Source organism: Carassius auratus, unplaced genomic scaffold (genome assembly GCF_003368295.1).
Source record: "Carassius auratus strain Wakin unplaced genomic scaffold, ASM336829v1 scaf_tig00215406, whole genome shotgun sequence".
NCBI classification, from domain to species: domain Eukaryota; kingdom Metazoa; phylum Chordata; class Actinopteri; order Cypriniformes; family Cyprinidae; genus Carassius; species Carassius auratus.
This window is the reverse complement of record NW_020528072.1, coordinates 311,997-364,477: the sequence shown is the minus strand read 5'-3', so window position 1 is coordinate 364,477 and position 52,481 is coordinate 311,997. Positions and strand designations below refer to the sequence as shown.

At 35.9% G+C, this 52,481-nt stretch overlaps 2 protein-coding genes across 2 annotated transcripts; both read right to left on the bottom strand.

The window, feature by feature from the left end:
• Positions 1-1,567: 1,567 nt before the first annotated feature.
• Positions 1,568-19,572, bottom strand: LOC113094527 (isthmin-2-like). The gene is made up of 6 exons (XM_026260106.1): positions 18,790-19,572; positions 11,932-12,174; positions 9,967-10,252; positions 6,335-6,472; positions 4,428-4,496; positions 1,568-3,202 (listed from the first exon to the last, which is right to left on the bottom strand). Exons 1-6 carry the CDS (start codon positions 18,916-18,918, stop codon positions 2,685-2,687), a joined length of 1,383 nt encoding a protein of 460 aa, XP_026115891.1. The 5' UTR covers positions 18,919-19,572; the 3' UTR covers positions 1,568-2,684.
• An 804-nt stretch (positions 19,573-20,376) lies between these two features.
• LOC113094528 (serine palmitoyltransferase 2-like) lies at positions 20,377-44,101 on the bottom strand. The gene is made up of 12 exons (XM_026260107.1): positions 43,850-44,101; positions 42,044-42,238; positions 39,352-39,506; positions 38,923-39,071; positions 37,173-37,297; positions 35,826-35,919; positions 34,923-35,028; positions 34,526-34,745; positions 33,910-34,036; positions 25,604-25,739; positions 24,348-24,477; positions 20,377-22,701 (listed from the first exon to the last, which is right to left on the bottom strand). The coding sequence occupies exons 1-12, from the start codon at positions 43,967-43,969 to the stop codon at positions 22,603-22,605; spliced, it is 1,656 nt and encodes a 551-aa protein (XP_026115892.1). The 5' UTR covers positions 43,970-44,101; the 3' UTR covers positions 20,377-22,602.
• Between the last annotated feature and the right edge of the window lie 8,380 nt (positions 44,102-52,481).

Genomic DNA, 52,481 nt, shown 5'->3' with positions numbered 1-52,481 from the left:
AAGTGCCTTTCTTATTGAAGTTCTGAAAGGTGAAATCTTACCATCAAATTAGAAAAGAGTGTATTTTATCTAAACTTCAACCACCAGTATTAGAAAAAAGTACTACATTTTCCATTTTAGTTAAACCTAGTTATACAAATACCCACATTCATCAGTTTATTCACAAAAGTATTGACACACAAAGCCAAAGTCAAAACTCGGGTAGGTAGATACTGCGATTTACTTGTGACAGAACCAACCCAGACTCACTGGACATACCTGCCTGTGGTGACATTTCTGCAAAATATTGTGTTGCTTCTTACATGTTTCACAACACCTTCAAAGTGAAATGTCCTACACTAAACCTTACCCTTAAACCTAGCCAATAGTGTAAAAAAGATCAACTGTAAGATAAAAACATGTATTCTGAAGCAACCATGCAATTTTAGTTTGCTTGGAACTTGTACCAAGGCACTCCACATTGCAAGTTCAATGAAGTACCAGGTGAGCAAACAAGCAAGTTTACTATATTAGAAAAGCCAAACATAAGGAGCGGATTAAGTTATGCAAACATAACAAATTGTTTATTTACTATTTATTCGCTATGGTAAAAATGTTTTTAGGTCATGCAAGGAATCAAGCTGAAATAAGTCATGACTAATTGATAATCTACCCCATAATCATAATTTGTGTAAAAAAAGTAATACAAATTGTTGCGGTTTTACTGCCACCAGTAGCTGGGTTTCCATCACTCTGCTTTAATGTACTTTTTGAAGAATCGCTTCAGAATCGAGTGATGGAAACACTGAATTTCAAATAAAAATTCCTTAATTTCGCGAAAAAGTTTTTACGCTCACTTTAAGTGACTGCGGAAAAGGGTAAATGCGAACAATGGGAGACGGAAATGCATTTTGCGGATGAATTCCTCCAATGTTGGTATGGTGTGTTTTCAGAGTTCTGAAACATATTTAGAAAGAGGCACATATTTCTAATGAGCCTAGTTTGGATAGAACCCATGTACACACTACAAAGATCATAAAATCTATGCCTGTAATATTAAAATATACTATCACTAAGAGCAGGATATTTGAATGATTCCAGTGTTCTCACAGCTGGACTGAATGACAATGTCAGGGCTGGCATTTATTGTTATCTCAGTGAAAACTTCTTCATGGTTTTGCTCAGGTCTTACAGGGATCATAAGCGATGCTAACATGTACTTGGCTCATTCCTACATTTGGAGATCTCCTGCAGAGTTTAGTGTTACTTGCAACCTGTCTGTATTTTTCAAGCGAATGTAAATACCTTGATTATCTTTCTTTAAGTTCAGAAGTTTATTTACAGTTAGAACTTAACTGTAGAGGAATGTAGATCTTAAGACCCTACCAAGCAGATGAACCATGAAGCATAATTCTGAGTACCTTGTTCAGAATCACAGCTGCATTGAAGACCCTCAGAAGTCTTTACCTTGCAGTAACTAACCTGGGATTTAAATCAAGAACCTTTTAGTCACAGGTTCAACATCACTCAATGCGCATCTGCAGCAGCTTTCATAGGACTATACTGTGCTTAAAATCACAATGTAAGATAGTATCAAAGGTGGATGTTTATTGCTACATGGAACAGTCATCTGTCAGCAGGAATTTACAAATCAAATCACCAGCATTCCAAGTCAACATCTCACAAAGAGATCATGACAACACCTGTGCTGAAAAGGGTGGTTTAGGTCCTTCAAACTACATCCAATGGAAGCCTCTAGGCTTTGTTTGGGACTCAAGGATGAACTGAGACATTGAAAGAGCCATTGTATTTAAAGAGATGTTCGTTTACAACAAGTGTCACCTTCACCTCACCTTTACAGGAAGACTTCAATCCATCAACCAAGCTCTGACAGCCCCCTGCACTGGTGTCAGGTGGCTGTCTCATATTGCATTCAGCACAAAGCTGAGTCGTGTTGAAAACAGAATGGGATCCAATTATACTTTAGATTAAAAAAACAAAACAAGCATTGCAATGATGAGGGGCGTCTTCTCAAAGATAAGTTCAAAAAAGGTTCCCTATCACTTCTCAGATTCCCTAATTTTGTTCTGCTACAGTTCTATGCAAAAAGTAAGTCAAAGGTCAAATGATCCTGCATAAATATATATCCAATGACACAAAGTCTGTGTATATTTGGAGTAACAATATACAAACTCTAAAGAGAAGAACTATTCTCAGAGATTTGTTGAATTGTTTGATTTGTTTGGACTGACCTCGCACAGATTGGAGCAAGGCCAGGATTGAGCTTCAGGTCTAAAGACAACAAAATAGGCATTCTGTTGCATTTTTGAATATCTCACAATTTCTAGCAGCTTTATTGGAATTCCTTTAATGGTGGAGCAGAGTCTTTGAGGACACTTGAGGACAACAAATGTGTATCCAATGAAAATACAGCGAACTTGTTCTAGTGAATGCCATTGAAGAACTCTCGCTGAACTTTGTTTGGAGCACGTATGTAACATCACAGAAGAAAGAAGACAGAACATTGCATCATGATCTTCCAATCTGGGCTTTGGACCAACATGTTAAACCAGTGTTGTTGCAATTGAGCTGTACAAAACAGTTTGTTACAGTATCTAAGCTTTAGGTTCCAGAAGAATTTCTCTAGAGGACTCTCCAGAATTAAGCAAACACTGGTTGATTTAATGTGAAATCCATGATCTGGATCAGTACTCCCTGGCCTCCTCTAGCTCATTCATGTAGATATCTTCCTGCGGGTTCTCGACACAAAGTAGACCATTATTGGGAGGCCGAACCAAATGAAAGCGGCTCCAGTCTCCTTTACACAGGATCCATGGAAGAATATCCACTTTGTAATGAAGTTCTGGCGAGAACTCCATACTGATGAGGTTGGGGGCTCCAGCCCCTTTGCCTCGAGTGATGAGCTTCATGTGATCATCGTAGCAGCAGTGCTGTGCAGCCAACGTGGGGCTGTCAAAGGAGAGCATCGAGCGAACACAGAACTTTGCAGAGGGCTTATAAATGTCCAGCCTCTCCTTTGGGCCGCTGGCGTCTTGCCAGCGAAAGGTCTTTTGTAACTTCCTATCAAAAATGTTGACAGTACTGTAGACCACCTCGGATGGGTAGATGCAAGGGCAGTTGGGTAATTCGGTCAGGACCTGGTGTAGGTATTTCTCGAGGAAGTCGTTCTTGCAATTCAGCCACTTCTCACAGCTGTCAACATCTACAGGGTAATCAGATCAATTTATTAACGTTGGCAAAAATGGTTAATATATAAAATATAATATACTTCATATTATGCCAGAATAAATTATTGAGAATAATGGCCTAACACGCAATAGGGGTTGTCTCAGTCTGCTGCCAAAACATAAAGATACAAAAGAATATGTGCTGCGGTCATGCTGAAACATGGCTGTTATGTACATTTATGTTCCATTGTAAAGAGATTAAAAAATAAAAAAACTTTATCCTGTTATGTTTTTAAACTACATTCATTTTTATTGTGGTTAAAAGAAAAGAGCTATTACATTCAATGTTCAATGCCAAAAGTAAGACCAACAAAAACAACAAAAAAACTCCAAAGCAAATACTGGGGTTTCTGGAAGAGGACTCTTTATTTTGTGGTCTCAGTAACACTCTCTGTGGAGCATTTGTGAAAAATTTGAATGTCATATCTTTTACAGTCTAACAGGGCTCCCACAGAGTTCCTCCTGCTGCAGTCTCAGAGGAGAAGTTTCTACAAAGATGCGGATTAAACAGGTTTTGAACTAGACATTAAGTTAAATGTACGCTAAGACAACAAATCTATAAACATTTCAAACAATAAAAGAACACACTAGAAGCATGAAAGGCAATTAACTGAAGCCTCCATTAAGAGATTCAGTAATGCAGTGTTGCAGATAGCAATGGCAATATAAATATGTAAATGGCAATATAAATATGTAAATGGCAATATAAATATGTAAATGGAAATAGTTTCACTAACAAGTCAGTGAAGTCATGGCCTAGTGGATAGAGCGTTTAAATCCTAACCCTAGGGTTGTGGGTTTGAGACTTGGGCTGGCAATCCCACTACTTAGGTGCCCTTGAGCAAGACACTGAACCCCCAACTGGGTGCCACAGCATAAATGGCTGCCCACTGCTCCGGGTGTGTGTGCACTTTGGATGGGATAAATGCAGAGCATGAATTTTGAGTATGGGTCACCATACTTGGCTGTATGTCACTTTCAAAAAAGTATAAAAAATTACATTGCTACTAACAGTTTTTGAACAGTGTAACCTGGCACTGTAAGGGGTTTTTGGACATGTGTTATGAAATACCTTCTTCTTTTTTTCTGAAATACCAAAAATGTTCACCCTAAACACATTTAAAAACTACTATGGCACCATCAGAATACTGAATTGCTGAATGACAACACCACATAAATACACAATCAAAACCAACCAACCTGTGCCAAAAAGCTCTGTGCTGTTTCCAACTTCATGAGGAGTAGGTTCTGTCACAGGAATTATGTCATCTGTAGATATAATAGAGAAAATTTTAAAATCAACATGAAATATTAAATAAAAACACAACATGATCTTAAAAACCCTCCTGAAAATAAAAATCTCAGTAAAAAACAAACCAAAAATCAAGACTAGTTCAGCTAGCACAATTAAGCACAATTCACTTAAATGTACAGACTTTCCTCCATGCATAGTGTGTATGGCTAGGCCAGGCTTAGTCTTCCCCTGGCCACAGGTCTGAAATTAAAGGGCTGTCGTGAAGGAAATGAAAATAAAATGGAAAATGTTGATTTAGATCTGAATGAATTTAGATCTTTTCATTCTGGATATTTATTTTTACATGTTTACAGCATTGTGCATAATACCCAATCAAACACGATTCTGTTGAGCTTATGAACACAATGGCCAATCAGAGGCATCCGGGTGAAACGTTTTATTTAGTGCACGTGCGCTCACTGACAGAATCCTGCCCTTTTGTAAATTCTCATCATAAACAACAAAGTACAGATATGCATACAGCATAAAAGATTCATTATACAGTGTCAATAACCTCACTGATCATAATGTGATTGTTTAAGTGTTTTTAGTGCTTAAACTCGAGCTAGACTTAACAGACATAATGTGATGTTATTTGATAATGTGCATGTTTTTTGCTCACTTTCTGTATATAATTGATTCACTGTTTGAATAACTGTGGAAATTAAAGCGTTCTAAATAGCAACTTAAAATGTTTTTGTTTTGTTTTTTAATTAAACTGTGATCACGTTAAATACAAATGCAGTCATATTAAAATATTTTATGGCGTGACACTTATATCTGGTACTTGCCTAAAAAGAAGGGTTTATGATGTGCATACAGTTTACATAGATTACACAAACATTAGGCTAATTTTAGTCTTAGCCTGGAGTTGGTTAACGTTACACCTATGCCACCATGGCTAAAATAGTTAAACTGGTCTGCCAGCAACAATGAGTTTAACCTGTTCCACATCCAGGGGTCTAAAGTCAGATTTTTCATCCCCTTCTCAAAACTACACCATCTATCTGAAAAAAGCATCATTTCTCTTTTGGCATTCAAAAATAGCAGTGTATCTTAGATTGAACATACTTCATTATAGCAAGGTCGCCGTGATTTTGCCAAGTAAGCATGTTTTAACATCTTCTAATGATCCTGGATCAACATTATTGTCCAAAAATATAGACTTAACCCAATCCCTACCCCTAAACCTAACCCTACCCATAATTTATTCCCAAAATCAGTGGGAAATTATAGCTGATTAACAAAGCTGTAGAAGCACCTAACTCTGGTTGTAAGCCTAAAACAGATATTTTCTGAAAAGTAATATCTCAATTCTGATTGGTTGATTGGAATGTTGTTCCAGGATCAACAAGGATGTTGATCCAGGAACATGTTGTACTTGGTGAAATCACACTCGCCTTATACCAAATAAATGTTTTTGTGTGTGTGTGTGTGTGTATGTGTAATGCACGTTTTTGTGGCAGGTTGTGGACCGCCCTGTATCAGGGGCTTTTAAACTGAAAGCCCTCATTGAGCTGCGATACTGAAGCCAAGTAAACGCCTGCTGCTCTCAAAGAGCGGTTTTATAGTGTATACAGTAAACACACAGAAGGCCAGACTTCTTCTTTTCTAACACGAGCCTGGTGTCCCTGGTGTTTGTTCAACTTCTGCATGCCTGACAGGGATGAATGAGAGGCATTAGTGAAGTTTTCCATCACTATCAGCATAATTAGGAGTCGGATGGAATTAAGATCAAGATCAGTAGTGGGTAGTGAAGTGCATTGTTGGGTTGCAAAGGCCTGAGTATAAGTGACAGCACTGACAGTCTCACCGGGACAACGCTCTAAATCACATGTCCGTGATTCTGTGGCAGTGCAGGCATAGCCACATGAACGAATCCTCTTTTGATTTCCATGTCCACAGGTGACACTGCAAGGTGACCAGTCGCTCCATTCTTCCTCCTCATATTCTGTAGATAAAAACAAAATAATGAGTGTAGGAAATCTTTGAGAAAAAAGGAAGACCTTTTCTACAGTATAAATTGAATCTAACGAATTCCTCACACAGCATGTGGGAATGTTATGCAATGCAGGTCAAACCACAAATGAGTTGGGATTAATGGTAAAGGAATTTCTTTACTCTACACAAGCTTCTTCAAGTGAAATCTTCAACTAAAATACCTTAACTCAGTTCTAGTACTGAGGTTACGCCTTTAACTTCAATCTGCGTGCATCTGAACTCCAACATACTGGGACTGACATAGAAGGAAGTCCTTAAACAACCAAGATGGTAAGTGCATCTCTCTGTTGTTTGCGTAAGAAATCTAATGATGCGCAACTAAATTAATATTGCGTATTTCTCTGTAAAATATAATCTCTCTAATGAACAAAATGTGGGCCTTTCTGGCAGGCCAGGCTTGCTTTTTTTGGTAATAAATATGTCAGAGGCAAAGTCGGCCGATTACAGCTGTGAGAACTGAGCCAATACAAACACTTCAGCAGGAAGGCAAGGCCTAATAGCTTAGACGCTTTCCAACAATGCTCTCTTTCCACCACCATGCTAAAGAGATTAAAGTTTCAGAGCACTCCATGGCGGTAGTGATGGAGAGAAATAAGTGCACGGTTTCCTCTGTGATGTATTTTGGCTGCATTGTTGTTGGTTACCAGGTGTTTTTGCTAATTCAGGGTCCACATTTGGATGATGAAGACGCCCACTCATACTATCACAGCAAAGAAGACACTAACTTCAAACTCAAATAAGAAATACCGACTTTATTTGGTGTAGCGTAATTGAGCTTGGTAGCCCCCAACAGGATAAAATCTGCACAAAATTGTATATTAAACCTCATATAATGTTTTGATACTGTGTTGTGTCTCACAATGTCACTGTTTTGCAGTGACAACATGACCAGACATCCATTATTCATTTCCAATTAGAGATACACAAGCGATCAAGACCACCCAAACTGAATCGCTTTATATTTGCTGTCAAAGAACCTTGTTTATACCAACTAAAATCTCATAGGCGCTGTAATAATTTACTATATGGTAAATAATTTCATAAAGGCAGTTGAGAGCAAAAAATGACTAAAGCTATAACATTCTACCAAGCTGTTGCTGAACATGGCCCGCCTGTAATTCTGTGGCTCACCATAATTGCAGAAAAGCGCTTCATTACTGTACGCCTCTAGAGCAGACCACATCATTAATAATGTGGCTCATTTGCCCTTCTCCGTTCCCCATTCAGGCTTGTTTGTACACAACACATCCTACTCTAAGTACACTCATTAGGACTATTTTAGAGCAGGGGATCCATTGGGGCAGCAGAGAGAAGCGGGTTTGGTTTCGTACCCACATCCTCAGAGGCTCTCCTGCTCACACAGACACAGCGAGCATGCTGCAATTGCTTCTTTTTTGGCTGGTTGTTGGATTTAACCGCACACCACCAATGCACTTTCTCTCTAATGAAGCTGACAGAACATGGTGGAACACAACCTCAATGGAGGATCACCCTGAAAGTCAGTGACAGATGGAGATGAAAAATGCCCTTGTGAAATAAAGCTGGTTAAAGGATAAATGTAAATTCTGGTTTTAAAGCCACTGCAGCATAAGTTTTTTTTGCTTTTATGTGCTGTTCGAAATTTCTGCTAGTCCTGCTTACTTTGCAGACACTAGTGTTAGTATAGTAAGCAGGGCTGATAGATCTAAAAAAAAAAAAAAATGTTAAAAAGTCCAGTTACAAATAATCAAGACAGGTTTATCACAGGTTTTGCACTAAATAAACACAATAATGAAGAAAGACATTATTCATTTACTCGCATATGCACCAATATAAAACAAAATGAACACAACACAGTTTTTGCCAATTAAGTTTAAAGAGCCACTTTTAACACCACAGTTGTGCTTGATACCATCACTAAATTGTAAACATTTTGAAAATAAATAAATAAATATACATATTACAATATATTGTAATACACATTACCAAGCTGTTTGTGGAAACTATGACACATTATTCTGTTCAAAACAAGTTCAAAACAACCTAATTTATTTAAAACTGAAAAAAAGACTGACATTTTTGACCAGTTTAATATTAAAATTAATTTAATATTAATATTAAAATACAATTTAAATGTACTATTATTATTATTATTATTAATCTTTCTTCAAGTGAACAATAGTCTGAACAGTAATCTCATGAGATAGGATTAAACTCTACATGTTTGGAAACAGTCATTGGAAACAGAAATAAACAGTCATTATTTCATTCATTAATTGGCAGAAAAATTACCCAAAACCGCTTTGAGTACACTATTATACTTCCTAGCACTTTGATGTTGTTTGCCAATTTTTTTTAAATGTCTTACACATAAAAGAGTGACTGAATGCTTTAACAACGTCCTCAGGCATGCAGTGTATATAACTTCGGTGTGAAAAAATGGAAACGACAGACAAAACAAAAGCAGAAAAACACTTCCATTCCAAAGCCTGAGAACTGCCATGAATTCCAGAAAGGACTCAAAGGGCTAGGCTGTGTGAATCATACCACAGCCCCAGTCATGGGATGAAAACACAGCAGACGCTTTCTTTGTCAGCCCAAGCATGCCGGCCCTTCTTTCAATCTACTGTCTAATTGAACACAAATATTAGTTGTTTAGCCAGTGAAGAGCCCCATGCTGCTCTTAGCAAGCGCCGGGGCCCAGGTTTCAAACAGCCACGTTGTCCGAGCACTGGTTTCAACTTCAAAGGAAGGACACACAAAGCTGATGCTCAAGCCCGCTGTCACTAACATGAACCAGACGTAGCATTGAGTTTCCTGGTGCAATCCCTTATTCAATATTTTTGACTATGATCTTTTTTTCACCATATACTTTGAGAAGGTTCAGCGCACTTGATGATAGATTGTGGTCAGCTTTTTAAAATGGTATTTCAGCGCTACAGTCTGCACCGTATGTAAACTTTTTGAAGTAATGATCTGCTTAACCGACAAAGAAGCAGTCTAGTGGTGAGATAACATGCGTAACCACAACTAATATTGTGATAATGTGCTAGGACACACATCACTGGGTCACCTTTCACCGTTTACTGTTGATAGGCATCTAGAGAAAGTCTCGGGAATTGGTGACAGAATGCACGTTTATGTAGCAGTTCTTGAGTGCAACCCTTAAAACATAAATCATAATGTCAAGTCCTAAAGAGGAGGCTGGGGCCCGCATTGCTGAGGAAATCAGCTAGGCATACGTGCTCCGGCGTTCCAAGAAGCCCCAACATGAGCACTGATACTTCTGATAACAAGGCTGAAGAAAAACAAAAACTAAAAACTCAGGGTTTCCAATTACACAGTTGAAAAAAAAAAAACATCAAAGCATTTTAATTCAGGACAATTATTATGATTTTTCTTTCACTTTTGCACAGCAATTGGGATGTGTCCAAACTCTAACTGGCAAAAACTACCCATGCTTACCATAATTGTCCATGGAGTCCCAGTCCTTCCATCGTCTGTTCCAGTCTGCACCCACTCCACTCAACAGGGAATCTTCTCCCTCATAACTGGGGTCCTCCCCATTCTCCTCCAGACTCCCTTGCCCAGGACTTTCTTGACTGGAGTCGTGATATTCCCAGAACAGCGGCCAGAAGAGCTTTTTATGGCCCAGCCACTCTTCTGAGCTCAAGGACCAGTCATTCATGCTCTCCTTGGCAAGGTCCATCTCAATCTCCATCTGTGGGTTGTCCACAACCTCAATGGTAACCTAATAGAGAGATACAAGTTGATATCAGAAAGTCCTACAAAACATTATAACCAGTTTGTTGCGGGTTCAAGATGGACAACCAGCCCAAACAAGCCTGACCAAATTAGATTATATACAGTATATATGCTATATATAATAATTATAAATATTTACTACATTTAAAAGGTAACTCTACCACCCCTTGGTACTGTGGTTTGTTATAGCTGTGCATTCAAGTTAAGTATGTTCAAAGTTCAAATTTGTTTATTTCAAAGGATGTTTTGAGGTGACAGATTTGTTCTTTGCATGCTTGGACTCGTAGTGCCCGAGTCAGGCAGACCTGAAAACGATAGCAAGTGTTCCAGCAGGCCGAGACAAAGGACTGGTTGTTTATTTCCCCTACAGCAAAACAATCTGATGGCTGCTGCAGCTGTTTATAAAGGCACGGAGCAGTTTAGAGCGGGTGATTACGCTACTGTAACTGCACTGTTTACAACAGTCGGCCTCCAGCTCCTCCTTGAACTAATCATGACTGTGTTCTACTTTCAAAGAAGACAAGACGTCATTTTTAAAGACAAAAAAGATCCTAGGTTTAGATGACTGGAGGTCCATTAAATGGCAAATTTAAGTTTAATGGCAAAACGGATGTAAAAGAAAACACTGCTGCATTTCAAATTTGCTGCCACTAGGAATGGTGAGTCATAAAAAAAGAAGATAACATTAGATATACCAGCTCAAAAAATTAAAGTGTTAAGTACAAACTGACGACTTAAAATCATAATGTTTACCACATTACCTGCTAAATGCAGCAACTCATATATTTACATTAGCAGCCACCATATAGGAGACACATAAAAAAATAGCTTTTTCAAAAATGCATGGAAGATGGATCCATCCCAGTTGGAAGACTCTTGAATTTTACTTATTATAAAAGTCAGTTTGCTTACCAGTGATCTCCTGTGTATTTTTTCCCTTAAGTTTAACTTTGTTTCCTCTCAGGTCCACTTACACACATAAACTTCATAACAGTACTAAAAATATAAAAATTCCTTCTTTACTGGTGTTGTAAAAACATTTAAAGATTGGGATCTGCTCTTGGAGGGAGCATTAAAAGTGCCTGTAAAAATAATACTGTTGCCTTTCACCTTTTGGATTTTCTCGGGATTTCTTTTTGGTACACTGTGCAGAAGTTTGAGCGGCATGGCTGAAATGAGCTACACCAGAAAAAAGGTCGTGCTTGGGGTAATTTAAGAGGCCTTTCCGGTTTAGAAGCAGTTATGCCATGACCAGCAACAACACAGAAACCTGAAGTCCCTACTGCAATCACAGCACCAATAACAGTGAAACAATGAGTGCATAGGTTAATTACATACACCACAAACTGTTGCCAAGTCAAATCAATCCATTACCCTGCTCATTATACAATGATTGATTTCACCCTAAGGAAATAATGACAAGGTTTTGGGAACAGCGAGATTTTAAACATATCTGGAATAACAAACTACCCTCATAATATTAACAACTGTCTTTAGAAGAACTAATGCCAAGATATACAGACATACAACAAAAGAAACTTAAGACCCACAAAACACGAAATCACACTGTATTACTTCTTCAAAAGCATTTACTGTATATACAGGAAGAAACTTGATACTGAGGCAATCAAAATGACAATAAGGTGAGACTGGGACTGCTCTTACTTGAATGTTTGGGTTCTGGGAGCCCAGGTCTGCATTGGCAAGGTCAGGGAAGTTCTTCAGGTCTAAAATGAAGGGTTCTTCTTCTTCCTGTGGAGCAGGTTTGGGAAGGTCTCCCTCTGAGTGAATCTGCGACCATCTCCTCTTATGACGGCGGGGCAAAGGTGGCTCACTCCTCAACTGGTTCTTCCGATGAATGTCCAGCAGTGCCTGTCTGACATCTTTGGAGTCACCGTGACCTCTGACCTGGGAAGTGCACACAAAGTATCCTATGGTGATCTGACCAGCTTTATTTAGATGAAAGCATCCTTATGTATAAAGCTCCCAGAAAGGACCAAAGATAAATACCTCTGAGAAATTCCGTCATGCAGATAAAGATGGTTAGAGGATCAGTCTTAGTTTAACACCATATCAAATCTATAAAGCTGTGACCTTATGGTCCATACGAAATAAGATGTCTGGGTTTCAAATAAACCCATCTGGAGTGAAATGTCTAGCATGTGACAGCATATCAGGTGGATTTTGGAACAGGATTAGTAGAAATCATGGGAATAATTTAAGACCTCTCTTTTGCTTTAATGATCCAGGAAAAGGCTGTTTCCCAGAACTTTGGAAGACTTTGTCAGTCTCTTTTAAGGTTTCGGATACAAAAAGTGCTCTTCGTGTTTTTTGATTTCCATGCTGCATATCTTTCAATGGATGCTTCATTGAGTTACCATTAGCAACATAACAAAACAGACATCAGAGAAACATCAACAAGGAAGAGGAATTGCACGCTTATTTCTGCTGCTCGCTCTTTCTCACTAAGTCTGAGACAGTCATGGCTCACTCTCTTGACAGCTGTTTGACATTACGAGTATGGCTGCATTCAACGGATGGAGGGACTATGAATTCCTGGAGGAAGACTCAGGAGTCAGGACAGTGCATGCAGGTAAATGATTACACATTAAGGGATATTTATCTCTTTCATCTGGTTTACTTTAATATGGAGACATACAGTCTGTGGTGGTACAAAGAAAGGCTTCCTGCTGTCCACAAACCATGACAATACTCTAAAGCTCTTTGTTCCTTGTTACCAATCATGTCAACAAGGCTTAAGCCTCAAAAATGAGGCAGATGATGGTGTTTTTTTCTTTTCTTTTTTAAATATCAAGGCATTTTTTAAGTGCTTATTTGATTTATTAAATGTAAAATATTACTGTAATCCTTTAATGTCCTCAGACTAATTATTATTCACAAAATTGACCTTAAATAATATATATATATATATATATAATATATATATATATATATATATATATATATATATATATATATATATATATATATATATATATATGGTAACACTTTATAATAACTGCATGCTATTAATCATTAGTTAAGCATTAGGAAACAGTTAATTCATCATTTATAAAGCATTAATAGACATTTATAAGCAGTTTATAAATACAGATATAAATGCTTTATACCTGTTTTAAAAGCATATCTATAATGTATTTAATAATTGTTTTTTCATACTTTATCAATGATCAATTTATCATTTCTAAATTAAGTATAGCATTATTTACACACTAGTTATTAAGGAGTTGTCAGTGGTTCATAAGATCACTTAGAAATTGTAAGTAAATGATTAATAAACTATTTAAATGTGCATTCATACATCTTTTTATTCAGACAGTAATAGTTACTTATAGTGTTAATAAATTGTTTATTAACTTGTATTTCTACTGTAATTCAGGGTTAATTCAGGTAGTTATAAAACATATGTAGTTGTAAGTTAACTATTTTTGTGAGCTCATCTAAAGTGAGGACTATTTATGCCTTATAAAGCTTTTACAAATGAGATTTAAAGGCTGTTAATATTTCTATGTTCTGTATCACTGTGTTGTGTTTGTTTCTGTTTTTTGTTTATGAGATAACTGAGCCTTTAAATATCCTTTATAAATGCTTTACAAGGCATAACTAGTCCTCACTTTAGATGAGCTCACATAAATATTTAACTGACCACTACTAAATGCTTTATAACTACCCGAATTTACTACATTTCTTGTGATCTTATGAATCACTGGCAACTCCTAAATAACTGGTTTGTAAATAATGCTATACTTAATTGAGAAAATGAAATTACACATTATAGATATGCTTTTAAATCAAGAATAAAGCATTTATATCTGTATTTATAAACTGATTATTACTGTCTATTAATGCTTTATAAATTATGAATGATCTGTTTACTAATGCTTAATTAATGATTAATAGTGTGCAGTTATTATAAAGTGTTACCATATATATATATACATTTCTCTGCACACACATTGTGCAAACAAAACAAACATTGTTTTCTTTTTCTTAATATACACTGATGAATTGTGCAGAATCAGACCAGGCACATTTAAATGTTCTAAGTAAATATTATAAATGCTCATGTTGTCTTTAGTTTCATGCACTCTCCAACATGCAATAAGCGCCAGATGAAACTCAATTTAGACTTTACATTTTGGGTCATGCTGCGCTTCAAAGAGTTCTTGAGGAGGCCCTCTCTCGTCTATAAGCCAGAGTCTTCAAAAGAACAGCAACACACACAAGCATAAATCAGAAAGCAAGAGACACATATGTCCTCATCATGACCACATCATTCTGCAGGCATTCTCTCTATCTCCCTTACTTTCAAATGTCCACCTTGGTGCATTTCAGCATGTGGTATTCCTGCTCTTCCTCATCTAGAGACTCAGTTTGATGTTCTGTGTTCCCTTCTGATGCCGTAGAGAGGGGGGAGTTGAGTCTGTCTGATCAAAGCCTCTCTCTACTGATCATTCGTGGCCTGCCTTGTCTCACTTCACTGCTTGAGTGTCTCTCCCACACGCAAAACAGATGTCCTCTGCTCCAGACGATAAACTTCACCCTGGCTCTAATGAAGTTCATTATCACAGGGGGTTGGGAGGAGGAAAGGAAACTACTTGAATGATCCTTAAACAATTATTAATGTCCAAACGACAAACGTTTCGATTTAAATTCAGTATTTTTATGATTTTCATTGGAATTTGTTCAACAGAGGGACCATTACTAGTTTATTGACTCGCTAAACCGTGAGTCATTTTACAGAAACGTCTGATTGAACTGAAATGAGACAGAGAATGAAAACTACACTACTACAGTGTGTCTCGACTTTCTTGAGACTTAAATCTGTTAATTTACTGACTGGTTGTGACAACATCTAATTTAAGGTAACATAATTTTGTTGTATATGAATGAATGTACTGGCCATTTTACTCCCCATGCTGTATTATTTGGCATTTCATGTCTGATGTGAAGGGCCTTTAGAAGATAGTAAACATCAAGGCAGCTTACTAGGGTTTGAAGCAGAACGTGTCAGCTAAATGAATCTCTAGGAAGTACACAGTGGGAGTACAGTTGGGAACTACTGTCCATTTTTTACAGTCCTGTGGAAACCAATGAGACGTTACCATCCACAAAGTTTTCGTTGCCTGCCTGGTCTGAGCTGAAGGATTCTGAGTGTTTCCTCACTTTGTGCGCCTTCCAGAGAGCTTTCATACTGTTCCCTTCAATCATTCTATAATCAAACCTCTGAGAAAAAGTAATGCCAAGATAAGCTCCTCACTCAGCATTGCCATTTGTGTTAAACTCTTTCTTTACATGGGTGAAACTGCTTACCCACCAGCTGAGACGAAAAGGATGGCTATGTTTTCATTTGAGTTCTACAGGTAAATACAAGAAAAAAAAACTTTCCTGTGTTGCAAAGCGGCTCGCAACAACCAAGTCCCTGGAGCCAGAATTCCTGACTCTCCACAAAGAGGGCCAACAGAAACAGAAGAGGCAAGACAGCAAGGCCACTCGTGAGCAGAGTGACATGGTAAGGATGGAATCCTGCCCAGATCCTAGCAGAGACGATCACTGTCCTCATGCCTTTATGTTGTTCTTTCTCTATTTTTTTTTCTTCCAGCATACCACCATGTTACAATCTGATTCTCTTGGCATGCCTCAACAGCATCAGTGTACCATGTGTTATCTTCTCTCCTCACAAACAGTTATTTTGTTTTATAGGACGTGCCATCTGGACGGGCGCGGAGACCTAAGAGAATAAATGAATACGCCTCTGCCAAAATAAATACCTCACACACACACACACACACACACACGTGGTCTGGGGATGCTTTGAGCTGAATATGCTGGAGCCGAGGTGCCAACAAAACAAGGGCATCAGGGCACCGAAGCTGGAGAGGGAACAGAGTCCCAAAGCACATGAAACATTCAGAGTCTGATTTCCCCAACACCCTCACAAAGCATTACCTTTGACCGCTTAGAAAGAAAGCAAATGGGACGCATTAGCGACGGAAAACTGAGCGGCTTGTTCATAATTCAATAAAATGGATGGATTTGATTATTCTCTTCCAAAAAAGAGGGAAAAGCAATTTTTTTCTTCGAGCCAAGGATTAGTCACACTGTCAGAAGTACTTATTCCTAGTTAGTGTGTCATGCATTTACAACTATAGAAGCTCATTTCTGCTTCAGTGTGAAAAAATAAAAAAAAGGTAATTGTGGCCTTAATTTGTTTCTCTTCATTGTGACTTTATTTTTGAATTCGTGACTTTATATTCCACAACTGCAAAATACAGTGGCTCACAACTGCAACTTTCCTTATAATTGCAACTTTGTTTCTCAAAATTGTGACTATTTCTTAGAATTGATTTTTTTTTTTTTTTTTTTACATTATTTCTTAAAATTGTTAGTTATCATCCCAGAATTTTGAATTACATCACAATTGCAACGTTGTTTCTCACAGTTGATGTTGCATGTTTTACATTGTAAACTTCATACTTTGTCTTATGATTGCATTTTTATTTTATATTTATATCTCACAATCTGACTTAATAATTATTATATTTTTATTATTTTTTTACTTTAATCACTTGTGCCAATATTTTTTATTATTTTTTTTAAGGGCAGAAATGTGCTTACATGCAAAACACTTTTCTGTGCAGCAAGTGAACCTCAAGGTTATAGCGCCTCGATTGACATATCCCACACAGATCGATGTCTGGCTTCTCTCAGACGGCTTGTGTCAAAAACTCTTCATTTACGTCACGTAGTTTAAGCCTCATTAATCACATACCACTACAATTCCTGTTGACACTTGATACCAAATGTTCCAGTAGCACTGTACATCTTCATACGAACTCTATTAATGATATAAACTGGAAAAAAGGCAGATTGGAAACGTATCTTTTCTTTTACAAGCTTCAGATGTTTATAATCAGATCTCGGTGCTGCACAACATGTTTTGTAGGGCCAAGATCTGAAAAATGGTTGTACTCAGCAACATGCAGGCACATTATTAAATCTATTTCTACTTTCAAGCTGGTATGTGTGTGTTCTGGTGGTTTTTGTGAAATATTATCTGGTGTTTCTTCATTAAATTCTGAATATAGCTTCTACCAAGGCATTCGCCATATACTTTCAAACAGATTATGGTTTACAGTTTCAGCTTAACCTCAATTAGAGCACTGGACATTTGAGAGCTTTCCGCACCCGAGTCATCCGGCACAATGCTAAGAAAAAGCAACATAAGCTTCCAAGAGGGGCTCAAGAATTTGGCGCCATTTGTGGAATTGGTGTCTGCTTGGGCTTGAGGAGAGGAAGTGCCCTGTGATTATTGGGCTTATCAATTATAGCACCAAGGCCGCTGAACTCCTATGAGATTTCTCTGAGCATGGCGTATCGGATTCCAGCTGGCTGTTTTGATTAGTAAGTGTCAGTTTTTTTTGTGTGAAGAAAATACATCCTGTTGCGTAGGGGAAACAATGGCCCTCCCATGTCTGCATGAACCCCAGTGGCTACTTTAATAAAAACATCTTTCCCAATTGGCTTAAAAGGTGGGGGAGACGTGATGTTTTCACACAGCGCACAATGTGCTTTCTGTCAGGTCTTCGCACCCTTGATGTGTTCTTAACCCCCTTCTCAGGTAATGCATAGTGAGTCGATTATCTACTATATAGATTTATTCATGTGTACATGCAAGAGGGGCCTTAGTTTTACATCTAGGATAGTGGACTTCTTTTCAGAGCGGAAATGACTATTAAAATTCAGTCTGGGATAGGTTTGCATTTCCTCTCTGTGTTAACACTCCATAAAGCTGATTCATGAAAAAAAAGTCCCAGCATAGCCCTGGATTCAATGTGACCTCACTTCTCGGCTGAAGGAGAAATGAATTAATTAAATACCCAAAACAACCCATGAACATTAAACTGTGGTTAATCATTTAACAGATGGGGCAAATTAACCACCCTGCCATTCCAAGCATTAAGCACACTTTAACTGGAAACTGTATTTTCAGTGTGTTTGACCTCTAATAAACATCACCTTGGTTAATATGATATGACATGGAATAAAAAGATTCATACCTGTCTGATACCTGCTGCTCTATGAAAACTCATTTGAATTCAGTGCGTTCTGCAGCATAGTAAAGCAGACTAGTTGTCACAATGAATATCAAATCACTGTTTTAGTCAACAAATATTGTATCCTTTTGAACATATGATAATTGTATGACACATATGTTTGTCTTGAAAAAACGGTTCTCCTTTCAGTTAAAATATATAGAAATATAGATAAAACACACATTTGTTTGTCATTAACATTGCCATGTGCCTGCAGATGAAAGGTCTAAAAGGTCTAAAGGTTTTGTGTTTCATTCCAAAATGACATTAGCATTTATTTGGGATTTTCTGACTAATTAATTTAATCAGTAGGAATTCAAAGTTTTTTTTTACAACTCTGTTGTTGCTTTAAAATAAAATGTCAAAAAAATAGCTAATGAATCATTAATTACTGATGAAATCCTACCTCTAGAGATGCTTCACTCTTGCTCTTGATGTGATTTGCTTTTCGTCTTTTTGCAGGGAACCCCTTCACCAACAGTAGACAAAGTGTCAAGAAAACTGCCCACCCTAAAGCTCGACTTCGAATCAGCATGACTTCGTAAAAAAATATAATAAGGGCAGTTTTTACTATGATTTTGCAATCGTGCACCACTTTTGATGAGTTTCTATGTTCGGCACTCAACCCTCTTCAGTTCCAAGGTTCTGTATGCCCATCCCTCATATAAAACCAATCCATCTAAAACGTCAGAAATGCATTAGGCATTCAACATGTAAAGCAAATTCTCAGTGAGCAACAGAACAACCCTCATGTCCGCGTGTCCCTCAGATCTTCTAAATCTGAGAGGTTCTTGGTCTCCAAACGCATTTCAGCGGTTCCCAAACATTAATATTCCTCTTTCAAGTGTGGTGAGTTTGCCTCTATCCAGTGGAAATAAATGAAGAACAGTCTCGCTTGAGTGTGGATAGCTCCTCAAACACGCACTGAGCAACTGAAGGTCCAAGACGATGAACGCAGCGCTAGTATGCGAATACAAGCTCTATGATGCGCTCCTGACTCGCGCACGCAGAAGTCTACATACACCTCATGCAGGTACTGTGGTGAAATGCCCTCAGTAGTTCACGCTGGAGGTGACATTCATCTCCCCCCGCTTGTGTGACGTCTCTGCATGGAGGAGGGGTTCATAAACCCCACAGTGACTGACTGACAATGAATGAACGACTGAAGCGTGAAATCTGGAGCTGCATGCGTGGGTTATAGCATCCTCATGAGATCCAGTAAAGAGAAAAGTTTTGGCTTATTTAAGGCATTATGTTTGGTCCATATTGTTTTTATATTTATTTTAGATTTATAGGATACACTACTGTAGAAATACTTATAGTCGGTGAGGATGCACTAAATTGATTTGAGTTATTTATTTGTTACAAAATATTTCTGTTTCAAATAAATGTTGAAAATAACGTTTCTCGTTTACAAAAAAAAAAAAAAAAAAAAAAAAAGAAGAAGAAAAAAAGTACCTGTTTTCTACATTGGTATTAACGAGAAATGTTTATTTAGCACCAAATCAGAAAATATAATAAAATATTTAAAAATCTTTTTATTATTATTTGTAATATTTCACAAAATTGTTATTATATTTCTGAGGATATAAATGTAGCCTTGCAGACTTTCAACAACTTCAATTAATCTTACCATGTATATTAAACACATACATTTTATAAAAGTGAAAACTGTATTGTATAAAATAAATATATGTTTATACAGCAGTGAATACCTTTTTATATAAAATACATAATTTTTTCATTATTTTTAGAATTGTATAAATTGAAGCTTTGCCAACGATCAGTTCCAAGAAGCTTAATATGTACAGTATGTCTCCTCTGATGTGGTCTTGTGGTCATTTATATGGAGTCCTCTGAGGTATTAATTCAAAACTATCGCATTTCTAATCTAGCAGTTACTGTATTACCAATATCATTTAATTATGAAGTCGGGACAGTATAAAAATGTGCAAAATGTAAAGTGAGAAAAGGACACAAAAAACCTTAACAATAGATTTAGTCATAGTAATTTAATTTCCTTAGGAGTGAAACAACTCTTCAACTAATGAAGCCAACAGTGTACTTTGAAAAGTAGGTCTTAAAACTGTATGCACTATACAGGCAGCAAAGTCCAAGTCATATTAGAGCACATACAGTGAATGTGCTGGTAAAGCATGTGTTTCATATGAACAAGAAGTCTTTATAGTTGAAATAATCTTTCTTAAATGTCAGTTTTTATATTATCAAGAAAAAAAGATTGTTTCTTGCTATTTTAAAACATCTCTCGATCTGTGTAGTTTCTTGTTACATATAAAGGAACACAGGTTAAAAAAATGGTTAAAAAGAAATGTTGATGTTGTAAAAGACTTGTAAACCCCACAGGACCAAAGCAACAGAAGCCACAAAACAGAACACAGAGTGTATGGTGCAACACCGTTAAAACGCCATAAACCAGCAGACTCAGTGAAAACATCCCACATGCTTTGCTTGGAATATTAAAATGATATAAAAATACTCATCAGTAGTATGTGCACTGAGAGCATGCACATCATGCATGTGCATATAAGAGGATATCTGGAGCTGCCGTTGATGATTAAAGTACACTTATCCAAACAATAAAAGATATGAAACTTGAATAATAAATAAATATGTACATTAATAAAGAACCATATACATAACATAAAGCTCTTTTTATGAATGCTGAAAAGCGTTTAAAAAAAAAATTGAAATCATAAGTCAACAAACTTCAATCAATATTGAGGAAAGCTTATAAAACTAGAGAATGCAAACTTTTGAGAGAGAGCAAACTTATTAGTTATCCATGCCATTGCACTCATACACTAATAAGTCACTATTAACATAGTTATCAGAGGTTGCAAGTCATAGAATAGATCATCCAAAAATTTTAACTTGCTAAAAATTTACTCCGCCTCAGCCACATTTCATGTCTTGTGGATCGAAAAGCTGTAATGTTTGTAATAAATTCAACAATATGATGTTTTTAACTTCAAATGAATGCTTCCAGCTAAAATATGCATCTTCTATCTATAGTACTGCTTTTGATAATTCAAAAATTTTGAAAAATATGCACAGATCAAGCCACCTTTAAGCAAATAAATAACATTATTATAGATGGACTCGTTTTTTTAGTTGGGAGTGATGGTTTAAAGTTAAAATGGCTTGATGGATTTTTTTTTAAATCACACCGCTTTTCACTTCTAAGAAATTAATTGTTGGACTGGAGTCATGAGGATTGCTGTGATGCTTTTATCAGCTGTTTGGACTCTCATTGTGACGGCACCCATTCACTGGAGAGGATCCATTAGTGAGCAGGTGATATGCTACATTTCACCAAATCGATTAAAAAACAAACAAACTCATCTACATCTTGAATTGCCTGTTGGCAAGTAAACTTTATGCAAATTTTCATTTTTGGATGAATGATTCAAGTTTTGGGATCGCACAACTTGCACTGCAGCTTTGGAGATACAGTAATGCATATAATCCAAGTTTCCTCAGGGGTGCAAATTTGATAAGTATGCATGTTTCTACTTAGACTTCCCTCAGACATAACCAACTTCACCCTCCACGATTTGTATCTCAATGAAAAAATAAACATCCTGGTAACAAGAAAAACCATAGCCAGATTGACGCAAGGCACCAGAGCAGGCCGCAAGTCAAAATCTGTGGAAACAACAACAACTAAAGAGCCAAGCTGTGGAGGTTTTCGACACCGTGAATGTAATGACAATGCCATAAGAACCTGTAATTCCTTTCATAGGTCAGGATCCTTCGAATTATGGGTTCGTTACCAGTCTGTTCTCACTTACTAGAGAGAGAGAAACAAAGTCTCAATGTTTTTTGTACACAAAAATGGTTTTGAAGGCTGCAGTGACATATGGCTTTAGCAAGTACACAAGCAGCTCAAAGCTTCCTGTGGCTGGCAGAGAAAAATCAAAATATTTATTTCCCTAAATGAATGCCACAACGAGTTAAAAACAGACCCCAGACCTCACGTCAAAACGAAACTGAGGTGACAAATGCAGTAGAGGAAACTGGGGAGTTTTTTTTTTTTTTTTCTAAAAGCATCAGTGTTTGGTCGTTCAGAGCTTCATGTATTAAAATAAAGATGATATACCTATAAGTTTAAAAAAAGATATATTTATTAAGTGGTTCACTGCTTCCTTTTGGAGAGCAGATGATGAGCAGTGCACATTTGGTTCAGATAGGAAGTATGTCACTCTTCATCAACGGTCCGGTCCAGCGAGGGAAGAACTTTGTGCCGCGAATACTTCAGCTGCAGCAGATCGCCTACTTCACTGATCACATCCAGCGCCTGAAAACAATCAACATGCTCCATTACTTTCATGGTTACACATGTAAGTCATAACATGCTAATGCTGAGAAGCAGCTGCCACTTACCATGCAGTACTGTCAAAGTTTGATATAATACAGTCATGGCAATGCTAGTTGAATTAATTATACTGCAACTGATTCCATGCAGACTTCTGGTTCAAGTTTCCATTAAATGCACAAAATGTCAGTTATTAAGGTAACTTGTTAATTTTTCAAAGAAGTGTTAGACTATATGCACTTGGGCGGATCAATATATTCTATGTACACGATACATTCACAATTAATTGATCAACAGCGTCAAAAACTGCAATTAGATTTGGTAAGTTCAATAAACTGATCTAAAACTTTGATTCAATGAATCATTTGAATCATCACTCAAATGTTGACATCTGTCATATACTACAATGTTTCAGCCAAAAAATTAGAACAATACAGCTATTTTCGTGCTATTATCCATAAAACAATTGTGTTTTGATACTTAAAAGTCATTTAAATATTCATCTGTGTGTTCATTTGTTAAAAAAGTTTTTTTTCTACTTTTACTTATTACTACATTTTACTATTTGCATTAAACATTTTAAATCAACTTGTCAAAAATGTCTGTTTGGTTTAAGTGATTCTAAATAAAAGTAAAATACATAAACTAAAATGCATTAAAATCAAATAATACAAGACAAGTACATAAATCCATATGTATAAAAAAGAAAAATTCACCGAAAGGTTATAAAGTACATTATGACAAAATTTTCCAGCCCCCAAAATTTACGAAAATATATCAGAAGAACGCTGAAAAAAAAAGAAAAGAAATTAGGACAAAAAAATTAATAAAATAATAATAACCAAGACATATAATAAATAATCATCTAAAGGTAATAAAAATATATTGTGATATATATTTCCATTAAACTGTCCCGCTCTAAACCCTTTAAACTTTAGTTATGCGCTTTGAACAATCTTAGCCATTCAGCAATGGAAGAAATGCAAGAAAATATGTCAGAAGGACACTGAAAAATGTGTTGACGTGATAACTGGTCACATCAAAGTGCACAGTGTTTTTTTAAGCACGGGGAGGGGGGCTGAAGGCCGGTGTGCTTTTCATCATAGTTAAATCAAAGTGTCCTTGGGGAGGCAGATTAAGATGCTCTTTGATCTGCTGCCAGTGCAGACCCCTGTAGCAAGAGCTGCTTATGTAAACCCTCAGTCGGGACCTGCATTAATTTATAGCACAGGACAGTTTGAGGAGGAGCCTGGAATTCTTTAGACAAGTTATTTTTTCAAACATAAAAGTTGTATCAAGTTTAAGATACTATATTTCAGAAGACTGATGGACAGGGGTTTTGAACTTTGAAGTACAGAGACGACACACATTCCTGATCTAATTCCTGTTGAGAGACATCCTTCTTGAAATGTGAAGCACATTACAACTAATCTTACTCTATGGAGCTCTGTACGTCGACTTTAACATCAATATGTCATCAAAGCTCATGGTTTTTTCCATTAAGTCCACATATTCCATTGTAAACACTAAAATGTAAGGAATGAGAAACAAAGCCTAGTAAAAAGGGTACAGTGCTGCTGATCTAAATGACTGGATGTACTCGCTGTGGCGAGAAAACGAGTAGTTACCCTGTCCAGCATTTCCTTGGTGTGGGCCGCAGAGATACAGAAGCGGGCTCTGGACTCTATGATCGGCGTGGCTGGGAAGCCCACCACCACTACTCCAATATTTCTCTTCAACATCTCTCGACCAAACGCCCTGGAAACACAGCCACAGCCTCATCAATTTTCAAGAAATTCTTTCCAAACTAAGCTTTCCCTTATGCGCTTGTTTATGTGCTATTATGAGGCACTATTAAGAAACTATTATGAGTGTAATCCATTTGGATTTATTTGGACATTTATAGACTTATTAACCCTGTTAAACAAAATTTTTCTTCAAAAATATTACTTCACCTACAAATGGAAATTCAGTCATTATTTATTCACCCTCATGTCATTTTAAAATAAAAATGTAAATCTTTTTGGTATTTTGAATTGTGTGTAATAAAATTAGATATAAATATTAGATTAAAAAAACTCAACTTTAAAAATAAAAATACAAATTAATTAGAGCTATGAGAATTTAAAAAATACAATAAAATGAGAAAAGCACAGAAAATACTAAAACTTAATGCTTTTTTTTTTGCTAGAAATGTAAATCAGATACACTATTACACATTATAACTGTGAGTTGTATTTCTTAAAATTTGTATAATGTGCATTCAAATTATAATGAAAACTGAAAGTATTAAAATATAAGTCAAAAAAATCAATAAATGCTAAAGTGTTTTTTAAATAATACAAAATAACACTGGAACACAAAGGAAGAATGCTGAAGAGGAAGAATAAAGTACTAGCAAAATAGTGCAGACTTGTGCACTAAATTCCTTGTTTTTAGAAGTTTGAGGAACAGACATTAGTTCAACTCATTGACAAGTCAAATCATACATTTCAGTTGATTTTCAGAGCTGCACACTGCATTGCATGAATTCATTACTTAAACTTTGGCTTGTTCATCACACAAAGCTATCATGAGGGTTTGAAACATTTATATTGAAGCTGTACACACTTATTACAAACATTTATTATGATTTTATGAGCTTTTTAGAGCTTGACAGATGTCACTACGTAATATGTAATGCCATTTTAGGAAAACACTGAGTCAGAAATGAGTCATTTTGTGTTTCACTGAACAAAGTACCAGAACATGTATTTCTTTCTTTTTTTTCCAAGGGATTTTTGTATGAGGGATTTTTGTGTGAACTAATTCTTTAATTTTGATATTCATATTCATATGTATTAGTATATTGATAGATTGAAAAAAGAGAGAAAAGAAGACTAACCCGATTTTGGCGGGCATGTAGAGCATCATGGGTACCACAGGTGAGTCATTGTTGCCATAGATGATGAATCCCATCTCCCGCAGTCTCCTACGGAAATAGACTGTGTTTTCAGCCAACCGCTGGATACGTGAACGGCCTGAAACCAACAAACACACCCAAACCATTAAGCTGAGAAAAAAAAAGAAAAAAAGAAGTGATTCTGTCATCTGGCACTGAGCATCTTTTTCCACAGCCTTTCATGCGATCAGACAATTAAAATTCACCAAGCCACAAAACTCATTACTTCAGATACTAGGAAAGTCGACCACCTGAGCTATAAACTTTATACTTAAGCTTGCACGATCGCTAGATCTGAAACGGTTCATGAAGAAATATGTAATGCATGCTGATTATTTTTTTTTTTTTAACTGTGTGTTTATTGAACCTTTTTTTTTAACGAAACATTGTTACATAACTTTTACTTACAATTTTAATACATGTAAAAAGCAAATGAATAAATAAATAAACACTAAGACAAACAAACTAACAAAAAACACAATTTAAAATAAATACAAAAGATGTTTGCATCCAAAGTGCTTTTTTTTTAAATCACATTTCAGATCCAAGCTTGACGTCTAATGGCAGAAAGATTTGAATCAGCTGGAAAAACAAAACCTTGGTGCTCCAGGTTACAGAAGCTTGCAACAATCCTCTGTGTGAGTGGTGCGGAAGAAGAATACAGTAATGACAATTATAATGCAAACAACCTGCCAGCATGGTTCCAATAATCCTGACAAAAACAGGAAAATTAGGGACTTGATTTTTCAACGGCTCCCTCTGGAAGCAGGACGCATGTTCCCTGGGGGAGGATTGCTTAGCGGTCCACGTCAATGGAGCTCTTAAAACACTTAGTCCACCGCAGTGATCTGAGAGCCACGCTAGAGGTCTTACATTTCTGAAAGCCTCGGTTCTGCTTCGTCAAACATTCCATGCATGCTAAACGCTTGAACAGAGGAATTTCCTGCTCTGTGACAACGTTTCACCTTGGTGTCATCCAGACACCAAATATCTAGCAATCGTCGTGCATGCAGGGTGACACAACTACAAGGTCCCAAAGAGACGCTGCGCTGTTATGACTTAACATTTTGTCTGGCTTTTAGTGGTTTTGAAAAAAAAAAGGGTCATAAAGAAGGGATCTCAAGGTTGAATAATTCAGCCTAGTCTATATAACGGAGCTATTGAGGTTCCAACTGATGAGCCCTTGCCAAAAGAGATTTGACTGGCTGTGAAACTGGACTCCTTCCTCAATCCCCCAATGTAAATTGGCCACTGACAGATAATGCAGGTTCGCCAAGTCATGACCGGGTGAGCCCAGCTGCTCTTTGGTAAGGAAATTAAACCTGGCCAAAGTGTAACGTTAAACATAATGGAAGCCCAGTTACGTGATCGGTGATTCCCATTGATTCCTTGCCCAAATAATGTAGTGTTACAAACTATGGCAGTGGTTCTCAAAAAGTTCAGATCAATCTTTTAGAACCACCTGGTTCATCATCTTCATCATTTATTCACCCTCATGTAATGTTAAACCTGGATGACATACTGTCTTTTGTGGAACACCAAATAAGACATTTTCGACAGTTTTTGTCCATACAATGTAAGTCATTCGGCTCAAAAAATCCATTGGAAAACAACAACTTTCATCGCAAGAAAACACTGAGATACAAAAACATTTATTTTGTGTTCCACGGAAGATTAATGTCATTAGTATTATATATTGGCTCATATCAATCAATATACCTCCAGTTTGGATAAATCATGCAGCTGTGAAACTGAGAAATCAGTCAAACACTGCAATTGTACACATTGCAATTCAAGTTAAACAATAAAGTTCAAGAAATTAAATCATACAGTATCGTTCAAAATGTTGTGGTCAGTAAGATTTTTTAAATACTATTTTAATACAGGAAGAAAAACATCAGTAGACATTTCTGACATGTCACAAAAGATGTTATGTCTTTTTTTTTATTAAATCAAAGAATCCTGTTAAAAAATCTAAAAGTTTACAAAAAAAATCTATATTGATAATGTTAATTAATCTTTCTTGAACATCAAATCTGCATATAAGAATGATTTCAGAAGGATCAAATGACACTGAAGACTGGCTCAATGGCTGCTGAAAATGAAGCTTTGCCATCACAGCAATAAATTTATATGTATTTATAAATTTGGTCAATATTAAACTTTGTGGAGAGATCTTAAACCTCTCAGTCTAGTGTAATTTTCATTAAAATTTAAGTTTAAAAAATGCAATTTGATATTTAATATAAAACATAAAAAATGGTTTCAAATTAAATGTATATTTTGTTACATAATAGTTCACATTCCAACAGCAATTTCGAGAAGCTAAATCACTCAGGAAGACTTAAATCAAGGCTATTATGTTTAACAGCCCTTAAAACAGAGGAATCTGCAGAGATTCTAAAGAATACCTAAAGAGAATCGAACAGCTACAGTACACAAACAGCTCAGGTGAACAACTTTTCATATGAAAATGAGCATCTGAAAGCAATAGCCATTAACGGAAGTGCAAGCTCCCCAACACTGGGCCATTGAGATGGCAAACAAGGGCCATAGGTCGAGCGCACAGAGGTGGAGCTCAAATCTCCAAAGTAAATCTTTCTGGGGTACCTTTTCAACAGCTAGTTCCATAACGCACGCCCCTGCTAACTTCTTCCAGACCCAAAGCTGGAGGATCTGGAGCAAGAGAGGCAGCGAAAGGGACCAAAAGAACTTCCAGATGTGGGGACTGTTTCCCTTTTTTGTAACGCCAGTTCCTCCTCACTTCCTTTTCATCTGAAGGGAGGAGATAAGTAAAAGCACCAGGAGTTGAGGGTGGCTGACGTGCCAAATGCCTTCTCGCCCCTTACGAGGACCTCTCTGGAGAAGGGCAACAGGAAGCAAAGCAGCTCCTTCCCGGCTCAAATCTGTGGTCTCAATCATTCATGAGCTGCAGTGGTGCTCACTAGCTAGCAGCTGTCCTGATGCTGAAGTCCAAATCAGCGGAAAGTGAACGCGGGATTTTACACCCATTTACAGGTAGATTCATTTCAGTCATCCACATTCACTCTATTTGATCAGAAGCATCACTTTACCTGTGAATTCAAGAGACGTTTCACATTTACACTACCATTCAAAAGTATGGGGTCAGTTTTTTTTTTTTTTTTTTTTTAAGAAATTTAAACTTTTATTTAGCAAGGATGCAAGATTAAAATAATTAAAGGCGACAGTAAAGACATTCATAATGTTACAGTATATTTATATTTCAAATAAATGCTGTTCTTTTCAACTTTCTATTCATTAAAGAATTCAGAAAAAAATAATAAGCAGCACAACGGTTTTTAACATTGATAACAATAAGAAACGTTCCTTGAGCACCAAACCAGCATATTAGAATCTTTTCTGAAGGATCATGTGACACTGAACATTCAGCTAAAGTTAAAGTTAAGATTTTTAAAATAAAACAAAAAATAGCATGTTACAATATTACTGATTTTACCGTATTTTTGATCAAATAAATGCAGCCTTGGTGAGATTAAGACACTTAATTCATCATCATTAAAAAAATATAATATAATATAATATAATATAATATAATATAATATAATATAATATAATATAATATAATATAATATAAAGATCTTACAATAAAATATTTAACCAGCTGTATATCCTATTTAAAAACATAATCACTTGCTTTACATGCAGGATTTCAATTCCATGTAATTTATTTAAAAGCACATTTAAAGTCCAACAACAAATAATTAACATTATTATACTACTTTTCTCCATTGCGCTGTGTTTGACACATATACATGTATATGACTCACTGTAAAAATTAGATACTCACATGAGTAAGTGTGAGTTATGTTCAGGGGGAAAAAAAACTCAAGCGCATTAAACACAAGCACCCAGCAGAACAACTATGATGAAACTGTTTATGAGCATCCTTGAAGCATTAAAAAAAATCTCTTTTGCTCTGTGACCATCCTGTAATTTCCACCATAGTAATAGTTTTTTTTGCCTAATGCAAAGTTAAAGTACTGACAGAGTTTCAATGGGCGCCATGCAAAGGAGACCAGTTTAGGCGCAATAGACTTTCATGCTGATAAAAATAAGGCTGTGAGGGAAGTTAGTTAGTGTATGTCTGTTGGTTTGAAATAGTTGCACAACAATGTAAAGTGTCAAAGAAACAGAAGCACACCACAACATCTAGAATAACACTCCATTAGCCTGCTCTAAGGGAGATGTGGGTAAACAATCATACACCTAAAACATGTATATCTGCTCTCTCTCACAGGGCAAGTCAACACCTCGAGACTAAGACGAATGCCCAGTGTTTGTCAAGTCTGCCTGTTTGTCCAGAGAAGTATCCAGGCTTAACTATGAGATCAGTTATGCTCATCACCACACACCACAGCAAGATAAAAATGGCAACTTGGGTCACCACTTTGATTTACAAAGCAAAATCTTTCAAATTCACACATTTTTTTGTGCATTTTCCCCTGAGAATGAGCAAGGCCAGGAATATGTCTTATCTGCATTTTTGTGTTGGGACGCCAGGAGTTTTGGATGGTTTGAAAGCCAGATCTGATTGAAAGAAAACTTTATTTCCCTTCAGGCCAAGGACAAGTCGGACTGTGAAATCACTAGACTGTGAAAGCATCTGCATCTGTATTCAGAAGCAATAAATGAATTGGAAAATGTAGGGCAAACCTCACAGATCTGGGAGGAAATAATTTAAATAAAAATAAAACCTTGGGTTTTTAATTGGCTTGTTTTCCAGTAAAAATGTCTAAAAATCCTTAAAAGAATATATAATTTTATGCACTGTTGCTTCAAGTAATTTTAAGAGTTGTTTTAATAGACTGCATTTTGAATATAATTTTTTTCGACAGAGTTTTTAGCTTGTTTTAAATTGTTTATACTTAAAGTGAAAAAGTTGCTTTTCACCTAAACTGATCTGGTTTCAAAGATTATTTAATATTGGAAAATATGGAATAACTAGAAAATATTTTTGCATTGCGCATGGACATCAAATGCAAACGAAGTGCTGGAGGCAATTTATCCACATTGAAGTAACGTGTCAGATTAATACATTGCTGCAGGCTTCAAATCAAACATATGGTTAAATAGAGCAGATCAAGTGTGGAAGGACTGGGATGCAAAAAGCGAGAATGAAAGGACCAAAGAAAGCAGGGAGGAATAGATTTCAGTTCCCATGAGGATACGCAGGATGTCTCCCAGTTGACCTTTGCTTGATTAGTTTCTTTGTACATCAACCCCCCAACAAACCCACACAAACACGCTGATTGTTCGGGTCCACCTTTGTTCTCACTCTTAGATGCTCCAATATCAGTTAATCTACAATAAATGTCATCGGTTCATCAGTAACCCATTATTACTGCATGCACCTAAAAGCTCCAAATGCATTCACACAGCAATTCTCTGTAGTTCTAGATAAATAATTAATTTATTAAAGAGAGGGGTGTGCATATGAAGAATGTAATAACAATGACAGTTTTTTGGTACAAAGCAATAAGCAATCCCCCCTAAAAATCTAAAATTAGGCAAATGCAATAATGTAAAATAACATTATATGACCTAGTTTATATATATAAACTGTAGTGAGTTTCTAAGCAATAAATTTGTCACTAAGGATTTTCAATCAGGTTAAGATCAGGACTCTGGCCCGGCCATTTCATTATTTCAATGTTCTTAGCTTCAAGGAACTGCTTTACACATTTCGTAGTGTGACAGAGGGCATTGTCGTGCATGCTCGCATGGAAGGAGGTTGCCGAAGGAGGTTCTGATAAACATTGGCATTCACCCTGCAACGTAGCTCTATAAGAGGCCCAACTCCTGCTGCACAAAACACCCCCAAAGCATGACACTTCCTCCTCCACCTTTCACTGACTTCTTTATGCACCTGGGCTTTAACTAAACTTGCTCTCATCACTAAAGTGATTAAACATCTCTTAAACGTGACAGATCCTTACCCTGTTCAGCGCTGAACTGGCGAGCAACTCCAGCTGCAATTTTGAACCGATTCCCCATTGAGTGTCTTCTCATGCATTTGTCTTAAGTGGACGCCCAGCATTTTTGGGCGACTTGAATGAATTAGTGTCATTGTAAACCTGCAATATTTGAGAACTCACAGATTTGGGATGACCAACTTCTCTTGCAATGGCTGAAAGCATCATCTCTTTGGCCTTCATCTGGACCGTCTCCTGTCGCAGGGTTTCAGTCACCTTAGAGCGGCCCACCATCTTGCAATCTCAGTAAGAATTGGAGGAATGCTGCCAGTTAAATAGGTTTTTCTCATACAATTAAATAAGTTAGCACCAAGTGCCAGATTAACACCAATAACTTTGAGGTATCTGCAAGTGTTCTCTAAGTATGATCAGATTTATTTCAAATATCTCTTTTAAGTTTGTTACACTGTGCTTCAGAATACAGTTAATTTCTGAAATATGCTTAAAAATGAATTAAAAAATGACCCTCTACTACTGTTAGGATACCTTAAAATAGTACTAAGCACAGTGACCTTGAATTTTAGGAAATTATAGGTTGTTCTCTAATCTCGATCTCCACTGCATGTATAATATATATATATATATATATATATATATATATATATATATATATTTTAGTGATTGTAACTTATATATATTATTTTCTAGTCTGTTGCTCCTCGGTTGGGGAGCGACTGAAATACACAAAAAAAAAAAAAATTCCGTTTGCATTTGTTCTTGAAAATAGAAAGAATTACATATATATAAAAAATAACTTTATTACTGCAGAACCATCTCATAGGTCAAGAGTTAAGAGCTTTTTTGCACCAATGTGGGATGCTGGTGAAAGTCATCAGCAAGTCCATTAACAGGTGAAGGAGAAGAGAAAAGTCACTGGCAGACAGCAGGATGTTCTCAGGAGACATCTTTAAAGATGATGGAAACAATAAGTCTTTGTAAGGAGATGAAAATAGCCTTTAGCCAAGCAAAGTAGTACTCATATCAGTCATATTGAGCACCTGGACCCGACAGACCGGTAGAGCCTGATTGTTGTAGCTGCCAGCGTTGATTGAGTGGCAGGGGGGAAAACAGGCAGTTCGGTGGGTCTAACCAAAGGGCCAGATCACACTAGTTACGTAGGTAATTGTTAACACATTTCTGAGGTTTAAAACTTAAGCTAAATATTTTACCTGGACGGAGTCTGTGTACAGCTGTTCAACTAATCAGTCTCATTTCATGAGCGCTGGGAAATTGTATGAGGAAAAATCTTCCCCATCTCACTTCAAAGTGATCTTTGAGAAACACTTATTTCAATTTCTGGCCCAAGTTGATCCAGAGTACACAGAGCAAGCAAACATAAAGATTGTATTTGCGCAGTGAATAAAACACCCAATAAAGCAAAGACAAGAACAACAGAGCTAACAAAGTAAAGGGACGCTTTTCAGTGAATGATGTGCAGATGAAAACAGGAACTACATGGAGAGGAAGACGTGACTGGTTACTGTACGACTGATTGGCATAAAAAAAACCATACACATTAGTGATGTTTTCTAAGCCGAACACCTTCATCTCGTGAAAACAGAACGGAGGACTCTTGGACTGTATTGACTTCGTGACACAACATTTGTTTGAAATGTTTAGCAGCTTGATCTGTATCTATGCCACATGAATTATCTGCTGTGATGTGCAAGTTCTAGCCAGCACTTTGGTAAAAAAAAAAAAAAACAAAAAAAAGAAAAGAAAAAGACATAAAAATTCTGGCAGGTAAATAAATGTATAAATGTAATGTAAAGCAGCTTCAAAATGCTGAAGACATGCATGGTACATCCTTGCAAGCCGATTATCTACTTTTGGGTCAATCCTGCCACCTTGTGGTGCACTGAACAACACACAGTTGACATTTATTTGCCTGAAAATTAAAATGGTCTTTTTTGACTCACTCTCATGCCATTCCAAACCTATATGCCTGAATAATTAATGTCTTCCTCACACAAAGCTATTTTATGGCTTGAACACAAGCATTCTGGAAAACTTTTATGGTGCTTTTCAGCGCTTAAAAACTTCAGTCAAGATTCATTAGGAAAAAACAGCCAGTATATTATTCAGAGTTTCTTCTTTTGTGTTACATAGATGAAATAACATAATATGGTTTTGGAACAGTATGAGGGCAAGTATATGATAAGAATATTTTTCTTTTTTTCTCAGATGAAATTGAAGCCCAGAAAAATCAAGTTGGTAAAATAAAGTAAAACTAACCTATTGTCGTTCCATCCTTCCCCATAATGCACTTCATACAAGTGATGATTTGCTCCACGACAGGAAGTGACATAGAGGTGGCGTAAATTGCACTGTGAGAATGAGTTCGCAGGTAGTCTATCAAATCCTAAAGCATAAAAAACAAGACATTTTATAATGACTAAAAATCTTGTAGGCCTTTGTATATCAGTTTTACTAATGACTATAAGGAAATTAGACACAAGTATACATTTTTTTAAGTAAAAAAAAGAAAAGTACTTTACTCAGCAAGGATACATTAAATTGATCAAAAATGACAGTAAAGATTTCATAGATAATGTTTTTCGCTATTAATCAAAAATCCTGAAAAATAAATGTTAAGAATAAAGGAATGAATTCTAATTATATCAAATTAATATAAACATATGTTCAAATAGAAACAATTATTTTCAATTGTAATAAAATTAAAAAATAATAATAATATTATAATAATATTTAACAATAATATTAAAATTTTTACTGTATTTTATTTTTATTTTTAATAAATACAGCCTTATTATTATTTTTTTTTTAAGAAAGTGTATACGGACTCCTATTGGTAAAAAAAGTATTGCAATTACAAATTGCCACTTCATACCTTCCTCCCTGCTATGTATCCACCAGCTGCACCGAAGCTCTTTGTGAAGGTGCCCATCATGACGTCTACATCTTTAGAGTCCAGTCCAAAATACTCCACCACCCCTCGACCGCAGGGTCCTAATGCCCCGATACTGTGAGCCTCGTCCAGGTAAAGGTAGGCCTTGTACTTCTTTTTCAGTGCTATAAGTTCTGGCAGCCGTATGATGGAGCCCTCCATACTGAGTAAAGAACAGGTTCGAGTACATTCAACTTTGGCCATTCATTTGCTGGTTAAACTGTCAAAAGTGCAGCAATGTACATGCAATAACATGTTTCACACCTGAGAAAGCCACTGCCATACAGATGCACATTTGCAATAATATGGGGAATCCAAGAAAGTGAGAGAGTTCAATCACCTGTAGATGCCCTCCACAAGAATGAGGATTTTCTTCCAGGTTAGACGTGTTCTAGGCTGGCCATGAACAATAGCTTCTCTGAGTAACTTCTCCAGGCTCTGCATATCTGCATTTAAGCAAATGAAATGTTTAACCCATGTTTAACCCAGAGTAAAATAACTACTTTTGACCAAAAGACTTCTTTTAATTTGTATAAGGCTTGTCTTTATAAAAATTAAATTGCATGATATTGGTGAAGTTATCTACTGATAAAGTGGCCATATGGAAATGATGTGGTATTCTGGAGTGATAGTGTAGTAAAATGTTGCCTGTGTCCTTGATCATAATTTAAGGAACCACAGATTCCACAATCCATTACAAAGTGTCAGTGCAAGAACTGCTTCAAACACTTCAGGAATAAGTTATCAGCGTGCTGTTAAAGTCTCCCAAAGCCTCTATAATCTGACTTTAAAGAGTTTCAAGGACCATTACCCATTCACAGTTTAAAAGCTCATGTATTAATCTCTGACAGTCGTCTGTCCAAATTGCCAATTTAAATGATTCATTTAGAATAACACAGCTGAAATGTGAAGGAGAGCTGACCTTTCCAGTGATAAAATTTGTATTCATAGTGTCTGACTGGACATTAACCAAAATGGCATTCAGAAACAAGCCTTAAAAACAACCCACAGACTACAAAAAAGTAAACCTAAAGACCTCAGCTTCAAGATTTGGACATTGGCTCAAGGTCTGTCAAGCTTCCCCTCGAGCAGTTGCAGCGTCATGGGTCATGCTTTGTGTGCACTGGAGCTGCACCAATAGTTTATTCTTTACCTTGTGCTGTTAACAGCTGTGAACACGGACTCAGGGCATAGAGATATGGTGATGATAAGATAAGAGAAGTGCCTGTCAGTGCAAACTCACTATTGTGTTTAAAAACCCAGATGGTGGAGCCGGACAGCCTTGCTCCGAGTACCAGAGAGGCATGGTTCAACTCGTCACTTAGAATCAAACATCCCTGCAAACAAGAAAAACTGTGTCAGGTCACTGTAAGAAAATGCATTTATTTGATCAAAAATTCTTAATTGTAATATCAAATATTATGATTGTTTTAATCATTTTAATCATTTTCAGCATCATTACTGCAGTCTTCAGTGTCACATGATCTTTCAGAAATCATTCTAATGTGTTGATTTGGTGCTCAAATGACATTTCTTGTTATTATCACAGTTGAAAACAGTAGTGATGCTTAAAAGTTTTGTGGAACAAAAAGAACAGGATTTGTTTGAAATTGAAACAGAAAATGTAATGCAACCTTGCTGAATACAAGTACTTTCTTAGTGACTCCCCTATGTGAATGTTAGGGCATGTTAAAAATGATACGTTTTTTTTTTACCTCTTAAGTGTCACCGGAACAAAGGTGGGCCCACGGCCATTACATAATTCATTGGCTTTTTACTCTATCAAATATTTAAGCAATCACCCTAAGTTAGATATCATTTGAAAGCATAAAACCTCGAAATTCCTCCTGTGAAAACCATTTAGAAATTTGACAATGCATTACCATGGAAATGGTACTTTAAAATCTTTTTGTGGTCTCCTCCCCCTAAGTGGGCAGTTTAAAGTGTCATATTACAAAATGCATTACGTTATTTTACAATCAAAACATTTTTTACATACATATCATAGGTTAGGATTTAATTAGCTTTTGAAATGATGAGCTTTTTTGCTGCTTCTTTTGTCTCTGTTGTTTCTGCGCTTGGCAATAATATGCATCCTTCAATGTCAGTTTCGACCATGTAAATCTGGAATGTCATGCATTTTATTGCTAAACCACTAGAGTTTCTCTTGGCCTGCAACAGGAAGTAAGTTTGGGAAATCTCTGTGGTGCACTTGCTGCTAAACGCATGTTTCCTGTGGTGATTTTCTGCCTTATCAAGTACATTCCATTGTGTTAGCCACACAAACTGTTTGAGTTGGAACCGGTGGTCTATCAATACCATTACATTAATCTCCTCCCTCTGCACTGGTGATAAAATGTGGCATATCCACCCAGTGTACTTAAACCAACAAAGGAAAACATTCACACAACAGGAACTTAAGTATCATTTAAACAAGCACCGACAGGTCAAGGTGGGATCCGCCTGTGCTGACACTCCTATGAATTTTAGGAGTTGCCTGGGTGGATCATCACAGCAAGAGATAGGGATAGAGGAGCTGGCAAAGCAGGAGAAAGATAGTGAGGAATCCAAATGGTCTAGCACTTAAAACCTTGCCAGCTAACGCAGGAATGTTCATGGAGTTAGTTGCAAACCCCATGCCGAAAGCCATAGCCGACTCCACTCCCAGGAATGATGCCACCAGATTCTCCAACTCTTCATGCCTGTCGAGGTTGCCTAAGCAAATCACACAAATAAATCAGCTAACGCAAGCAAACACTCACTTACTGTAAACAGTAACTAGAGAACCATCACCTGTGTATATTTCGAAAACAAAGTTCCAACATAAGTCCATATAATAACTAGATTAAAAGACGGCATCAATCAATCGGCATCATTTTTTTTTTCTTCTAAATGCACATTATTGATCATTTGGTGAATAATTCACAAATCTTTACAAATCCTGATCAAAATGTCATAACTGAACCAACCAGTAAAAAACAACAGACGTATGGCAAACTTCTCCATTCATTTAGTCTACTTAAACCCTGCCCCTTTCTTATAAATCACCAGGAAGCCCGCATTCAACTCTGCCTCCATCTAATCAACAACCAAAAGACAGAACCAAGTCTCCAGCCCTAAGTTTTTCTTATTTTCCGATAATCCGTTATACTTGAGTATAGGTCGCAATACAAGAGAAAAGAACAGTTTCATTGCAAAACGTTTTACATTGACCAGAGCAAAATATGCCACCAATGTTGGAGACAGCCTGATAGCTTTCCCAGTGTTTTATAATATTATCTATAACTTCGAGTTATTTAATTAGCATGTTTAGCTTTAGCTGTTAGAAAGTTTACCAGGTAAAACTCTGTCAGAAAAGTTAAAAATGTTCAAATTCATCCATTAACAGTGCTGCTAAAGCCATATATAGATGTCTTCATTTGAGGGCTGGATTATCAAATAGAAAATTTGAAGGGGGCCAAATGGGTGGGGGGGGCCTTTAAAATTAGAAATTAAATTGAAATGCATATTCAGCAGTAAAATTAACTAAAATTACCAACATTAATATCTATAAAAGGTTAACGTTTTTTTTTTTACTATTTAATCACACGTCTTTCTGTAATTCATCATGGTTAAACACGTTAATATATTTATATTGTCATAATTTCACAATGGACCTCCAAATTAATGTAGAAACAACATAAAGATGCTATAATGTAAATATGTGTTTAATGGCAGCTTTTCACTAAAAGCCTATTTTTAATAAAGGCCAGTATCATTGATACTGCTACTGATGTCTCTATTAAATGCATTTTTTCTCTAAATTTTAGATATTAATTAAAGCCAGTCAACATTACAGTATTACTGAAAGCTATTATTTTTTATTTTTATATATTTATAGGCTCTGAAATATATAAAAACTTTAAATTGAAATTAACTTAAAAACAATCTTCACATACTATCATCTGTATAGTCATCTTAATCTTTATTCAAGTTACAAAAGTTAATAAGCGTCTAGAGTAGTCGAACGCTAACCCTAACTTCTAAAAAACGCATCTCTAGATCTTGCATTACTTTTTTTCATTTCACTACTCTGCATGTCACATTTTCAAACAAAAACACTTTCTTTGGGACTTTTCCTCTAATTTCCCAGTGTGTTCTTGGTGGATTTTAGGTGGTTGCTTACAATGTCAAAAAAATTAAAAGAACACATTTCCTTAGTATTCTCCACAATCTGAGCTAACAATAATGTCAATAGCACAAATGCTAAATAAAATGACTTGCATGCCTATGTTTAACGCTTAAATGTGCCATATGTCCCAATATTTCCCAAAAAGCAACAGTAACCAATAAGCACTCACCCATTTCCTGTCTGGTGCTGGCCATGCCCACCCCAAATTTCACTGTCACCTCTCCAGCAGCTGTGGCAGAGGCACCTGTGTTCTCTGCAAAGCCCAGATAATTATACGAGCCAAGGTTTATCACATCCTTCACCACTCGCCCAGTGTACCTGAAAGAGCACAATACATTTACTTAAATTTTATTTTGAGTCAAAATAACCCTTGACTGGATTTTAAGTCTAATGCAACCTCAGTCACCTCATGTTACACATCAGGTTATAATAATCAAGTCCTTTCAATAGCAGCCTTACTTTTGAAAGCTTATTGCACATTGGCTTGAAAGTGACCTTGATATTATAATCATTATATTAAAGCAGCTCTCTCTGGGAGGTAAAACAGACAAAAGACGTGGTGTTGTTTTCCTGTTCAGGTCCAAGATGGCCTACTTACTCAAAGGTCCAATTGTAATCATTGGAACTGCGCTCAATGAGGTCAAACGTGGCCCCAGGAGCACTGCAAATGGGTCTGTTCCAGCTGTCCCGAATCCTCATGTATAAATTCCTTGTGTAGAAATCCTCAAAATCTTGATAAAGTGGAACAAAGTCCTGGAAAAAAATATATATAGAAAGGAAAAACAAGGACAGATTCACATACTTGATGTTTTTTGTTCATTGCCTGAAAACAGCTCCTTACATTTGGGTGAGTAAATCGTCTTGGATCCAATATTTTAGGAAGAACAACACCCATAAAAGGTGCATAGCAAAACAAAGCGCAACCTTTCAGTGCCCTAAAGTACTTTACAATAACGGTAAACGGCACAATATCCTTCCTCTGACAAAATAACCTCTTCCTCTCAAACTTACCATAATGCTTCACACAGCTTCATTATTTGAAGGAGTCACAGAAAAATCATGGAAATTACACCCTCTTTTCAGGCATATGAGTTTTAATCATTTAAAAATAGCTTAACCCTCTGGAGTCTAAGGGTATTTTTGGGGCCTTGAGAAGTTTTGTCATGCCCAGACATTTGTGCTTTTTTCAGTTTCTTATAAATATCTAAATGGGTAAAGTCTAATATCACTGTAATCAGCACAAACTGGGCTATAATAATATGTGAAATGCATGCATGTACATGATTGTATTTTTGAGAAAAAAAATGTTATGCATGGTTAGTGAAAAACTAAAAATGTTAAATCACTTGAATAAGGCAATAAAACACATACATAACATTGGTTGCCGGAAAAGTTGTGAATTGGAGCTTGTAGCCTAGAATTTTTCTTTCTGAATGATGTGAAAATCATCTTGTTTACTCACTCACAGAAAACAATATATTGATTTAAATTTTCTAAAACACTTTTTGTTGGTAAAAGTCATATGCGAGTAGGCGTCAACTATCATGAATATCATTGTGATTTACACCTGAGAAGACAAAGGCCTGCATAATGAGCTGCATAATGAGCCTCTCATTCAACTGTGCCACTGAGGGAGGACTTACAAGAAAGAATGTGAGAACAAAATAAAAGTATATAATTTTATGTTTGTAGTTTATTAAGAATATATTTAATTATCCCACAACATAATTTAATATCCACTTGGGGGAGCAGTTAAACAGTTTATTAGGATAAATCAAAGCTGACTTTCATTTTTTTTTGGCATCCTTTCTCTAGTCACACAATCCTTCAGAAATCCTTTTAACAATCTTATTTTCTACCAAATAAACCCCATTTATTATCATCATTATTATTATTATTATTATTATTAATGTTGAAAAGAGCTGATAATATTTTTCAGGTTTTTTTAGGGGGAATAAATCGAAAGAACTGCATTGTTTTTACATTTGTTAGAGTTATCTCTATTTGTCACATTTATATTATTTACATCAAGCTTTTGAATGGTATAGTATTGTATATTGTTATTGAAACTCCATAATGTTTCACTTGATTATACATTTAGTCAGGAATTATAGTTTGGAAAAAGTATTTGGAAAAAGTCTAACTAGTAAAATGTTTACACGTTATGTGAAAACTAGTACAAATAAATAAAAAGAGACTTACTCATGTTTATGATCTCTGCTGAATAAAGTGCTTCATTCTTTTTTCTGAGGAAATCCATTTCCCAAATCCTCAACCACATCACATCTTTTTGGGGTGAATTATGTCTTAGTCCTCTCATCGCGAAGCAAACAGTAAAATAAAATAAAAACTTGAAGAATAGTCTGGCTGCTTTTTCTTCTGTGTGGGCGTATGCAAGCCGCGCGCTTCTGTTTGAATCTGAATAGCGTGTTCAGCGCGGGGGCGTGGTCACATTAAATATAATGAGCGGAGATATGAAAAATAGACATCGCGTTGTTTTCATATGGATTACTTTATCTCAGAATATTTGTTTTCGGCAGCACTTGTTTAGTTTAAAAGTAGACATTCCAGGCTTTCTATAGATATCTCTCTCATGTCTCTTCGTTGAGTATTCACGGAGTTACAGTTCATTTTAATGAAATGTTTGTACATGACGATCAGCGGAGACAAAGACTGTAGACAGCGCACCTTGTTTGTTATCTTTATTTTATAAGTGCACAAAGGTTTTTTGTTATTATGTCTGTATCCAAAAAAAACTAGACCCTTTACAGATTCGATTGATGTATTGCTCTTATCTGTACGATTAAAACTGAGAGTGTAATTTAAGTTCTTTTCGGGGTTATCAGGTGAAAATGACTCAAAACGCATATATGCGTTAATCGACTCGAAAGGGTTAAAGGGCTTCTAATTTTTGTAATTTAATCTTTAAAAATGTTCCTTATAACATGAAACTGCAAGGAAAGTTTACAATAAACCATTTATATATATATGTGTCCATCTTTACATTTACATTTTGTACCATTCAAAGGTTTGGGGTCAGTATGATTTTTCTGTGTTTGAAAGAAGTCTCTAATGCTAACCAAGGCTGCATTAATTTAATACACAAAAACACACAAAAGTAATATTGTATAATATTATTAAACATTTTCTATTGGAATATATTTAAAAATGTATTTCTTTTCTGCTGACTAAAAATATTAATGTCTTTCCAATAAAAAAAAAAAAAAAATTCTATGAACGGTAGTGTATATATTTGCTTTTTCCCGCCATGCACACGTGACATTGTTTACCTTCTGCTCCTCCCTTTCTCTGGCTATGTGGCATTTTTCTATTTTCCACTCCCTCATGAAATCCCGCAGATATCCGAAGATGGTGAGGATGCCGTAGCCCATATACGTGAGCACGGCGACCAGCATGGGAGTTTCCTCAAAGGACTCGATGAACGGCCTGCTGTAAAGCTCTCCATTGCATGCAGCATGGTAAACCTGTAAAGCAAAACCCAGTTAAACACTGTAGTCATGGTACCATCACATTGTGGTTACTGATTACAAGATGTGTAAAACGCCTGTGCAAAGGAAACATTTGCAGAAACATCAGATTCCTTGTGGTTATTTTTACAGTTTAGCACAGAAACCATGACAAACTTTTGAAAGCTTTATTCACAGATACTTTGCAAAAGTAAGATTAACTTAAATAGAGAAATTTGGCCTCTCATTGTCAAAAACTCATGGTCACTAAAGAATCACGCACAAGTTTTGGACCAAACAGACAAAGTAGTTCATTCAACACCCTGTGATTTGAAGGCACATGTGACTACTCATGCTCCGCTAACAAATACCACGGAGTCTAGCAACACTGACAGTAAACGTTAGCTGCCACCAGCTCCAAGACAGCAGCACAACTTTGCATTCAGTTGCAAGGCTGAAAGCGCCTTACGGGAAAAGTCTTTTGAAAAATGCACGATAACACACTTGCAAAACTTAGATAATATACCTTTGAAAGCTGTTGCTGAACATTACAATGGAGAGTCGATCAGAAGAAGTCGAAAGAGCTGATATGACTTTACAAGACAGTTTAGTTGCATAAACAAAGGAGCTGTGACATTAACAAAGCATGGAATATCTCGGACTAGATGAAGCGGACCGTTCTCCCACTCAAAACACTTATGTACAGGAGGCACATGACAGAAAATTCCTAGAGGTTTAACTTGAATCATGAGTTGCTCACAATCACCCGCACAAGACAATAGTATGAGATCAAGTTTCACGACTTGCCTTCCTCAGTTCATTTAGCGATTTAGCTATTAGATCCACTGATCCACTTGTAGATGTTTTATCATCTACAAGCTTAAAGGAAATAAAATATAGATGTTAATATTAATAATATTTACATATGAATATCTTAATATATGTCAAATCCATAATATATTTAATACAGAGACCAGTCAAATAAAAAAAGTACAATTTTATTACCTATATAGGGCTTTTTTGATCAATCTATAGATCTTTTTCTATAACTTTAAATAAAATATACTAATATACATTTCCGTTTACTAATATTATTTTAGTGATATAAATGAAAATATTCACATAAACTGCATACAGATTATAATTGTAAATGATACTGTTTATTACTAAAACTACTGCCGTGTTTTATACAGCACAAGAAATATAAAGTTAGATCTTGACTTGCCGTTTTCAATGCATTTGACTTGCACGAATGCATAAGCAGCATGAGGTTGCACATTAACTTTCTGGTTCAGCAGTTTATCCAGACGAGTTTTTACTTAATTTCACATTAGCCACATCATCATATTTTTGATACTGCTACGGCCAGGGCTCATAAAACAATATTATCAGGAGAAAGTCTACATCTCATCTGGCTGTCAAACTTTACTTTTCCACACGTGACCATGCATAAACCGTGAAACTGAATGTGATGCACTAACTGAGCACAATCCTGGCACACAAAGTCTTGAGAACAGAAGCTGTGTGTTGCCATTGATCATCATTTTCATCGAAGAACTAATTGCACAAGCAGATATCAACTATCAGCCATGCATGACTCAAAGATCTCAATGCATTATGTGGCCTCACCTCCTCCTGCTTTTGACAATGATGATGGTGATGATGGTTCTTCACCATGCCATTTCTTCCTGCTTTCACACCATTCGCTGCATGACAATCCTCATTTTTATTCCCCGCGCTCTCAGTCATACTTATTTAAGACTAAACACATGCAGGCAAATGAATGAGGACAGAGAAATGAAAAAGAGTCGGTGTTCACGGCGACGCGCGTCACCGTTACCCCGAAACACACAAGAGAGAAACCTGAAATTCCAGCCTCCGCATACCGGAAGTCGACGCCCCGTTAGTCGCGCCCACCAATCAGAACGCAGATATTAGTTATTGGGCGTGGTTTGTGTAGCAAAGGCGTGCCCCCCTGTGCGCTTCTGCCGCTAGCAGAAATAAACTCTGGTAACCTCTTTCTGTTTCACCTGTCTGGCCCTGCATAACTCGAATATTTGTCGGATGCTCGCAGTTGCAAATGATATGACAGATCAAATTTAAAATGTTAACAAACTTAGATATTATATTTGTGCATATTTTCAAATATACTTACAAATATTCCATGCATGAGCTCAATTCGGATGAAAAACATTAAGTTAATAGTTATTAAATTAGCCAATAGCTTTTATACTGATTTGAATTTTTTAAACCTCATTAAAACATTTATTTAAATGTAGTATTATTTAATATTTTATGTAATTTACTAAAAACTACAATTATTATAATATAAAGAAGTGTATTATTATTTAGGGGCTGGGTCTAGTTGTCACTCAAGTAAATATTTCTCAGGGTAGGTTCATTTTACAAAGTCAATTTTTGTGTTTACATCCATTGAAATCTGGGATCAGTGTTTTTTAAGCATCATTTAACATTTTTAGCATCATTACGTTTAAATCTTTATTTTGTTTATCATGGGATACAAAAACAATATATATATATATATATATATATATATATATATATATATATATATATATATATATATATGGGGTAAATATTCACAAAAAAAATTGAACCTGCCATTATTAAAGTTGTTTTTGAAGTAGTTGTTTATTAATAGCCAAATGAAAAAAAAAAAAATATCATGTTGTCATTTTTAACCAATAAATACTACAAAATGATATCGATTGATTAATTTTCAAACATAGTATAACATATAAAACCACTATTAGAGAAGTTTGTTAGTGGACTTTTACATCTTTAACCATCCACTATAACATAGTTCAAACAAATAAATGGTGCAAAAAAAAAAAAAAAAAAAAAAAAAAAAAATATATATATATATATATATATATTATAATAATAATAATAATTTTAATTCCACTTTCATTGCATTTACATTTATAACAATAAGCAGATGGTTTTATCCAAAGCATATTGAGAAAATACATGACTCCACTAGGGTGGAGTAAATCCTGTGGGCCAGTTGGTGTCTCTCTTTCAACACCGTCTTGCAGTTTGTCTGCAGGAACTGTGAGGATTTTGTCCCAATCAGCGCATTGCTCATCAGACTACACCCTGTGTCTTCTGCAGAGAGAAAAGCTTGTGAACGCCCTCTCCAAACCACACTTAAGACCGAAACCATTCTTTAATAACCAAGAAGGCCCTTCCCTATGTTTTCCACACAATGACATCAGTGTCGCTTTGAACCTGTTTGAGAACAATCTGGAAATAAATAAACATATAAATGAATGAATAAAAACACGATCTCTTGCTGCACAAGCAAGATAAGGTTGTATTGTTTCCACTCATTAAAAATAGCTTCCATTTTCTGTTCAAAACAAGACTTTAAAAGACATTAGCCCCCTGCGTGAGTGTGATACTTGGGCTATATTATGAAGAGTGAAATATCATGGAAAATATGAGTGCCCAAGTTCAGTAAAGCCTCAGGGATAGTCTAACTGGATCATGCACTGGAGTCATTACTCTGAGATAAAACATCTGTGAGGTTCAGTGAACAACAGGCTGTAATCACCATTGACACTGAGCAGGACGCCGTGCCTCAAATATTCACATTACTGGTTAACAGATTCTCTTTCTCAAATTATTACTTCTGGTATTAAACAAACCTGAATTAGATACTTAATAACAGGCACTTTAGTAAAAAGTATATATTATATGAGGTTATGTGATCTGTTATATAAAGTTTAATGATCAACACACACACACACACACACATGTATTTCTGTTTATTAGTTTCTATTACATGGAGCTTAATGGTCAGTTTCTAAAACTATATATATATACCATATTAAATATATAACCATATTTACTATGGTTATAATAATTATGACTTTTCTTTGAAATTGCAATATTATTTCTACTTACTGCAACTGCAATTGTAACAGAACATCTCAAAATGTGACCTTATTTTTCTTAAATGTGACATTCTATATAAATAATTGCAATTCTCTTGTAATGTTAATCAGTATATCACAAAGCAGTGTTAAATGTGAAGAAAAATGTCACTTTATTTTAAAAAAAAAATCTATTTTAACCCAATATACGATGTGACATTAATTATCTAAAAATACAACTTTATTTCTAAAAATTGGGATTTTATTTGTAATTGTTTTCAAAGAATCTTAAGAAAAGGAGAAAGAAAAAGAAAGAACAATTTTGCAATAAAAATGATTTAGGGAAATAAGATGCAGTGCATAGAGAGGATTTTTGTTTTTTGTTACCCAGAAGACATTCTGCAAATCAATTTTATCCAAATACTCTCTTATGTTCTTCTATTTCGGCATACATGCTATCTTGACTCTTCCCTTCCAGGCAGACTAGGATTTTTAAAGCCCCACCAAGATATCTTTGCCAGAAACATTATTCAAAAGCCCTTTATCTCTTCTCTCCTTTCTTTTCCACAGAAGCCGCTCTGTGTTTAATTCAGAAAAATAAGAAACAATAAAAGAAAGAACTGTAGGAAAGCAGGTGCCCCAAGCTTTTAAGAGCTCTAAACACTCATCCCCCCCCCCCCACTTCATCTTCTTGCTGCATTGACTTTTCACAAACCGATAACTGATCCTAGACTGTGGTTTATATAACCGTTTGGGTAGAATGTCACTCAAGGAGATTGGTGTCAGCGCTGATAACGTACCAAAGTGATCGGAGACCGAGATCTTGCCTCCTAATTATGGAGCCTCTTGCCCAACGTGCATCTGGAAGGGAGTGATAAGAGGAATGTAGCTGATGGGAATAAAGCGTTCTGAGGAAGGGGGTTGCAGAGGCAGGCAGGGGTACCACAGCGTTCTGCAGTCCCTCTATATCTCTCTCTGCCTGTAAGATTCAGTGTTTGCTACTGGCTCCAAATGCACCGGAGTTGGAAAGTGAGTAGGAGAGAGTAAACCAAAGAAGGGGAGAGAGGGATAATGAGTAAAGGTAGCCATTTTTTTAAGCCACGTCACAATGCAGATGACAAGATCAAAACGGTGTGTTTTGACTGAAACAAGCCTTCACATATTTATATGAACAACTTCTGGTTTACTTGTCATTGCGCATAATAAATCATCAATCTAGTTGTGGCGTCATACATAGCGGTGTCTACTGAGGGTACATCTGACGTAACAAACAGAGCCTATATCTCAGGCTCATTTTCTGTATGAGGAACATGTTCTTTGGATTGTTAGATGCATTCAAATAGACATCAATAGATAAAAATATATAATTTGGCTAAATAAATATTATGATTAATGCTAAATATAGCTTATGAAAAAAAAATGTAATTATAAAAATATTTATTTTATTTAAATATAATAAAATTGTATTTAAATATATAATTTAATTTAAAGATACAGTACCTTTAAATATAAAAACATATAAATCTATATTTAAAAACAGACCAAAATATATAAAGATATACAACTAAAACATGAATAAATAATAAATCCTTTACAAAAAAAAAATAATGACATGAATAAATAATTGTCCATTTTTGTATATTTTCAAACAGAGAGAAAGATTTTCTCAACAACAAGTAGTTTCATATTTACAGACCCATATATGAAATTAGATGACTTTACATATATACGAAAATAAATATTAGGGGATTTCTCCATTTTACCACAAATCGCCAACTACTCAGAAAAAGAACAGCACACTTTTCAGTTAGCTGCACAATTTGAAGTATGATTCATGCCTGTAGCAGACATGAGGCAGGGCAAGTTATGCACCTTAAGTTTAATGCTTCGGATTAAGGGTTTGTTTAAATCCCTAATCTTAAATATGAGCATTAGTAATTGTGATCTTTGATTTGGCAAGCACTACTAATAATTAACCCCTAAAAATGTTGGCTGTTGATTTATGTGGTGTGTAGATAGATAGTCTGTTCCACCTGATGATGTTGAATGGCAGAAACATGTCATAAGAGTGATGAGTATTCAGTGCACATGGAAAACTCCTGTTATCAACTCTCTCACTGCTGCTCTGGGATAACACACGTGACGCCAGAAAAAGGGCTTCATTACAAACCACATTCCGAAACCTATTACACCGAACAGAGAATTCAGTGAACTGAATACGCAGAAATGAAAGACTCTCAACAGTCAAGCTTATCCAATTGGATTCTCCTCTCTCCCAAACTCCAGATCTTTCTTTTCTTGTTACAGGAAGGAAAAACTGGAACAGCTTTAGCCAGCACAACATTGGAGCTGAACGCTGAACTGCTAGAAGTGTTTTGGATTCCCCAAAACATACTTTCCAGCTTTCATTTCCTCTGGCTTTCCTGTTTGCTTTAGAACATTTGGAAGGGAACTTCTCTCTTCCTGCCCTCCTTTATCAGATGATGACACACAGGGCCCTGTAAAAACAAATGCAAATGACTAGGAGCCTCTGGAGTATACATATGTTGTAAATAAACCTAGAACATTTTTTACAAGAAATATCAGTGTGTGTGTGTAATTCTTTTGAAAAGTATATACATACATACATATATATATATATATATATATATATATATATATATATATATATATATATATATATATATATTGTTAGTGTATATATAGACACACACACATTTCTTAAAATACATCTTACAAAAATGCTTTATGGTTTATGCTTAAAAGAAAAGGAATTTGATAATGGGGCATTTATGTATAACATGATTTTTCTGGGAGGAATGATGCATACTGTGATGAATACTGAAATGTATTAATAGGAGGAAACATTTCCATTAGTTTTGATAATAAGATTTTATAACGTGTTCCTGTTTTGACTAATGAGAGCACACTTCATTTAGTCGTTACATTTTTTTTAACCTTTATTGGTTACCTTTACTTGCTTGGTAATGCCAAATGCAAGAACAGGTTTTATTGTGTAAATCAAATCCGAGATTGTGACATTATCTTATCTGATTAAAGAGTTCAGTTCTTTCACAGCGTTCTCTGGTTATCAGATTCTGAAGCATCCGCGTAAACATGTTTTTGCTTAAACTGGTTGTCCTCAGGGCACAATCAAGCCCAAAAAGAGCACCTGCTTAGATTTTTCTTCAAATGCCCTTTAGGGGACGCTGATGGAGCACAGCACTCGGCACAGACAACACGGACAATACTGCTGTCAAATCAGTGCAGTGCATGGGTGAATATTACGCCATTTAAATAAAAAATAATGCAAATGCATGAATACATTTTTATAGTCATTTAAACTATAAAATATATTTAAAAATAACACAAACAAAATAAAATTAAAGATTGTTTTTTCACAACTTATACAGTAAAAATCTTATTAAACCCTATTTATCAGCCAATGGAGCAAACAGAGCTGTATAACATTTTCTGAATTTTTTTTATCAGGTATAACTTTGAAAATGTGCTTTATGTGATATATGTTTTTATTCAACAACTATTTCTTCATCTCATAACAGATGATCATAACAGCTTATTTTTCCATACATATGTTTCCTACCACAAGGTTATGCAAATATAAACCTTGTGTTTTTTATTTTAGAGCCTTTTATCAAAAGAACTGTTATGACCCAAATAATGTGAAAGGTTACATAATCACATCAAAGCTAACACTGCCATCCACGCTGCATACAGCGAGCATCTATAATGTTCCTGGTGCACTACATTACTCTCTGCATCTAACCTGGACCCAATTACAGGGGCCCTGGAACAATTTCACAGAGCTTGTGTGGCTACTCAGCAGATAGAGTTGCCATGGGAGCCAGTGTGATTTAAAAGGAAAAATACAGGCTGCCAAAGGGAAAGAGAGAGACAGAGACAGAGAAAATAAAGAGCATTTTGCTCTTCACAACATGCAAGATATTAGATCAAATGTAAACAATTGTCTTTTCACCTTTAGCTAGTCTGAAATATTGTAGTTAAGTACATGCACAAACCACCTGCTTCCTAAGACTTTCAGATATGGAACAAATTAATTTCAAAAGAACTTAAATTGTAAACTTACAGCGTTTACAGAGTATGTATGCATGTATATAGGTAGTGAAAATGCTAAAAAAATAACAAACTACGCAAAATAATAGTACCTTTGTACTGAAATAAATTATTTGTGCAACTCTACCGTATTTTCCGGACTATAAGTCACACTTTTTTTCATAGTTTGGCTGGTCCTGCGACTTATAGTCAGGTGCGACTCAAAATTAATTTGACATGAACCGAGAGAAATGAACCAAGAGGAATGAATCAATAGAAAACATTACCGTCTACAGCCACGAGAGGGCGCTCTATGCTGCTCAGTGCTCCTGTAGTCTACACTGAAGACATAGAGCGCCCTCTCGCGGCTGTAGATGGTAATGTTTTCTTTTGGTTCTTGGTTCTAAATAAATGCGACTTATAGTCCAGTGCGACTTATATATGTTTTTTCCTCATCATGACGTATTTTTGGACTGATGCGACTTATACTCAGGTGCAACTTATAGTCCGAAAAATAAGGTACGTCATATTATTCACATCAATATAGAATTTTGACAGGTGAGTGATAAAAAACAAAACAACATTTTATGAATTTTTTATAATTTCTGAAATATTTTTAAAACCCTCACCTTTCAGACATGCACTGCATGTTACATAAATGTCCAAAAGCTACGATATTAGACGGTACTTTTGGAACTTTTTAATTTTTTTTTGTAAAATACATGGTAAAAAAGAACATGGTAACAACTTGCTTTCTTGTAAGTGACAATGTGTTACTGTGGCAATTATCATAGTACAAGAATATTAGTACCGCGGTATTTACCATTGTAAATGACATGGTATAAAAAAATAAAAAATAAAAAATAAAAAAATAAAATAAAAACATGGTAACACCAGGGTGCTTTTTGGGACTTATTTGTAGGCTGGAATACAGTGTAAATTCCACAGTACCTGAATTCTAATACCATGGTTTTTACCATGGTACAGTACACGATCCATGATACTGAATAATTACCATATTCACATTCTGTACAATAGTACTCCAAGATACTGAGGAATACATGTCCAAAAAAGTGAAAATTCGGACTTGAATCTGAGTGACATGAAATTTTAAGGTGAGTTAAGTTCCCTATCCTCAAACATGAATAGAATACAGTACATGTGACCAACGGGAGCTTTGATGTTAATGGCTACCTTTGCACTAAGAGCAAGAGCAGACAACTACACACACACACACACACACACACACACACCCACACCCACACACACACACACACACACACAGGTGCAAGCCAGACACACCTCACTGCTGACCACAACATTGAAATATGTGACAGATAAACAAACAGCGTATGAAACAGCAGCAAGCTGCAAGACCCCAGCACCTCAAAATCATTGCCCCGTCCACGTTACCATGGCAACGGGTGCAGGCCGATTAAAAACAATGTCTGCGAAAATAACATAATGGGCCATAATCAACACACCGGGAAGCTAGGGGCTCTGCCTGCTGAAAGCGCACATCACCATAACAACGGCAGCTGGTACTCCTCAGTGTGTCTGAACATTTGCTCACCTAATCTGTGATTTTATGACAGAACGAATGAGAGATATGAAAAGAAAAGGATGGAGAAAGACTGGGATAGGGGAAAGAGACACCGAAAGAGAGAGAGTAATTCGACTACTGACCTCTACAAGGTCTACTGTAATCACAACCACGGCTGAGATAAAAAACACAGTTTCTTTTCTCAAAAACTGGTGAATATATAAGGTCAAATATGCAGGTTATGTGCACTGCATAAAATACAAAAAATGTTGTAAGGTTGCACTGATGTGAAAAGTTTGGCTGAAATCGATAAGTTGGCTGATATAAAAATAAATTAATAAATAAAATACTTTTTGTCTATATAAATCAGTACAGTACTTGTCATAAATTAAACAATATTATTAAATTATTAGTTAATTTTAAGTGGGCATTACAAAATGTAATCTTAGTGTAAAATTAGGAGAAATATGCATGCAGAATTAATTATCCAGTACTGACTGATGTCAGATATGCAATATCTGATAAATTAGATCAGATAACAAATATATCATGTATCTCTTTAGTTTATGTACGTAGCTTACTGTAAACGTGGAGGATTTTGGATCAATAAGCTTGGTACATTTTTTGTTAATACATTATATGCTTAAATTCAGCAGATAATCAATAAATTTATCAAAAGTGACAGCAAAGATATTTACACTGTTGCAAAAGATTTCTATTTCAAATAAATGATTGTACTTTTTTG

Bases quoted from the DNA above. Each gene is read 5' to 3' on its own strand.
- LOC113094527 (XM_026260106.1), bottom strand. From the start codon at position 18,918: ATGCTGATTCGAAGTCGAGCTTTAGGGTGGGCAGTTTTCTTGACACTT. The intron at 10,253-11,931 runs GTAAGAGCAGTC...TCTCTCTATTAG, and splicing joins CCCAGAACCCAAACATTCAA to GTTACCATTGAGGTTGTGGA. The intron at 4,497-6,334 runs GTGAGACTGTCA...TTATATCTACAG, and splicing joins TGATTTAGAGCGTTGTCCCG to ATGACATAATTCCTGTGACA.
- LOC113094528 (XM_026260107.1), bottom strand. From the start codon at position 43,969: ATGACTGAGAGCGCGGGGAATAAAAATGAGGATTGTCATGCAGCGAAT. The intron at 35,029-35,825 runs GTGAGTTTGCAC...GCTTAAATGCAG, and splicing joins CTGGGTTTTTAAACACAATA to ATATGCAGAGCCTGGAGAAG. The intron at 34,746-34,922 runs GTGATTGAACTC...TTCTTTACTCAG, and splicing joins CTTGTGGAGGGCATCTACAG to TATGGAGGGCTCCATCATAC.